The sequence below is a fragment of the Lemur catta genome, chromosome 2, assembly GCF_020740605.2.
Source record: "Lemur catta isolate mLemCat1 chromosome 2, mLemCat1.pri, whole genome shotgun sequence".
In the NCBI taxonomy this organism is placed as follows: Eukaryota; Metazoa; Chordata; class Mammalia; order Primates; family Lemuridae; genus Lemur; species Lemur catta.
Window position 1 is genome coordinate 27,441,549 of NC_059129.1, and position 51,594 is coordinate 27,493,142.

Here is a 51,594-nt window from a genome sequence, read left to right on the forward strand (position 1 = left end):
TTCTCTGCATCCTGCCATAGATGGGGTTATGTATAAACCCCACTGTGTGGAGGGAGTCGGGCCTGCCTTCACTGGTTCTGAAAGAGGGCAACAAAGAAGAAATTCCCTCCACTGAGGTGGTGCTTCTGGAAGGTGGGATGAGGAAAGGAGACGCTTGAACCTGGTTTATGACCTGGCCCCTCCACTTACTAGCTGTGTGACCTGGACGGGTGACTTTGCCTTGTGATGCCTTGGATTCCTCATATGTAGCGTGGTCCCCTACTGTCCACTGGGACATGGGGGAAAACACACTTGCTGTCCTGTTTCCTCTCACTTACTGGCCTTTCCTCACCATCTAAGCATTACAGACTGAGGTGAGGACTTGGGAGAAAGATGACAGAGCACTGATGATAGACCCCAAAGTGACCTTTTATGTAGCCCACCATCTAAGTGGTGGCCCTGGGGCTGGAGGCCAAACCTTCATTTGTCATAAAGTGCTTTTAGGCCTTGCATAATGCTGTCGGCACACACATCTCAAAGAGGGGTGGTGTCAAGAGCTGAGAACCCCATGTCCTGGCCATGCATGTCTTTGGCCATCTTCCCATTCCCATGATGCACCGGGCATTATGGAGGAGAAAAGCACCTGGTGCAAACTTATTCCTGGGGACTGTCCGATGTGCAGACAAGAGGGCTTTACACAGTCTGACCTCATATGCAAAAGGCTGCTGGGGAGAAGAAGGGTTATGCTTTTTCTTTTAACACCAGAAGGTAGAAAAAGGACATGGGAAAGTGAGGGCTGTCCCACCGTGGCGGGGGGATCTCTGGAAATGGTAAATCACCTGTGGCTGTGGGTGTGCTAGCACGGGCTGACAACAAGGAGCTGGGATGCTGCATTGGGGATTCCCATTACTGGACAAAGAAGAGTCTCTCTGCCGTCCCTTCCAGGTCACCAACCCCATACTCCAGGTAGACAGGGAGGGCACCTGGCTGGCTCTGAAGCCAGAAGGCAATGCAGGCTCCATGCCCCTGAATTACCTTGAGTCACTGAAGGCTGGGGTGGAGAGGGTGCCTTTTGCCCTTGCCTGTCCCCAGGAGCAGAGCAAGGAGTTGGTGCTGAGTGTCTGTGCCTACCTCCTGCCCCCGGTGCAGCCTGCGCGCTTGTCTGCCGGCTGTGTCAGCACCAGCGTTCCTATTACATGACCAAGTGGGATTTGCACTCTCGAAGCATTAGTGCTGGGCTGACTTGGCAGAATGGCCAACACCAGAAAATGCCAGCTCCTCCACCCACTCCAACCTGCTCCCGGATGGCCTCATGGCCGCTTCACTTCCTTTTCAGGCAACCCAGGCCAGCCTCCTTCAGAGTTGCCAGAACCTTCTGTGGTCACCCCAGCAGACCACCGGGGGTGGAGAAATCCCCCAGAGAGCTTTGAAGACATACGGATTCTCAGATCCCGCCATTGGAGATTCTGAACTACATGTCTGGGTTGGGTCTGGGACTCTATTACATCAGCTCTCCCCAAGTGTTGAGGCGGATTGTGATGCACAGACAGGCTGAGAACCACTGCTCAGCATCACCCAGGAGTGGCTGGTCTTCTAGCCCTGCTTATCCCTGGGTCCCTGGCCCCTGAATCCCATGCCATCACCGGACAGCTCCAGCTGATGGAGAAAAAATGCTTCCTTGAACTGAGCTGAAATTGGTGGGCTCTCTGCAGCTTGAAGTCCTCTAAAAACACAAAACACCTGGCTTACCACCATGTGATGAGCAGGCTGCCACCAGCCCCATCACTGTGGGTCTCTCGTGAGTCATTTGCCCTCTATTGGAATTCCAAGTATCAAAACAGTCACTCCAGACCCTTCTACCAAGTCAAAGAATACTGCCATTCATTCCACAGTCCGATTCAAAGGGCAGGATGTAGATTTCTCTTTAGGATTCAGTGGGGGACCTAAGGTCCAGACTGGTGAAGCATTTGGCCCAAGTTCACACAGCTGGGTTTTGGAAGAAGTTTCTAGCCCAGACTCCTCTGCCTCTTGAGAATTTATGGCTTGTCTCTGTGTTTGAGACAGTGGCCCAGTTTTTTTTGTGACACGCATTCTCTTGGTGGGGTAAATTTTGAAGTTGGCTCTTTTCAGTAGAATGCAAAACTTAAAATGCAAAGATGTATTAGACTTTTAAATCTCTCCCTCTCTCTAGCCCAGTCAGTTTTAGAGGAACTGAGAGTGAGGCTCTAGAGTTAGAGAAACTGGTTCGGTGAGGAATGGTCGGCCCTAGTGCCTTGGAGCGGAGAATTTCTGTGGGTTGTCAGCCCCATGTCAACAGGCCTTTCTTCAAAATCTTTTGTCTGGATCTTCTTCGAGATCATTTTTTTTTTCTGGCTGTGACCCAATTTGCTCCTCGGATTGTCTATATTTCTGCCTTTCTGGGTTTTTCCTGCATCTTGGCCAGGGCTGTTTGTTTTGGGACAAAACCTTTCCAGTCCTCCTCAAGAGGTAAGACCATCACCAAGATGATGCCCTTCTTTTTTTATTTTTTTTTCTTTTGAGAAGGAGTCTTGCTCCATCTCCTGGGCTAGAATGTGTGTGGTGACATCATCATAGCTCACTGCAACCTCAAATCTTGGGCTCAATCCCAGATCCTCCTGCCTCAGCCTCCCCAGTAGCTGGGATTACAGGTGTGTGTCACCATATCCGGCCATTTTTTTTTAAATTTTTTGTAGAGATGGGGTCTTGCTTTTGCTCAGGCTGGTCTTGAACTCCTGACTTCAAGTGACCCTCCCGCCTCAGCCTCTCAAAATGCTAGGATTACAGGTGTGAGCCACTACACCCAGCCTGGTGATTCCTTTCTTAAAGCAGAGAGTCTCTTTCATTGAACAAAACTTCCCTGAGCACCTGCTCCATGCTAGGCTCAGAGATCAGATCTGGCTCAGATGGAGTCTGTCTTTGAGGAATCCATTTGTATGACCCTGGGAAAGACAGGCTCATACACGTATAAGTGCAATATGGTGGTCTAGGCCCTGCTCTGATGCACATAGCATGAGAGCCTGCGAGGACAAAGGAGGGAGCAGTTCAACTTACAGTGCCTGAGAGATGAGCAGGTAGGGGCCAAAGCGGGTGAGAGTAGGAGGAGTTCCCACCAGAAGGAGCAGCTTCTGAAAAGGTCCAGGGTTAGAAGAGGGTACTGCGTGGTTGGGAAATGTGTGTTGAGTTACCATGTGTTACATGCAGGTGGAGAGGTAGGCTGGGGCCCTCAGCAGAGGCCTTGAATTCCAGGCTAAAGAGTAGGGACTTTGGCCCCATGTGCAACAGAAGTGGCACACATGGTGCAGCCCAAGCAAGGGAAGGAGGAGATCAGATGTGCATTTAGAAAGATCTTTCAGGTCTTTCACTGGGGCGGATGGGAAGATGCTAAGACAGGGCAGTTAACTGAAAGGCTGTTGCTAGGGCCTGGAACATCTTAAGAAGCATCTATCCAATTCCTTTATTTTATAGATGTACAATCTGAGGTGCAGAGAGGTAAAGTGACTTGCCCAAGGTCACCCAGCAGAATTAATGTCGAAGTCAGGGCTTCAACCTGTGGATCCTGCCTCCCAGCACAGGCCTCCTCCACTGGCCCAGGATCCTCCGATGGAGAGGCAGACAACCGAGATTGCCCATCATCCTTTGCTTCTCAATCTGTAGTGTTCTCTGGTCCTACTGCAGGCCAGCCTGCTAGGGCAGTGACGGGGACGTGTTCCCAGAGGACAGGGCAGGGAGCATTGCTGGTTGGCTTTGGAAGATGCTTCTGCTGCTGCTTCTACACTAATCAGGGAGCTTTCCAGCCGCAGGAGGAAGCCAGAAGCTAGGGGATGGGGCTGTGGTGATTTATGACTGCACAGAAACAGCAGGACAACAATGTCCCTGGCTGGCCTGCTTGTCTGCCAACTCAGCCAGAGAGGATGCATTTAAAAGGTCATGTCCTCCAGCACTGGAGAAGGGGGTGGAGGGTTCCCCTGTGTCATTTTCAGTCATTAGAGGACAAGGGCCCTCCCTGCCTGAGCAGATGCCAAGGAGGGTAGATCCTTGGGGCCTGGGCAAGAAAGGGCACCTTTGCTACTGGGAGTCAGAAGATCTGCCTGGGTTTGAATTCAGGCTCTGTCAGTCACTGGCTGTGTGACCTTTGGCTGGTCACACAGCTTCTCTGTGTCTCAGCTTCCTTGTCTAAAAAACAGGGATGATTCTGAGCCTCTTGACCTTTGGGCCTCGACTATCTCCCAAGTCTGCAGGCACAGACTCCCTGTTTCCACAGCTAAAGAATGCCAGTACCTTCCATTTCAGAAGAAGAACATGCCGAATGTAGAACTATGACTCATCACAGCTGGGTGGGGCAGCTAGTGCTCATTTGGTTTAATTTCTCATTTTCAAGGTGGGGAAATTGAGCCCCAGGGAGGGGACAGGCCTTGCACACAGAGCTGGGAGCCAAGCAGAAGCCAGAATACTAGTTCTCCACCTCTCTGCTCCGGGTTTCTTTCAGCACTATCAGGCAGTGGAGGAGGAAGCCAGAATCTGAAGCCATTTGCTCTGTGTAATGTCGTCACGCCTCTGAAGCAGCCCTCTATACAGCCAGGGCCGCTGGGCAGCTACAGCTTTAAGCCTAGAGCCTTAAACAGTCCAAAGGGAAAGGAAGGCAGGGCCAGCTCTCCCTGCACCACTGGAGGGAAGTCTCGAAGTGGAGACCGCAGATGTCAGTCTTGTTTGGCTGTGGAACATCCTTTTCTTTGCATCTGCTTTACTTTTTCCAAACAGATTTGGCCTGAGCTGTTTTGTTTTCTTTCTTTCCCTTCTTTTTTTTTTTTTTTATTGCATTAGACTGGTGGGGGGGAAGTGGGGGGGGAAGGAATTGAGGTGGAGAGGTCAGAGAGAGTTCCTGAGATTTAGCATCTGGCCCTGGATCATTGACACGTTTAATCTGCATGTCGACAACCAGGGGTTGGCTGTAAGGGCTCATTCCCACGGACTTGTGATGCCCAGGCCAGAGTGGTTCAGGCCTGCCCTGCAGGGAGGAAGAGAAAGGAAGAGGAATGACTTGGCGAACACTCATGTAAGAGACAGAAGGAAGTGGGAGGGTTTATTCACCAGCAGGATTGCATTTTGCTGGGTGGTGTGGTAAGAGAAGAGGGGCCAGGCCAGATCCTATGTTGGAGGAGGGGGAGAAAACTATTTCTAGACTCTCTCCCCACTCAGTCCATCTCCTACACTCCTGCCAGAGCAGTCTCCCCAAAGTACATTCCTTCCTTCCTTCCTTCCCTCATTCATTCTTTTATTTCATTCGTTCTACGTACTTACCATGTGCCAGGTATGGTGGTGATAATAATGGTGAAGACGACGAAGCACAAATCTGATCATTTTCTGCCATTGGTAAAATCTCTCACAAGCTTGCTATTTATTTCAAAATAATAACTTCACTCCTTAGCCTGCCATTCAGTGCCCCTCATGTTCTGACTCTTGAGTCTGTCTCCACCCCCATTACCCATCACCTGAGACATGAGACAAATCAGATTCTCTGCTTATCAACAAACATGTCAGGGAAGCCTACCTAGCATAGTGACGCACACCTGTAGTTCCAGCTCCTTGGGAGGCTGAGGCAGGAGGATCACTTGAGCCCAGGGGTTTGAGGCTAGCCCGGGCAATACAGCAAGACCCCACTTCTAAAAAAATAAGTAAATGAATAGGTAAGTCAGGGAGGAACTTGCCTTTGAGTCCTGCCTGTGCCTTCTGTCTGCTTTCAGATCCTACAATCCTTTAAGAATTAGGTTGGAAATGGTACCAACTTCCCTGGAGAAGCTTTTCAGAACCTCTTCCTATTCATCCTGAAAGAATTTCTTTGGACAAAATATGTACAGCACTTAACACATTCTGAATTCCTTGAGCACAGGGTTGCTCTAGCATCTAGGATACAGCCTGGAATATTCCCTTATAGAGACTCTTTCATTCTAAGTTCTCACACACACTTCATAATCCCCTCTTTTATTTTTCACTTATCATTTTCTAACATACTCTACATGTTTATCTTGCCTGTTTTCTTGGGCAGGGCTTTTTGTCTGTTTTGCTCATTGCTGTACTTCATTGCTTAGAGGAGTGCTTGGAACATAGCAGGTGCTCAATAGATAACTGTTGAATAAATGAGATAAATAAAATATGCAGTCAAAACTATGAGATGTGTGAGCTATGTCTAACAAGGAAGCCTATGATCAAGAATATGCAAGACTATGACCTCAGTACGTGTGTCTCAGGTGGGGAGACAAGGGTTGGATAACCAACAATCCCTAGGCACAACCCAGTGTTAGGCATGGAGTAGACTTTTGGTATCTGAACTGAATCTTTAGCACCCCACCCTGGAGAGGAAGAAGGGGCTCTTCAGGGTCAGCCTGCAGACAGCTGTATCCTTTCCGGAAATTAACCAGCATGGCCAGCCGATATTTGTCCGTCCATGTTTTCACCTAGTCAGGTCCAAGAACTTCAAGGTGGGGTGGGGAAATGGACCCTTGTGGGTGGAGGAGCTGTCAGTCCCCAGGGTTTGGCCCCATAATTCGGCCATTCCGCGGGCGGGCCCCACCCTGACAGTTTGGTTCCACAGTGGACATGCCTCCTCTCCTTCCCCTAGCCCGTCCCCCACCATGACCTGTTACTTTGCTCGGAAACACGGTCTAGGACCGAGGCCCCTGCCCCTCCTCTCGTAATTTCCCGGAGAATATGGGGCGGGGCCGTGAATCAGCACTCGTTCAGATTGATGCAGCCCTCATCCCCGCCAGGGGTCCCCAGCAGCCTCCGGATTAGAAACCCCCCATCCTTCCTGCGCCTGCGCGTTACGTCCGCTGGGAGTTGTAGTCCTGACCGCTCCTTTGTCCTTGGTCTCCTCAACGTGTCAGCCCACCGCAGGAAGAACTACAACTCCCAGGGGCCCACGCGCCAGAGGCCTAGCAGGGCGGGGCCGTTAGGGGGAAGGGCAGAAGGGTGCCCGGAGAAGCTGGGGCGAAGGGCCGGGGGTAAAGTGAAGAAAGGGGAGGGTAGGGGGGCGCCGGGGAAAGCAGGGGGAACTCTCAGAAGCCGGCGGGGGCGAGCCACGTTGAGGAGCAGAAGTCCGAGCCGCGGCTGGTCCCGGGCGGGGCCTGGGCGGGGCGCGCGGGCGAGTGGGCGGAGCCGGCTCGCGTCACGCGGCGTGGGCGGGGCCGCAGGGGGTTGTCCGCCCGCGGCACGCACAGCAGCCGCAGCCGCCTTGCGCCCGGTCCCGCGGTCGCAGCTCCATCCGCCTCCTGTGCGCCGCTGCTGTCGCTTCAGTCGCTCGCTTCGTGGGTCGGTCCCTCCATCACACGGGCTCCAGCCGCACCGCAGCCTCCCTGCAAGCCCTTCAGGCCGCCCCAGTCTCCTCCTCCGGCCCGACGCAGCCCGCGAAAATGGTGGACCGCGAGCAACTGGTGCAGAAAGCCCGGCTGGCCGAGCAGGCGGAGCGCTACGACGACATGGCCGCGGCCATGAAGAACGTGAGTATCTCCTCCCCTCCCCCCGCCTGGCCCCAGCCCCTCCAGAGACGCGGACATTGGCGTGGAAGGCCCAGGGGCTAGTCGCCTGTCGCTACTGCAGGGTGGCCGCCCCATCACTCTCGGTGAGGGGCTGGGGAGGGTCCTGATAGCGATATGGACCCAGGTTGTGACGCGAGCTCTTTCCAGCGTCCGCGAGGCCCTCCGCGGGCTCGGGTTGGGGCGGGATCTTGCTAGGCTGGTCTCTGGAGCGGGGTCTCTGACCCCTGCTCCTGCGGGTCCGCAGGGGACTTGAGCGGGGGCCGTGCGCATCCTTTGTGCCCCACTTCCCCTCCTCCCAGCCTAGGCGTGGGGGCGGGGGACCGCATGGATGCGGTTCCTCTTTCTCTCCCTGGTGTCTGGGCGGCGCCTTTCCCATTCACTCAGCAGGTCTCCCGGTTTTCCACACCTCCCCCCACCCCCAAATCCTCTCCACTGTCTCTCCTGACAGATCCTTTAGAACCTCTCCAGGAAAAATGTAGGCTCTCCTGAAAACCTGGGCTTAATGGTGCAAAATCGAAACCTCTTTGCTCACGTTTTTCTTAACAAAAGGCTCCTCTTTCTCCATTCCCCAAAGCAAGTCCTCAGGCTTTTAGGAAGTGGGAACGTTTGTCTCTCTAGCGGCTTCATTGATTGTTCTTAACGTGTCATCTCCATTTTTTCTAATGCTTTTGTATTGAAAAGGGTAGGTATTGCCTTTAAAATAAAGGTGGTGAATTTAGGTGACTGGTTCAATTTGACATATGCTGTTTCTTTTTTGAAAACAGGCACGCGTCTGTTGAAATTCCTATAAGTTGAAAAAAATATTCTGTCTGATCTGATATTGCAAACAAAGCGGTGGTGGGAGGCAGTCTCAAGTCATTCCAGAAGATTCTGCATTTGTCATATTGCAGAGAGCCTAGACTGGGTGGAGGCTGGGAGGAGTTATTTTAAAGGGGAAAAAGTCTTTTTTAAAAATTTGTTTTGTTAGATATATATCAGGCTTTTAAAAAAAGGTAGTGCAACCCCATGCTGATGAAAAGAGATTACTGATCTCCAGTTGTCGCATTTTGTCTGGGATGCAGATTCCTCCTTGTGTTGCACCATTTTGTCATTAACACTACATTTATCTAATGGGTTGTCAACCAGTTTTAATATTAGAGGGGGGAAATATTGAACATTTGTTAAAGGTGGAAAATTAATGATTTATGTCTCCCACGATCTTAATATTTGAGTTCCTGCCTTATGTAACAAAGGTTTTAAAATGCATCTCCAGTGTGAAGTGGATGCAGGAGTGTACCTTGCATGTTGAAATCTTTTAAATGAAGTAGTATAGGTATTACAGATCAATCCTTGAATAACTTTGCCAGGTCTCAAAAGACAATAGATAGTGCCTTTATATTTAAACCACCTACATTAACAAAAAAAGGTTTTTATTTTACTAAGAGAAATGGTTCTGAAATTGGGAATACTGCTGTATTAATAGGTGGCCACAGTTGCTGTCTTACATTTTAATGCTCAGATGATGTAAGTTGCACTTTTAATAGGTATCAATATTGGAAATATCTTTAGTTTGTGTTACTTAGATTCTTCTAATTTTTCCATATTTCTAGTTCCACAGGAAAGCGAGTGACCTCGCACCTATATCCATAGCAACCCAGTGATGTCACTCACAATGACACAGAGGCTGCAATGCACCTAAGGGCTGGTAGGGAGTATGCAAATGGCATTTGTCCAAGGTAATGCAGAAATTAGCTGATAAGCCAGGTGGAGTTGAGCACTTCATCTTCCTTCAGATAAGAATTGGTCAAAAATTTCATCTACCCTTAGACGTGCGTATCAGTGACCTCTAGATAGGCCTTATTCACCTTCCTATTTCTACTTTTGTAACAAAAGTTTATAGGCTGCTTTAATATATTTAAACCTTCATCTCACTTATTTAAAATATTGGACAATGATGGAATAAAAACAAATTTTAAGCAAACATTTTAGGTCAGGATTTGGGAAGGTTGTTTTTTACTATGTTTGTGCTTTTGCTTCTTGACAGAGTAGAGAAAAGAACAGTTTGTAAAATAAAAAACCCTTTTCAAACTTGTTTATTGTGACTTTGAAGAAATAGGCTTCCCTCTGATCCTCATTTTCCTCATCTATAAAATGGGACAGTAACTACTTGAAAAAGTTGTAGGGATTAAATAAAGAATGTAGTCGGTTCTCCAAAACGGTAACTACTTAAACTCTTTCTTCCCTTGTTTATGAAAGTCATAAGGGAGGATTTGGAAAGTCCAGAGAAAAAACTCAGTCTTACCGTTCAAGTGAGCATTTTCTTAAAGCTGAAATCATCCTGATGATAAGAGATTAAAATTTATTTGCATTTAAGGAAATTATCCTAGTAATGGCACTGTTGGGATCTGTGCAAAGGGATAGTTGTATGTAGCTGACCAGGATAGAAATACTGTAATTAATGCAGTATTTTGGAAAGGGGGAAAGAGAAAAGTTAGGTCTTTTAAGACAAATGTTTAGTCTTGCGTTTAACGAGAGAGTGAACACCTAGATGATTCTTACTTGTTAGACAATATGGCTTGGCCTTTGGCTTTTTAATAGCCTCTTGAGAAGTTAATATTCTAAGTAGGCTACTGGTACTTGCCTGGGGAGGGGAGAGAAAAAGGTTCTGGGCTACTAAATTTGTTGAAATTACTGGGTTAAGCAATTTAACTCAGTGGGGGCCGGCATGGGTGGCAAAAGGCTATCGTAATTTTATATATGTGTGTATATATATATATATAAGTCTTCTTACTGAAATCAATAGACTTTAAAATTCTTACTATCTTAAATATTCCATTTTTCCTGCTAGCTCTCCCAGGAGGCTAGATCAATAGCCATTATCGCTAATGGAGTAATGACACCTCTGCAGGCCCTTCAGAGGTGGAGTTCTGCCAACCATTATTCTAAGTCATGTGGTTTGAATTGTTCTCTTCTTTGGGGTAGAAAGAATACAGCTAACAGTTTGCTTTGTATGTGTTATCCTTCGAAATAAATGAATATTAAGTGCTTATTCTAATTTAGAAAATCTCATGTGTGTTTTGAATTCTATTGAGATAAAAGATGTTGCTAAACATGCATCCTTATTAGAGTCCTCTGGATTAATGGTACACCCTGGGTGGGATTTCATCTCTAGTACTTGGGGAAGCCTTATTTATGAGGCCAATTTCTAAATTATTATAATTATTATATTATTATTTTATTGAGGTAGAAGTCACATAACATAACCTTAACATAGTCACATAACATAAAATTTCAGGTGTACACTTGAGTGGTGTTTAGTGCATTCACAGTGTTGTGCAGTCATCACCTCTATCTAGTTCAAAAAATGAGAAAATGGTATTTTAAAAAAGTGACGCTGGTCTGGACTGTGGCTGGCTGGATTTAAAAACACGATTACAGATTCAGGAATGGGTCAATAATGAAGTGCCCACAACAGCTCACAGCCAATGATAATTATTTATCCCTTTTCTTTGTTTTCTAACATTTCAACCTTTTCAGCATAAACTGAAAAAAGGGACTTAGCTTTAGTTAACTTTGTTTTGTATTTCCATTTAAAAAGTTATAGAACTTAAAAGCCATATAATGTTCACCCAAATAAATAAGAGTAATTTATGTGATGTCTGAGCAAACCATTAACAATTTGAGGTGATGGAAATTCTGCTGGTGTTCTCATGACTCATTTTCAGCCCCAAGGCTGACTTTATTCTAAATGATTTGCCTCCTGTGTGGTGGCCGTGCTCTGATGAACACTGCGGTACTAAGAGTGTTGAGCTATTCTAGCATGGTGGTCTAAACTGATGGGACACCAGTGTGTAAGATCCTAAATCCATTGTTGTCAGGCGCTGAATAAAAAGTGAATGAGAGTTACCATCCTCCCTTATTCTCACCCCCAATATCACCAGCCCTAACCTTTTATCTGGCAAGGATTATTTCTGTTTTCCTACCAGATTCCATGGAACATGGAAGAGAAGAAGCAAGGACCACTTTATATGTGTAATAGTAAAAGGGAAAAATCACTTTTAGTTTAATAAACCCCTGTCTTCTCTTTTGCCTTTTTAAAGCTCTGTTCCATAGCGCTTTACCAGGCACTCCAGCCTATGTAATTAACCACCAACCCATATTATCTTACTTTAAATTGGCATTTGTAGAAATCTTGGAAATTTTGTTATTTTACTAAACTAATTTGTACCTTTGAGTGGTAGAAAACTAGTTACATGAAAGGTGATAAAAAAAAGTTCCCCAAAGAAAGCTGTAATTCGAAGATAAATCATTACATAATTGGTTTGATAGCCATGATTTTGTAGAAACAATAAATATTATAAATCTTAGAGACCATTTGCATGAGTCTTTTTTTCTTTCTTTTCAAAGAACTGGTGAAGTCTAAGCCAAATTACCATCAGCATTTCATTTGTAAGGGTGTGTCCCACAGAAAGAGATACATTAAGTTTGGTTGTGAATAGGTAAGTAGAAAAGAAAGTGTTCTTACAAATGTAGGTTTTTAACATCACATTAAAAATAAAATTCCAAATAAAATAATTGGTCATCTTCATTTTTGGCTCGATCTAAAGCCAGTGTTGGTGAGTGAGACCCAGGTATCCAGCTTCCCCTTCTGAACAGGTGTGTCCAGGCTGGGAAAATGACAGTGACAGCAGTGACCAGCTGAACATGTAATGACAGTAGCTGAAGAGGAGTCACTTAACACTCCCCATAGGCGGAGCGTGAAGAGCAGCTGCAGTGGGCAGAGAATTGCAGAATGGCAGAGGGAGCTAGGGGAAGGCTTCAAAAAGGCGGGTTTCTTTTGAAGCCATAGGGGTTATTTAAATTGCTTTAGCTTACTAAAAGTAATTATTAATATGATATTAAGCTACCATTTTAAAAAATCTAGACCTAGGAAACAAAGTTGCCTATGATGTATAGTACTTTACAGATGTAGAACTAAGCTTGAAGTTTTTTAGACTGAATTTGTTCTATGCAGTAGTCCTTTGGTAGCAGTCTAGCATGAAATAGTGAGCATGTCTTTGCACAGAGGTCCAGCGTGGATAGCAGCCATGCAAGTCATAACCCTGTACTTCCTGCAGGTGTGCGTTTATGTGAGGGCCTGCCTGGCATGGTTAGGCTATAGTGGGTGGATGCTGTTCTTGAATCATACCCCACTCTTCACGTAGGACCTACATCTGGTCTAACTACATCATATGATAGAAGTAGACACTAGTTTCTTTCCTACTGGGTTAAAAAAAATGACCCTATCTAGAAGGGCAAAGAGAACAGGAGAGGAAGATACAAACAATGGAAAAGGGCGTTCTGAGGCAAGGAAAGCTAGTGGGGGGACAAGTGAGTAGGAAAGGAATGTTCCAGAATATCTTGGATTTTGGAGTGCTTATGCTTCTCTAAGGGAGTCTAGTTTTTGAAGGGTATCATCAACGGGATTACTGAAGACAAAAAAATGTCAGTGCCTTTAGGATGCTAGAAATTTGGGGGGAGGAGGATGACAAGAATCACCATAAATGATTAACATTCAGGAATATTTCCATAATGTCTCTTTCTACAGTTTTTAGCTTGCTTTTGTACCTTGCCATTTTTCACTTGACATTATTTCAATGATATTTTCTTCTGTCATTAGTATTTTCGGTGACTGAATAATCCTGTGGATGTGTCATAATTTAATTTTTTTATTTAGCATTTAGGATGTTTTCCAAATTTACATTTATTTATTTATTTATTTTTTTGAGACAGAGTCTCGCTCTGTTGCCCGGGCTGGAGTGTCGTGGCATCAGCCTAGCTCACAGCAACCTCAGACTCCTGGGCTTAAGCGATCCTACTGCCTTAGCCTCCCGAGTAGCTAGGACTACAGGCATGCGCCACCATGCCCTGCTAATTTTTTCTATATATTTTTAGTTGTCCGGTTAATTTCTTTCTATTTTTTAGTAGAGACGGGGTCTCGCTCTTGTTCAGGCCGGTCTTGAACTCCTGACCTTGAGCGATCCTCCCACCTCGGCCTCCCAGAGTGCTAGGATTACAGGCGTGAGCCACTGCACCCAGCCTACGTTTATAAATATTGATATCAATGCAGAGAGTTATTTGCGATGATTTTTCAAATTTTCAATGGTTAGAAAGTGATAGACATTCAGTAAGCTCCTCTGGTACGATGTGGTTATGTCCCTATGAACCAATTGTTGAGGAGCATCTGGAATCTTTGTGGCTAAAGCTTTAAACACAATTTATGCATTTAAGACACATTAAAAAGTGGAATTGTTAAAAAAATAGATAATGTTTAAGGCTCTCACTTGTACTGAGTATTATCTCTTAAAAGTTTTGAAAAAGGTAGGGCGAGGTGGCTCATGCCTGTGATCCCAGGACTTTGGGAGGCCGAGGGAGGAGCTCTTGACCCCAGGAATTCGAGTCTGCAGTGAGCTATGATCTGCCACTTCACTCCAATCTGGCCGACAGAGTGAGACTCTGTCTCTACCAAGAAAAAAATTTTGGGAGTGTCTCACTGTCACCTGTGCTGGAGTGCCATGGTGTCAGCCTAGCTCAGGCAACCTCAAACTTCTGGGCTAAAGCAGTCGTTTTGTCTCAGCCTCCCGAGTAGCTACCATCCCCAGCTAATTTTTTCTATTTTTAGTTGCCTGGTAATTTTTGCTGTTTTTAGTAGAGACAGGGTCTTGCTCTTGCTCAGGCTGGTCTCCAACTCCTGACCTCAAGCAATCCTCCAGTCTCGGCCTCCCAGAAAGAAATTTTTTTGAAAAATTTAATTGCTTGTATAGGTATTACATACAAATGGTTTAAAATTTGAAAGGCACCTATTGCCCTTTCTACTCTAGAAAGAAAACATTGAAGCAGAGGGGAGGTTGACTGCTAGCTTACTTGGGGCAAGGCCCCAACTCCCTTGTTTCTTTCTTGTGGTTGGAATGGTTGCTTTTTCTTTTACTATTGGAAACTTTCAAACATACAAAAATAAGGATGAATAATACAATAAATCCCCATATACACAGTTTCACTGTTGTCCAGCATATTGGCCAGTTTTGTATTTATATGCTTTTCTACTCTTCTTGCCTTCTTTGGGATAATTTACCATTTTGGAAGATGACTTTTTATCTACCTAAAGTTATCCCTTTTGGCCACAAATGCTCGAATTACTAGCAAAGTCTCTTTACATTCATATTTGGCAACCTCAAAGTGTAGTTTCTTGCATAAGCATTTATTTAATCCAGATGGCTGGTAACAATTTTTTCCCTGATTTTAAAAGGAGCGCTTCCTTTAAATTGATAGCTGAGCACTGCCTCCCTCAGCCTTGATTCCCGTGGGGGGACGAAAGCTGGCTGGGTCGTGAGTGGGTAGAGAAAAGATGGTGTTGCATTTGTGGGTTAAAGGAAGAGTTCTGCTACCATCACAGGACTGTTCTGGGCCTCTTTTTGGTGCCCCCCCCACCCCCCATTTTTAACAGGCAATTCTGTTGCTTTTGATGATAATCACTAATTTGATAGAAGAGCTAACACCCAGTTTTGTTGGGGGCTATGTGAATAAACAAGTTTGGTTTTGTTGCCTGCCAAACACTTTATTTTTAAATTCATTTTATTTTATTTTATTTTATTTGAGATAGAGTCTTACTCTATCACCACGCTAGAGTGCAGTGGCATCATCATAGCTCATTGCAACCTCAAACTCTTGGGTTCAAGTGATCCTCCTGCCTTGGCCTCCCAGAGTCCCAGGGTTACAGGTGTGAGCCACTGTGCCCAGCCCCAAACATTTTTTAAGAAATAATTTTTGCCTTAGTGGTATACTCTATGATTGTGTCATAGAGTTTAAACGTGTGTGTACATATATAAATAAAATAATGCTTTGTGTGTATATGTAAATAAATATACACAGTCTAGGCCCAGACAGCCTGGGTTTGAATCCATGTTAAGAAGTGTAGAGCTGACCAATTTAATGATTTTTTCATGATTTGATGATCTTGCAGAAAGTGACTAGATTTTTGGAACTAGATCCATTTATTGAGGAAGGAAAAACAATGTGGTAAACTTCAAACAGCTATAGTAACAGATTAAATTTTAAAAATATATTTTAAATATAGTTTAAAATATTATTTTTACTGACTACCTATTTAGAACTGTGGCACATAGATCCTCAAATACATTTGCTGAATGAGTTATAACTAGCTCTTATTTTGGTTTTACGGTGCCTTCTGTTTTGATCTGGGTTTTCTCTGTTCATCTGGCCGTGTATGTGTGAGAATTAATAAATGATGACTAAAGACTCTTTAGCAAGTGTTGGTATCTGTTGTAAAAATTTAAGTCAGTACCATTATTTACTGAGCTGTTGCAGCATAGCATTATTCTGAAATGTTGATGAGGTCGCTTAAGTATTTGGGCCATAATGGAAAACTTAGCGTGCTTTTTAGTGAATTTTTTTTTTTTTAACGTTCTGGAAATTTCTGCACTGACCAAAATCTTTAGAAAATTTTAAGTTACACACTATTAGATAAAATACTGCAATATAGTTTGACATAATGCTGTCACCTTGGGAAACACTTTTATATACTTTTCCCATTTAATTTCATGACAGTTTTATAATGTGATATTATTCCCATTTTATAGGTGGAAAGGTTTGATTTGCCTAAGGCTTGAGCTAAAAGTGTTTTTTCCCCTAAATCTAAGGCCCTTGTTTAAAAAGTTTAAGTGTAATCTGGTTTCTTTTAGAAAACGTCATTTGATCCCATGATTGCAGTATGTTTTAAGTATCATTTAACAAAGGAGAACTTGAAATTTTTAACAGGAGGTAAGTGCTGTGGTTTTGCTATTGGAGTGTTCCAGGTATTGCCAGGAGGTGAAAGGATGGCACTCAGAACTGAATGGAAGCTTACACCTCACTCAAGAAATAGATCTGGGAGGAAGATAATAACTTTTTTGTATATCAAAAGCAGTATGGTTTTGTGTGGAATTCACAAGCTGGAGTATGGAACATGTTTTGAGAGGATTTAGGTGAAGGTGAATGGAAGAAAGATGCTAATTTTTATATTTTATATAAAATATTTTTGTAGACATTTGAATATAGGCATTTGAATATCTTGTAGACATTCCAGGCAGGTGGGAGAAATGAATGATAGTGATTCAGAATCACATAGGGAAGATAGAGTTGTGATGCGGGTGTTGTTGAACATTTGTGGGCATATTCCACTGAAAAAATGGAGGTAATCTCAGAGTGCTGTGACTCACAGGACATTCACACTGGGCATCAGGGAAGATTTCCTAGAGGAAGTGATGCCTGGGCAGAGTGTTTTTTTGGGGCTTGAGGGAGGGGGAAAGGTTGGAGGAAGGAATATCTAGGCAAAGGGAATAGCATGGTTTTCTTGTGGGTTTTTTTTTTTTTTTTTTTTTTTTTTTTTTTTTGAGACAGTGCCTTGCTCTGTTGCCTGGGCTAGAGTCCCGTGGTGTAATCTTAGCTCACTGCAACCTCACACTCCTGGGCTCAAGTGATCCTCCTGCCTCAGCCTCCCAAGTAGCTGGGCACACCACAATGCTTAGGTGGGCCTAAGGTTTTGGTTTTTGTTTTTGTAGATGGGGGTCTCCCTCTTGCACAAGCTGGAATAGCATATTTAATTTCAGGATGTAGAAGGAGCAGGAATCTTTTGCATGATTGATTTATCCACTGTCAGTTGCATTCAGGGGATGCTGCAGTGGTGTGCATTTGAGGGGGTAGCAGGAAATAAATCTAAAGAGGTCAATAGGAACCAGTTTGTGCAGGGCCTTATAGAGTTTGTTTGTTTTTCCTTAACCTATGGAGAGTCATTTCAGGCTAAAGAGGACCATAATCTAATTTTTGGTCTGGACAGATCGCAGACAGCAATGTGGAAATTGAATAGGAGGGGACAGTGAGGCAGTCCAGGAGGGAGGCTGATGAGTTCAAGACTGCAGGGGTCTTAAGGGCTGAGTATGTGGACAAGGACCTGGAGGGTAGGTTTGAGTGGGAGAAATGGATGGCTGGAGATGGAATCAGAAAGGAGGGAAAATGATGGAAAAGATTAATTCACTTGTGGTCATGCTGAAGTTGGGGAAACATTTAAGTGGAGACAAATTCACTTGGCTACAGGTTAGCGTGAAAGGCACTTAGGACAGTCCGGCACAGTGTAAGTACTCAGCGTTACCTATTAATTCATTAAGTAAACAGATATTTAGGACCCACTAATATCCAGGCTGGTCTGAGAGCTGGAGAATATAATAACCCTGCCCTCATGGAACTGATATTCTAGTGGGAATCTTCTGTCGGTGGCAGTTAACCTTTCGCATAGTAAGATCACCTAGGGAAAATGTAGAGTTCAGTTCAGAACGTGAAACCCTGGGGAATGGTTGGCATGAGGAAGTAAGTAGTGGCTGGAATGAGGAAGAAAAGACAGGAAAGAATGCTCACAGAGGAGGAGCGTGGTCATCAGTTAGATTCTTTTGTGAATTAGGATTTAAGGTGAAGACAAAGAATGCTGGATTCGTGCAGTAGGAAGACAATTTGATGACTTTAGAGTGATTACAGTGGTAGTGAGGAGTCAATGAAAGATTGCAGAAATGGTAACAAGTTTAGAATTATTTCCAGAACCTTGATTTTGAAGGAATCGGGAAGTGATGGGATCAAAAGGCATTGTTTATTTTAAACCTGAAGGTGGACTGTATGTCAAGAGGAAAGAGTAGGAGAGGGGAGAATACAGGAAAGAGAATGATCAATGGGAATACACAGGGAAGAAACACCTTTTTTGGCCCTCAGAGAAGAGGCAGTGTTAGGTATAGTTATTTGGGGACAAAACCTCTTAAAATTGGCTTAACTAGTGATCACATTCCTCTGTGAAGAGGCAGGAGTGACCTAGGATTGTCAGGCAGCTTGTAGTGACTCCAACTGTAGTTCTCTTCCTCCCTCGCTCCCCTAGATCTTGGGCGTTTGCATGTTTTAGGGATGGTGTAAGCAGACTGACAAGCACAAGAAAGTTGATATTAATAATTGAATTGATGGATCTTGATGAACCTTGGAAGGAAGGAATAAAGCCTGGGGGGAACAGGCTGGGGGAAGCATGGTGTAGGGTTCAAGAGTGAGTCCAGTAGGCAGAAGTGGGGACATCCCACTATAACTATTGGAGGTTATAAAAGTTTGATTTTAAAAGCGATGATTCTGAGTAAGGTCAAGGGTGTGGTTTGGGGTGAGTTGTCAGAATTGATGAATTCATTAAACTAATGTTTATAATTAATTTTTGAGAATAGCCTTGGGATAATGGAAGTAGAACCAGGGGTCTGGAACCAGGTAAACAATTCCATAGAAAGTGAAAATGACGTTGATTCTACGAGAAATTGTAGAAGCAAAGAAAAGACCCGAAAAAGGAGATTGTTATGAAGAAGTCAATATGGGTACGTTTAAGAACATTTTTGACTAATTTTGGAATAGGGTTATTTGACTAGCCAAGGGAGAATTAAAACATAGTCTATCTGGAGTTTTTCAAGACATTTGATTCTTTCTGCAGAGCTTTGCCATATTCCTAATTGTTTTCTTGTTTTGTTTAGTTTCAGTGGATTAGGGGGTACAAGCGGTTTTTTGTTACATGGATGAACTGTTTAGTGATGAAGTCAGGGCTTTTAGTGTACCTGTCACCCAAGTAATGTACATTGCACCCTATTCCTAATGTTAAAAGTGAGATCATACTGGAGCAATGGGTGAATCTGGGCAAATAAAATGTCCTTATTTTTGCTTAAAGTCCTGTAGCTTGGTCCTACAGTTCATTTCATGTGGTGTAGATGGCAGTTAACAATAGCACTTGTGGGGGAAAATAGATACAGGGCTTTGACTGACATCTCACTAGGAATTGTGTATGATTTGATTTTCAGAAGTCATTTGATTTTGGATCCGTGAAATACACTTTTAAAACAAGTATGTTAGTTAACGTTAATTTTTGCTTATATCAAACTACCCAGAATGAATGTTATTTTTCACAATTCAGTGGTTTGGCTGAGTAGCTGCTCTAGGCTAGCTCCGCTGGGACTGGATGAACTGTAGTGGCCTCACCCACATAGTCTCTCACCTCCAGGTTAACCCAGGCTGCCTTGTGTGGTGGTGGAAGGTTCCCAGCAGCAAGTCCCAGTGCACAAGGCTCGCTTGCATGGTACTTGCCAAGGTTCCATTAGCCAAGGCATGTCACATGACTAAGCTCAGATTGCAGGGGTGGAGAAATACATTCCACCTCTTGATGGAAGAAGCAGCAAAATCATATTGAAAAGGAAGGCAAGTGGGGAGGAATTATCAGGGCCATTTTTACAAACAATCTGGGCTGGGTACATCATGTATAGATTTATGTCACTTGACAGACATTCAGAAGAGGCTATTCATTGGTGATTCACATGTCTGAACTCTGTTATAGGGGTAGAGTAGGAGCATTATGTAAATGTGAAAAAGCAGGAAGGGAGATAAGTAATAGGAGGAAGAGTTTGAGTATCATGATCTGGATATTGATAACCTGCAGCAGGATTTTTCTACCTCTAATATTGACATTTGGACCAGATTATGCTTTGCTATTGCTGGGGGACTGCCCTGTGCATTGTAGGATGTTCACCAGCATCCCTGGTCTCTACCCAATAAAGTATATCTCAGTAAAGTTGTTTTTAAAAACAACTGCAGCACTACAACATAGTTTGTTTTGTTTGTTTTGAGATAGAGTCTTGCTCTGTCACCCTGGCTAGAATGCAGTGACGTCATCATAGCTCACTGCAACCTCCAACTCCTGGGCTCAGGTGATTCTCCCACCTCAGCCTCCCAAATAGCTGGGACTACAGGTGTGAGCCACCATGCCTGGCTAATTTTTTCTATTTTTAGTAGAGACAGGGTCTCCCTCTTGCACAGGCTGGTTTCAAACTCCAGACCTCAAGCGATCTTCCTGCTTTGGCCTCCCAGAGTGCACATTGTAAGTTATACGGCAACTTTTACATACACCAGATTGTTTAATTTTTCTGGTAGGAAAATCCTCCCTCCACCACCCCAAAAAACAGATCTATGATAAAACTAGTAATTATAAATACTAGGTCATTTGTTTGATGAGTTCAGAAAATAGCTGGCTGAGGTTTGAAGTCATATTCTGAATAGCAGGCTGAAGGGTTCTGACAAACTGCAGCACATTGTGGAGAAGAGTCGGGATGGTGCGGGGACTTGTAACCAGGTCATAGAAATGGTAGAATTAGAGAAGACCCAGGGAAATGTTGAACTAACTTCACAAGTTTTCAAGAAATGATTCTGGCCCTCAAGGGATAAAATTCTTAAGGCTGGCAAATGGCAGTTATAGGGATAAACTTTGCCTTAATGTGAAATCAAATACTTATTAATCTCTGAAGGTGGAATGAGTTCTGAAGGTGGCTGAGTTCTCACGCAGGTGTGCAGGTGGAGGGTCAAAGACCTTCACTAAGAGTTGGTAAGAGGGCAGGAAGTGCTGATTTGGGGATGTGTATGTGTGTAGATTGCATTTTGGAGAGTGAGTTATCTTAGTATGTTTTTCTTCCTTTTTACGATAGTGGTAGGATTGAAGGCTTCCATTGGGTATTGAAAAATACCCATGGTGGGGGATGTAAATTTCTTATCCTTTTTTTTTTTTCACCTTTGCTTTTTGATACCCATGCAATAAATGGAAACAGACCCTCTTGTTCTCCTTTTTGGAGAGGATATTGAGAAATATAACCTACATTAGACTACATAGATGTTTATATGAAGTCACAAGGGGAGAATTAAATACAAGAGCCAGAGGTCTGTGTTCTGTTATAGTGGGTTTTCTTTGTGTAAGTGCGTGAAATATTTGGAATTCTGAACTCATCAAACAAATGAGCTAATAGTTAATCGTTGGTATGTGTGAAAGTGCGATATAAACAATAATATAGGCCGGGCGAGGTGGCTCACGCCTATAATCCCAGCACTATGGAAGGCCGAGGCGGGTGGATCGTTTGAGCTCAGGAGTTCAAGACCAGCCTGAGCAAGAGCGAGACCCCGTCTCTACTAAAAATAGAAAGAAATGATTTGGACAGCTAAAAATATATATAGAAAAAATTAGCCGGGCATGGTGGCTCATGCCTGTAGTCCCAGCCACTCGGGAGGCTGAGGCAGGAGGATCGCTTGAGCCCAGGAGTTTGAGTTTGCTGTGAGCAAGGCTGACGCCACGGCACTCACTCTAGCCCGGGCAACAGAATGAGACTCTGTCTCAAAAATAAAATAAAATAATAAATAAATAAACAATAATATAGGGCAGCAATTTTACGGTTTTATTGAGATATAATTCACATACCATACAATTCACCAAATTAAACGGTGCAATTTAATGGTTTTTAGTATGTTCAGTTGTGTAACCGTCACCACAGTAAGTTTTAGAACATTTGCATCAACCCAAAAAGAAACCCTGCCTCCCCGCCCCCCACAAAAAAGAAACCAGACCTAAGTTAGCACTAATCTGCTTTCTTTTTCTACAGATTTGCCTATTCTGGACATTTCATATAACTGGAATCTTGAAATATTTGGTCTTTTTTGACTGGCTTCATTTATTTAGCAAAATGTTTCCAAGATCATCCATGTAGCATGTATCAGTGAGTGCGTCATTTTTTTATGCCTGAGTAATATTCCACTGTATGGCTAGCAGTACATTTTGTTTATCCCTTCATCATTTGATGGACATTTGGATTGTTTCTGCTTCCTGGCTGTTATGATTAATGATTCTATGAACATTCATCTACAAGATTGTGTATGGATGTTACGTTTTCATTTCTCTTGTACGTACCTTGGAGTGGAATTACTGAGTCATATGCTAACTCAGCATTTTGAAGAACAGTGCTACAGTTCTTAACCTGGAGAAATAGATACATGTGGTTCCCATGCAGTACTGGTCTGAATCTTCAAGGGGGAGGGCTGCCTGGGACAGTGTTTTATACAAAGCTTCCCCTCCTTTGTTAAGAACTAGTTGTAGGCCGGGCACGGTGGCTCACGCCTGTAATCCTAGCCCTCTGGGAGGCTGAGGCGGATGGATCGCTCGAGGTCGGGAGTTCGAGACCAGCCTGAGTGAGACCCCGTCTCTACTAAAAAATAGAAATAAATTATCTGGACAACTAAAAATATATATACAAAAAATTAGCCGGGCATGGTGGCACATGCCTGTAGTCCCAGCTACTCGGGAGGCTGAGGCAGTAGGATCACTTAAGCCCAGGAGTTGGAGGTTGCTGTGAGCTAGGCTGATGCCACGGCACTCACTCTAGCCCGGGCAACAAAGTGACACTCTGTCTCAAAAAAAAAAAAAAAAAAGAACTAGTTGTATAGTGGAAAGCATGTGGGGTGTTGAGCCAATAGATTTGGGTTCTGTTCTTGGGCTCTGAGCCTTAATTTTCTTATCTTTAGAATGGGAATAATAATACTTAATCATAAATGATTTTCTGGAGGGTTAGAAGAGGAATTATAATTTTGTTAAAGAATCCATTTCTGATTACAAAAGTTTATTAGAAAACTATGGAATAGAGGAATACTTAACATGATAGAGAAAAATACAGTTTAAACCAAGAATTAATATTTAAGAAGGAAACACTGGAAATAGTCCCATTAAATTCAAAACAAAACAAAAATGCCCATAAGCAAAAGTGTTACTGACATTGTCATTGTCCATGTAGTAAGATGTGATACAGGCATAAGAGGTATAATTACAGGAAGGGACAAGTGATATTTGGAAACCATAGAGAATAAGCCGGGAAAATATTAGAATTGTTAGTTCACCAAAACAGGGCTGAACTGTACCGTTGACCCTTGAACAATGTAGGGGTTAGGAGTGCAGTCGTAAATCAGTATATAACTTTTGATTCCCCCTAAATTTAACTACTAATAGCCTACTGTTGATCAGAAGCCTTACTGATAACATGAACAGTTGATTAACACATATTTTGTGTGTTACATGCATAAGCTGGAGAAAAGAATGTTATTAAGAAAATCATAAGGAAGAGAAACTATCAACATATTTACTTTCTATTAAGTGGAATTGGATCATCATAAAAGTCTTCATCCTTATTGTCTTCATGTTGAGTGGGCGGAGGAGGAGGGATTGGTCTTGCTGTCCTGGATAGTAGAAGCAGAAGGAAATCTGTACATAAGTGGACCTGTGCAGTTCAAACCCATGCAGTTTAAGGATCAACTGTGCAATATATTCTATATACCAGCCCTAATTTGTTGTTGTTTTTGGTTTTGGTTTTTTGAGACAGAGTCTTGGCTGTGTCGCCCGGGCAGGGATAGAATGCCATGGTGTCAGCCTAGCTCACAGCAACCTCAAACTCCTGGGTTCAGGCGATTCTCCTGCCTCAGCCTCCCGAGTAGCTGGGACTACAGGGGCATGCCACCACACGCCTAATTTTTACTATTTTTAGTAGAGACGGGGTCTTGCTCTTTCTCAGGCTGGTCTGGAACTCCTGAGCTCAAGTGATCCTCCCACCTCAGCCTCCCAGAATTATAGATTACAGGCGTGAGCCACCATGCCCAGCCAAACTAGCTCTAATTTGTATAAGTATATAATGAAGGATTTTTATATAACTGAGTTTAAAGGAATTGGTGTTTTTTATAGAAATTGAGTAGTGAGCACAAAGCAGAAAAGTGTGGGTTTGAGTTAGTTGTATACATCCATAAACATGGGTAGGGGTGGGTGTTTTGTTTTGTCTTGTCTTCCTCAGACAGGGTCGTCTTCCTCAGACAGGGTCGTCTCCCTCAGTTGCCCAGGCTCACTGTGGCCTTGAACTCCCGGGCTCTAGTGATCCTCCTGCCTCAGCCGCCTCCTGAGTAGCTGGGACTACAGGTGTGAAGAACCACACCCAGCTAATTTTTTTTGTTTTTTTGTAGAAACTGCTGAGGCTGGTCTGAAACTCTTGTTCTTAAGCCATCCTCCTGCCTTGGCTTCCCATAGTGCTGGATGTGCCCAACTCATAAACTTGTTTACATAAAACTGCTGGCTTTGGGCTTTTTTTGAAAACTTGATTTTCACAATTGGATTTTAACTTTAATTGTGGGTATGAATAACAGGGTGAATTGTGGAAACGGTTTATTTGAATAGGTGCTACTGGTACCTGCTACAAAATTCAACCCAATCAACCTTGACTACTTCCCAGCCTGTTTTCAGACCCTCCTAGAAGTATACTGTGAATATACAAGTAATTTTTAATGGCTGTCTAGAATTCTGTGGTGTGCATATGTCCTCTAACTAGTCCCCATAAATCAAAGATTGTTTAGGTTGTTCCAGACTAGCTGTTAAAAATAATGCAGTGCAATCCTTAGAAATGGAATTGCAAGGTCCACAGGTCTTTGAACATTTGTAATTTTGATAGTCCTTTCCAAATTGTCCTCTAAAAAGGAATCAATTTACACTTTCCAGCAATGGATAAAAGTGCCTGTTTAGGCACACTGTCATCTTCACAGTGAGTGAGTCATTAAACTTTAAGCTTTGGCCATCTAATAGAAAAATTAACATTTGTAATGAATAAGGTTGGACATTTTTTCTATTTTTATTTTCTCTGAACTGCCCATTCTTTTTGCCGCTTTTTCTATTACGGTTGATCTTATAAATTCTTTGGAGGTTTTTATATATTAGAGAAATTAGCCCTTTCTTTGCGATGTTGCAGTATTTACATCATCAGAGACTCAGCATTGGAGAAAGAATACATGATTCGAAGCCAAAGTGTTCGAGTTTGTTTCCCAGCTGTGCTGTGTGTTTATGGTGTGACTTTGAGGGAAAGTCATTTCATTCCTCTGAGTCATGCCTGTGAGTGTAATACCCACCTTAAATGTGGTAGTTGTGAAGAGAAGGTAGGACTGGTGGCTGTCAGCAAAACCCAGCTTCTCACCCAGTTCTCTCACCTTGGACCTTGAGCTTGGCTCTGAGTATGCTTCCTGACTCTTGCAGGATGTTCCTCTTCCTGGAGTTTCCCTTTTGTGCAGTTTTTATCCAGGGCGATTGCTGCTGGGAAAACTGAGCTAAAGTTGTTACTTTCTAATTAAAATTTCCTCTAAGCTTTCCAGACAGCTTTGCTACCTTAAAGATACCTCTGTGATGGATACTGTCCTCCTTGTAGACTGAGTATCTTGAGCATATATATCTCACTAATTTGCCTTCAGCACAGTGTGGTACTGTGTGACATATTCACTAGATGCTCCATGAATGCTTGGTGAATTATTTGATAAGTAGTGGCCTTGTCATCAGACCTTATAGGACATGTTAATCAAGTTTTCTAGAATGAATTTGTGTTGGGGGTCCCTAAGAGTACTCGGGTCCCTTAGGTTCAGTGATTTTCTGGGACTTAGCGTATAGTTGTACTCACAGCTACGATTTGTTGCAGTGAAATTATGCAAAGCTAAATCGGCAAAGAGAAAAGGTGCATGGAATGAAAATCAGAGGAAACTGGGTACAACTTTCAGGAGTCCTCTCCCAGGGACGTCAAACAGGATGCACTTAATTCCCCCTGGCAAGTTGTGACAACGTGTGAGAAATGTTGTCTACCAGGGAAGCCTGTTAGAGACTCAGTGGCCAAAGTTTTTATCGGGGTGGTTGTGTAGGCACCCTCTGCTTACTGGCCCATACCAAAATTCCTGCTTCTGCCCAGTTGGAAAATAGGTGTTTAGCATAAACCACATTGTTTGCCCAGTTTAAGGACAGGGAGCCATTGCTATCTGGGAATGGCAGGAACCTGCCCTGTGTCCAGATTCTCCGGTGCTAGCCAGGGGCCGGCCTTGCACGTGGCCTTTCTAAAGCTGGCAGTCTCAAGCCTGCTGTGTTAACTCTTCCCTACACAGGATAGAATTCAAGTTTAAAGCATCTTACTCAGATATGCCAGATATGACTAAAGATTATTTTCAAAATTTTTAGCTTATTATTTAGAAGAATAGGTTGGCTTTAGAATACACAATTAATTATAATCAAGCTGAACCGTGTCCCATCCATTTGCAGTGGTTTATTCCACTGCCCACATGATGAATAGATACTGAGTCCGTTTACCTTGTCATCTCTTATCTTCTGTTTTTAGGGTGGAATGTTTGTATATAGCAGTCACTGCATTTACCTTTTTCATGGCCTCTTGGCCCTTTCAGGTGATAGAATTTGAGAATCCTAAGAGGACAGAAAATGTATGATGGTGCCAGATAGTACACCTGGTGGCTGTTAGCTTTTTTAAAAAATAGACTATTTTTTAGATCAGTTTTATGTTCACAGCAGAGTTGAGTGGAGTCCTGTCCCCCCTCCCTCTGCATAGAGCGTGGCCTCCCTCACTGTCAGCACCCCCCACCAGAGTGTTGCATTTGTTACAATTAATGAACTTACACTGTCATTATCACCCAATAACCACGTGTCATTTTCACCCAAAGTCCACAGTTTATGGTTGGCGTTGTGCATTCTGTGGATTTTGACAAATGTATGACATGTATCCACCATTATGGTATTAATATTATACAGAATACTTTCACTGTCCTAAAAATCCTCTATGTTCTACCTGTTATTCATCTATCCTAGCTTAGTTTTTGGATGTGAACTTATTTATGTTCTTTCTTTGTAGAGATTTTCAGTTTTATTAAATCAATGCATCTTATGTATGTTCACCATCATTTTGTAACTTTTACACAAGATTGTGCAAGATAGAAAAATACATTTTATTTATTTGGGGTTTTTTTTGGAGACAGGGTCTCGCTCTGTTGCCTGGGCACGAGGGCAGTGGCATCAGCAGAGCTCACAGCAACCTCAAACTCCTAGGCTCAAGCAATCCTCCTGCCTCAGCATCTAAGTAGCTGGGACTACAGGTGTACACCACCATGCCTGGCTGATTTTTCTATTTTTTGTAGAAATGGGTCTCGCTATGTTGCCCAGCCTGGTCTTGAACTCCTGACCTCAAGGCAATCCTCCTGCTTCGACCTCCCAAAGTGCTAGGATTACAGGTGTGAGCCATCTTGCCCAGCCTAGAAATACATTTTAAATAAAGTAAGATTAATTGAAGGTTTATCTTGAATTAATTATCAGATTGTTTTGAATATTTATCTTATTTAAGAAGTTTGAAATTTTAAAGTTGCATTCATTACAATTTAAGGTTCTTGGTAGATACGTGAAAGAAATTGTGAATGACCCGGTACTCTAAGACTTAAGGTCAGAAAGTCATCTAAGTAGCTTTCCAAGAATCTCAAGAGTTGCTAATCTGAGGTAGAAAAGGTTTCTCTCATCAACTCTTAGGGGAGAACAGTTGACTGGGTTCTGTGTTTTAAATTGTTGGTGAGAATAACACAGATTTTCTGACCTTTTACTGGTAGCTCTCTATCTATAATAAGTTATCAAAAGAAATTTGAACTTCAGCTTGGAGGAGTTGAGAAACTTCAGTTTTGTTTTTAAGCAGAACATACAACTCTGGAGAACACATACTTACACTTTCTGTATTTTCCAACAACCATGACAATAAATTTTGGGGACCCTATTTACACGTGTTGCATTCTTAGAAGCAGTTTTATGACTGTTGTGAAAAATGTTACCTTTCTTCCCAAATGATACATATCTCCTATCTTCCCATGCTGAAAAGTCATTCTGTCTTGGTTAAACGTTTTTGGACACTATTGGAATAATTTTTTGTCCTTTTAAGAAAAATATCTTTTGACTTAAAATTAGTATGGTTGGGATCTCTTATTTTAATATAAAAAGAAAGATTAATTCTCATACAAGTCATTTTAATCTAAAGACTTTTTTAAATTCTGATGTAAGGTTTTTAGAGAAACTTTTCCTTTCTTTTGAGCAGACTTTTTAGAGCTGAAGCCTTTCCTTCTAACTTAGTTTTTCACTGTTAGAGGCCATCTGGGTATGCTCCAAATGTGGTTGAGTTACTGCATCTAAAGGTGATTTGGGCTTTCATAATCTCCATGTTCCAGTTTGTCTGAGGCAACTAGACAAACTTTACATAAGAACAAATTGCTGCCCCCGGGCTCTGCAGCCAGACTTCACTTGCAGCAGGAGACTCAACCGTATAGTGTGCTGGTGAAGTAATTGGAGCTTTAAATAGTTCCTGGCTCTTGAAATAAGGACAGCATGATTTAGGGGAAAGGCCAGAACTTGATCTCAGTGGCCTTCGGCACGCTAGCCTCTCCTTGCAGCGGAGACAGTTGCTGGGTCGCGCCGGAGGGTGGCTGGTCTGCACTGTCTGCACATTCAGTGACGATCTGACAGGCTTGTGGCAGGAGCACCTGAGGCTTCAGCGTGTTTCACAGCCAGTCAGGGAGTTTTTTTCAAGCTGTACGATGCTAAGGCTTATGGCTGTAAGGTAGCTAGGGAAGTTCCAGTTTAGAATAGGGAAGAGGGTGAAATGGAGAAGAGACACTCGATACAGGAAGATAAGCTAGGAGATTATTTCGCAAGAAACGTACATACCGCCTGTGGTGGGAACTAAAATGAAGGAAAATTGTTCAAGCTATTCTCAAAAGTAATTGCTCACATTTCTATAGTGCTTTACTGTACCAAGAACACTTTATGATTCCTCTGATACAGCTGTGTAATAAACTTGCCAAAGAGGCAGAAATCCCTGTTTTACAGATAAGAAAACCAAGACCCAGAGAAATGAGGTGGCTTGTCCCCCCGCCGCTGCGTCAATTAGCAAACAGTGGGCCTGAGAAAGCCCCAGTCTTCTGGGCTACTTGTATGTACATCAGAACTCAACAGGAGGGAGGGAGGAGAAATAGTCACTGTATAAATAATTGGACGTGAGATGAGATCAGGAGACGTGATGTTTGCACAAGGGGGGGGTTGGCAAAGGAACTTGTGGAGCAAAAAACATCTTTCTTGGTTTCCTTGGGCTCTGAATTCCAGTAGTACCAAAGCACCGTTCTTTCCCGCTCTTCAGTCTGTTTCACTTAAGGCATGTGTGGTAGAAGTACCATTCTCTAGCATTATAATGGAGAATCAGTAATGGATAGTAAAAGGTTAACTTTTAAAAAACTAAGCCAAGTATGGTGGCTTGCGCCTATTGGTAATCCCAGCTACTCTGGAGGAGTTCAAGACCAGCCTGGGGAATATAGTGAGACGCCTGTCTCTTAAAAAGGCTGCGGGGGGTGGGGAGAGAAAAACTGCTACTAATCTGTTTAGGAAGTATTTGAGTATATACCATTTGCTGATCAATTCATTAAAAAAATGAATTGCTTACAATAAACTAATAAGTATGATTTGGTTTGTGTTCTCATTTAATTATGTTGGAGTACATGCTATTTGAAGTAGTGACTTTAACCAGTTTCATTAAAAATATTTCCCTCCATTTATAAAAATGGAATATATACTGAATGTCAATTATTCAAACATAGGAATATGTTTGAATAACCCCTAATAGTTTAGTATATCTTGTTAAATTTTCATCTCCCTACCCTTCATGATGTTACATAGATGCCGTGGTCAATATACATAGGGAACATTGAGTACCCAAAGGACAGAGTGTAGCTGATTGATGTGGGGCGGGGAGAGGAGAGTTGGGGAAGATTCCATAGAGGAAGAGTGAGTAGTAACTTGATTCTTGATAGTTGTGGTTTGCTTGGCAGGAACACTGTGGAGAATGTTCTAGGCAGGAGCAGAACAGACAGATGAACAGAAGTGTGAAGTTTTTTGCAATTAGCTTGTCATGAACAGTGCACAGGTACATGAGAAGATGAGGATTGGGAAATATCTGATCTTCTGTAAGATATATAAAATCAGGAATGACTTGGGATTCCTGATGTATTAGCTGTTGGCTTAATATACAAACGTTTAGATGCAATAGAAGCTGTAGTTAACTGGACAAATAATGGTATGTGACTTCAGAATAGGAGAAAAGCAAGAGCTCTACCTTTCTTGTAAAATAATCTATTTCATGGGGTTGTCAGACACTTAATGGAGTAGTATATAGCTCTGATACTACAGAAATCGGGTAAATTAAATAGATGTGTAATGTTAAATGTGAGTGACTGAATTTCTTAATTATCAGCAGTTGTTCGGTAGTCATAAAAATAGAGAACATTGGTTCGATGTTGCTTTAGCTTCCTCATTGATAAGTCTTTGGGACGATGAGGACAGGAACATTAGAAATGCCCACATTGAAAGAGCATTAATTCCTGTTGCCCTCTTCAGCTCAGAAGTGCCATGCTTGGCTCTCCTTTCTGTTGCTACCTGTATTCAGCCAGACAGTACCACCAATAACATGTTCCCCAGGTCACTAAAATGTCACAGTGCTCAGGCTCAATCCCATGCCCCTAATTTTGACTTCGTTTCTGAGGTTTGCAATTCACATTGCCTTAGCATATTGCCTTAGCATATGAGCAGAAAAGCCTCCTTGTTTCTCAGGAGTAAACTTGAAGTTGACTAAGTGTACTCTCCCCCGGAAGGGATGGGACTGAGTTTGGAAAACAGGGCAGGATGAGGAGGAATCTGTCATTCATTTTGTTTTACTAAAAAGTTGCTGAGATGTGTAAGCCATTTGCACTTCAAGTCCCTAGCATTGATATGTATGCAGTGTTATGTGAGAGAACTGTTGGCCTTCTGCAGTTGAGACCAAAGCTTAGCATCTGAGACCTAGATGTGACAGTTCTTTCACGGAACAATGTGTGATAGCATGCATCCTTTTCTAGTGAGGAAGCTGGGGTTCAGATACTGTTGATCAGCTACATCGTCCTCCCTTCTTTGTGCTTGGTCCACCCATCCCCTTTCCCTGCACCCACACAGCACAACTCCCTGCTAATCACTTTAGTCAGCTGATAGATCCATTGGGTTTTAGTGGCCTGACAATTTTTTATTCTTTCCTCCTGACAGGTGACAGAGCTGAATGAGCCGCTGTCCAATGAAGAACGAAACCTCCTCTCAGTGGCCTACAAGAATGTTGTTGGGGCACGCCGTTCTTCCTGGAGGGTCATTAGTAGCATTGAGCAGAAGACATCTGCAGATGGCAACGAGAAGAAGATAGAGATGGTTCGTGCTTACCGCGAGAAAATAGAGAAGGAGCTGGAAGCCGTGTGTCAGGATGTGCTGAGCCTGTTGGATAACTACCTGATCAAGAATTGCAGCGAGACCCAGTACGAGAGCAAAGTGTTTTACCTGAAGATGAAAGGGGACTATTACCGCTACCTGGCCGAAGTAGCCACTGGAGAGAAACGGGCGACTGTCGTGGAGTCCTCTGAGAAGGCCTACAGCGAAGCCCATGAGATCAGCAAGGAGCACATGCAGCCCACCCACCCCATCAGGTTAGGCCTGGCTCTTAACTACTCCGTTTTCTACTATGAGATCCAGAATGCCCCGGAGCAAGCGTGCCACTTGGCCAAGACCGCTTTCGATGACGCCATTGCTGAGCTCGACACTCTCAACGAGGACTCCTACAAGGACTCTACTCTCATCATGCAGCTCCTCCGCGACAACCTAACGCTCTGGACAAGCGATCAGCAAGACGACGATGGTGGAGAAGGCAACAATTAAGGCCCCCAGGTGGACTGGCAGCGCACGCTGATGCTACTACTGCAGTCTTTATTTTTTTCCCATGAGTTGGGGGTCGGGTGGGGGAGGGAAAGGGAGGGATGACCTTCCCAGGGAGAAACCCACGACCTGTCCTGTCTTTGATCGCCTCTTTGACATTTTTGCCAAAATACCACTAGTGGAAAGTCAGGCTAGCTGTGCTGGAATTGGAATAGCAGCCTCACACTGGCGTATGGACTGTTCTGTAGATTAATGCAAGTGGAGCTGTCTGTCTCTAATTTAACTTATTGCTAGATAATAGGGTTTTAAGACGAAAAGAAAACTTAAATGGAATGGCCCTCATTCAGTAAGTTCTGTGGTTCCAGTAAGGATTTTTATGTACATATGCTCGTGTCTTAAGTTCTGAGTCCTTTCTGTCTCATCTGTTTTAGCTGTGCATTTTTTTCAGGGTGTACTCCACCAGACATGGAACAGTTCAGATCCCACACTGACAGACTTAGAACGTAAGGTATATTCACCCTTATGGTTTAGGCCTTGCCGGTTGCTGAAGTCTCTGATTCGTTGACAGTATTAACACTAAATTGCAGTTTACAGTATTTCTACATTACAGCCATATGTGACATCAAGCCATTGACGTGTATTTTTCTTTGCTAGTTATTTTGGCTTTACATCCTTCTTCAGCCTTATCCAGGTTGGTTTTGCTGTCTCTGTCTCCTAGGCTAAAAGACTTGCCTGAGGAGAATCAAAGCTACTTTAGGTTTTGGTTAATAGGTGCTTGGCAGGTGGCTGTGGGGTTTTTGTCCTTCTTTTTTCTTAACTTAAATCCACCACAAAAGTAATTAACCATTTTACTAGAAATGCTAAACTCCACAAAAATAGAGAAAATTCAGGTCTGTATGTCATTTATCGTGTTGGTATTTTTCCGAGAATATCCTGCTTTCGAAGCTGCCACAGCTCCTTCCTCAGGGATCACACTGCCGTTCCCGCTTCACTTGGGTCTTCCCCACTGTGCCTCGTGCTGGTGGCGAGCAGTTGGGTCGGGAAGCCGCGGATGGCAGCAGCTGGGTGGTCATTTTGAGAAGGCTGTGGTGCAGCATGTGAAAATTCAGGTGCTAGAAGCTTACTGGTAGAAAAATCCAAAAGGAAGAGCTATATTCATAAGCATTCTGTCAAATTTCAGGAACCCTGTAAGTATGTCGGTTTTTCCTCCCTGAAAATACTACTTCCCCAAGTAATTGTTGTAGGAAGATAAACTAAAACCATTACCAGATAATAGATACTTAGTTCCTACTTGACCAAAACTACTTCTCTTTTCTTCTTTTTAATGAAAGCACAGAAACTGGAGATTCACTTCTCTCTTGTGCAGTCAGTGCAGATTTTGGAATTGACGGAAATTACATTGCTGTTTCCACACATTTGTTTATTTGTTTTTAGTTAGTCTTACGGGTAGGTACCTCATTCTCATTTTGGATAAATCTGTCTATCTGTAAACATGACCTACTACATGTGTGTTCAGGGTTTTTGTTTGTTTGGTTTTTTTTAAAATAAAATCAGTAACAGTGAGAAATCCCAAGATGGTAATGACCCCAGACTAGTTTTTGTTTGTTCTTTTATTTAGGCAAGGAGAGGTGTGAGTAATAATGGAGGAAAAACTGACAGATGCTTTTGCTAATACCAAAATTGAGTTTACCAATTATGAACCGAGTATGTGTAACAGGATACAGGTGACAGTGAAGATAGAAGACTGGTGATGACCGTAGAATCAATATGCTCTGTAACATTGCACAGTTTACCCAGCATGACTTTCCTTAGAAGGCCCCCTCCTCACACTAGAATGGAAGTCCTAACTAACAGAAGCCTACTGGAAGAGCTAACTGAAGAAAGCTTTGCCAATTTGGGGAAGGGGGCGAGTAGGTGGGGCTTTCCCTAACTTATCTTCATGTCCAGTGAGCAGTGTTGTGTCCTTCCTTGTAGCATTTGGAAATGATTTACTGGAATTACAAAACCTATTTTTCCTTTAAATTTCAGCTTTGGCTCTGGCTGCTTTTTAGAATAATGCAAGATCAAATCATACCTGAGGGCTAAAAATGACGAGGGAATGGGAGACTTGATATTTAAGCAGCTTGAATGGTTTCTTTTCTTTTCTTTATTTTAAAAGAAATGCACTTGCCTATGATACTGTCTCTCCAGTGAAATGATTACGCCTCCATTACTCCACTGATACAATATTGTGCATGCTAGTGTTGTATTTCTATACAGTAGCTTGAAATTTATTAACTTATACTGTAGGTGTTATGTATTCCTATGACAAAAAAAAAATTAAGTCTTCAAATTTTTTAAAGTTTTTTTTTTAATTTAATTTTTCCTTTTGGGGGTAAAGTTTGCTCTACCAAATAGTGATTGTAACAAATTGATTTGTTTTGGATGTTGCTATAGTGACATGCAGTTATATATTTTGTTTTTAAAAGGGGGGGGGAGCAAAAGAAACACCAGTGTTAGCTTAATCTTAATGTCTGGTGTTTGTCATGGTGAAATTATAACTATTACAGTGTAGGAGAACAACGAGTATGTTCTCTGAATGAGCCTTTGTGCTTTTTGTCATGTTATGCAGTGAACTATTTTTAAGGTCTAATCAGTGATTATTTTTCCAACTCCGTGTTTCTCTAAGGAATTATTTCACACACGGACCATTCTTAGCAGTTTTCCTCAGTGATGGAATATCATGAATGTGAGTCATTATGTAGCTGTCGTACATTGAGCAAATAAACTTACAGATCTGATGTCAGTGCTCCTTAGTTTTATTTAATGAGTTTAACTTTCCCTGTGCATTTGAAGGTTTGATCGGATGTTGGTGTTCTCCCTCAATCCCCTCCCCAAGGAGTGAGATTGGGTTGGGGGAAGGGGCGAGACAGTGTATACTGGAAAGCTCCTATATCCAGGAATGAGAACCTGGGTTTGGTGACTTAAAAAATCACTGCACCTTTTGGGCCTCCACTTTTCTCTTACAAAATGAGCCTATTCAACTAGATCTCTGAGCGCCTTCCTGGGGTGCAGCTGGTGAGAAACACAGACCTGAGTTTGAATCCTGGCCCCTCTGGGTCCTTGGGCAAATGACTGAACTTCTGAGCCTGGGTTGGGGGTGAGTGTAGGTTTAAATGAAAACTGGATCGTGTGCCTGGGTCAGTACCTATCAGTTAGGTTCCCAGGATTCTTGGAGATTTCATTGAGTCTTAGATGGAGTGGTTCATTGCACTTTAAAAATATCCAAAAATAAGTTGTCCTGGACTTTTTTAGGCCTTCTAAAGTGGTCGGCAGCTTTAGGTGGGGTGGCCGGAGCTCTCAGCAGCCTGCTGTTGCTGAAGGCAGCTGTGGCAGAATGTGCCCCTGATGGGAGTCACATCACTGGGTGTGGGAATGTTCTGTCGTGACTAACCAAAGAGGTTTATCCACAGGCAGGACTCCGGGTGAATGCTCTCCTCACATCAGCTGTGCACGCTTCAGCCAAAGGGCAGGGGCATCGGTTCACACGGTGCAGGAAGAAAGTGTTTTCATTTTCTGAGAAATCTGAATTACATTTCAGGAATGACAGCACTGTGTGAATAGCCTGTCACCATATACTAAATGGGTTCACCTGTGTTAGCTCATTTATTCCCCAGAACTACCCTGAGAGTGCCACTGCAAGTGTGGCTGTGGAGCTAGAAGTGACTGATAGGCCTGAGGTCCCACAACTCACTGATAACCCAAATCTTCGGCCCTTTGGAGTCTGGTCTGCTAACACCAGACTGCTTCTGCGCAGCCACTGCCAGCCAGTCAGCACAGTTGAGCTCTTAGTGTGGCAGTCACTGAGGATCGGAAAATGATCAGAACAGTCAGGCTTGTTCAGACAGGTCACTGAGGGAGAAAGAAGGGAGAGCTCCTAAAACTTGCTGCTGTTATACCCTTGTCTCTTCAGTGTAACGTCCCATTATAGGGATAGGAGTAGCATTATTTTACTGTTTTGCAGATCTCTTAGTAGAGAGTCACCCTGGACTGTCACAGCTGCTTACGCATCCAGTCTGCTGTGATGTGCTGTCTGAGTTGAAGTACTGGAAAGAATCTGTTATCACACAGATAAGTAATTGGAACAGAATGGCCCTAAAGAATTGAGGCTGAATGGCCAAAGTAGAAGAAGGTTAAGAAAATTCACATACTACTTGAATTAAATTAGTGCTCTGGCTTAGGCACTAGTGGGAAAGAGGGCCTCTTCCTTCAGTGCACTCCAGAATTTTAAAAATAACTGATAGTGTGAAACAAAATAAAGGCCATAGGGGTAGGGCAGTGAATATTCCACTCTGCTTGGCATCTGTGGAGCAGAGTTATTTATTCCAAGAACTTTGGGGGTGGAGTGAGAGGCCATAAATTAGGTCATTCAGTGGCAGGGGACCTTCTAGTACAGCAAATACGTTGCTGTTAGTATGAGTGCAGTTTCCCACCCTCTATTTATGTGCGATTACCACATGCACTGGCCTTTGCACTGGTCAGCTGAAACTGCGTATTGACTCACACGGGGTGATCTGAGTGGCTAAGAATGGCAGCTACCTCCTGGTGCCCAGTTCTCAAAGCAAGCTTGGAGAAACAGCCCTCCGAACACTAGGTAACACTGTTCCCTATTTCTAGGAGTTGACATTAAGTGGTCATTAGCCTAATCAGAACGTTAAAATGTGTTCCAGCTTGCTAATTAGCCTGCTGGCTTGAATTTTCTAATTTTGGTGTGGATGAATGTGGTTAAATCAGAATGGCGACAGTCCTGCCTCTCATTAACCATAGATACTGTGATCAGTTAGGGTGAGAGTGGCCGGATCACACTGGCAAGACAAGTGAATCAGGACTTCCCAGATTAAGTAAGGGTACTGACTTGATACTCCATGACCATAGCATTGGAGAGGAAAGTCCATGTTACCATATTGAAGGTTGAGATTTTGGTTTTTATTTTTTGAATTGGCAGTGCATGTGTATGTTGCAAAATACAAAAGAGTGTAGTCTAAACTTTCTTTTTTTTTTTTTTTTTTGAGACAGTCTTGCTTTGTTGCCCTGGCTAGAGTGCAGTGGCATTACCATAGCTCACAGCAACCTCACACTGCTGGGCTCAAGTGATCCTCCTGCTTCAGCCTCCCGAGCAGCTGGGACTACAGGCACATGCTGCCACACCCACTAACTTTTCTATTTTTTGTAGAGACTGGGCGTCTCACTCTTGGTCAGGCTGGTCTCAAACTCCTGACCTCAAGCGATCCTCCTGCCTGGGCCTCCAAAGTGCTAGGAGGCATGCACCCGGCCAGTCTAAAGCTTTTGTATTGCTTCCGAGCTAAGAATGGTTTTTACATTCTTGTAAAGAAAAAGTGTGAGGACGTAGCATGTGGCCCACAAAGCTTGAAATATTTAATGTGGCTACTAGTTTGCTGACCCTGGTTTATCAGTAACTCTCCCCCCATGCCTGTGACCTGCCACCCCATTCTTTGCCCTTCTGAGGGGTAACCACACTGTCCTCCGTTCTTCATGATCTGGTTCTGTTTGAGATAGGATTTTTGCTGCTTTTGAGTACTGACATGACTTGGGTCATAAAAGGTTTGCCTTGCGATTTTAAATATGGAAAATTAAAATTTGGTGGTCTCACATATACGAGTACATCTTGAATTAGAATATTTAACCCCACTTAAAGGGTAGCTAGGAGGTATTGGGGCACTTTATTCCCAACCTTTGATTTTGACAAATGGCAAACACAGTAAGTTGAAAAGAGCAGTACAGTGATAACTACACACCCACTACTCGGTAACAGGTAAATTTATGTGTTGTGGAACCTTGGAAATAAGTTGCCATGGGTCATTTTCTTCCCTATGTTCATCATATTTCTCCTAAAAATAAGGACATTAATATAACTGCCATGTTATATACTGATCAACAATAATTCTCTAATTATCAGCCCATATTCAAATTTCTCCAAATCATCCCTAGAATGCATTTGATAGCTCTTACGCCCTCCTCCCACACCAACAGGGATGTAATTAAGATTCATTAGTTTCATTTCATTTTAGGTTTCTTTAGCCTCTCTGTTCCTTCCACTTCAACATTGACTTTTTCCAGAGCCCAGGCTACTTGACAGTCTTACAGAATGTCCCCCATTATGGGTTTGTCCAGTTGTTTTCTCCCGCATCACGTCGTTTAGCTTGTTTCCCATCCCTGTTGGGGCACCTTTTTGTCTTGCATATGATTTTGTTCTATCCTCCATCTGGCCTTGTCACTGGTTCACGTGGTGCTGTTTTAGCAGCAGCCAGCACCAGGGCCTGTTACCTAAGCAGACAAGGCCAAAGCTGCCACTCAGAATGACAGACCAGAGGGATGGGCCACCACCCAGGGGAACCATGTTGTTTTCGGACTGGAATCTAGGCTCGGGTGCTTTGCCTCCTCACCATCGTCTCCTGTCTCTCCTGGATGGGAAGAGTACAGTATTAGGTAGGTTCTCAGTAAGCACTTGCTTTGATTAGCAAACTGCCCCACACATGTGCACATTGGCCTGGTGAGTCCTGGTGGTCTGCAGCTGTTCTGCCCCCATCCTGGGGGAGGTGGGGAAACAGTGCAGCCCACCTTATTCACAGAAGTTATCTCAGGAACAGGCAAGCGTGTGTGCGAAGTTGCCTTCATTTCGGATCTACACTAGGGGAATCACAGCTTTGGTGCTAAGCTGGTTCTTCCCATCATGATGGACAAATTACCCCACTACTTACTGGCTCTTACATGGGAGTGAAGAGACGTCAAAGCCCTCTACCTCCTTTTATTCTTAACCTGATGCCAGATTTTAGGGATGGGGTTTCAATGGTTGTCAGTCCTTTAAGCCAGAGGGAGCAGCTCATCTGGTATTCCCTTAGGTTTATCAAAGCAAAGTGCCTTCCTAACTAAAGTCCTTGCCTTCCAAAAGATGGATTTTTTTTCTATTGTGGTTTACAGGGCTTCTTTTCCTGCTAAGTTTGAAAACTAAAACATTCCTTGTAAGGAATGTTGTGGCCCCTCAGTGATGAATTCTAGGTTGGAGAGGGTTCAGTAGTGGGCAGACTAAGTGAAAAATATTCTCTTGCCCTATAACAGATTACATCCGAAATAGAGACAAGATAAACTTAGGAAATAAAGACTGGGTAAACGGTATAAAGGAGGGGGCAGTTTATTACCGGCTGCAAGCATTTTGGGTGTCCTTTTCCACGTAATCTCCCTAAATAACGTCCAGATCCCTAAGGTCAAACACGCTACATGCCAGTGCTGGACAGAAGCAAAGAGTAATAATCATTTCTCCGCGTGGTATAGTAGGACTTAGATTTCTTTTAGCCTAGTGGTGACAGGACCAAAATGAAACTGGGTAGGTACAAAACACAACAAAACAGCCCTGGCCCAATCCCTCAGGGCCTCGGCACCCAAGGATGCACCAGCGACAACTAGTCTGGCTGCCCCTGCCCCTCTACGTGGTCTACAAAATGCTGCAGTGATGCTGGTTTGCAGGGCCCGGGAGTTGGAAGGGGCATTCCGCACCCACCCCGCCCACGTGTGCACCCCCACCCCACCTAGGAGCTCCTGCGGGCCCGTCCTCTGCTGCCCCCCGGTGGGCGCCTCCTGGCCCTGCAGCTGGCCCTCCCAAGAGCCGCCCCCTCCTCCCGCCAGGCCCCCGGATTCAGCCCGACTCCGCCTCCTTCAAGCCTTCACGCCACCTGGCTGGGCCCACATCCCGGACGGCGGCAGTCGAGCCCAGACACCCCCAGCTCCACGAATCTGGAGCTCCATCTTCGGGCCTCCCCCCGGGCACCTCCCTTCCCCAAATGCCTGGGCTCTGGGCGAGGGATTTTGCAGCCTGCATCCCCTCGCGGGCCGGTTTCGCCTGCGCCAGCCGTGCGGCCCCCAACCCCCGGGTTCCTCAACGGAAACACGAGCGCTTCAAGCAGCCCAGAGGCCCGGATGTGGGCCGGGCGGGGCCGCGGCTCCGTCTCCAGCCCCGCCCAGCGAGGCACCGCCTTCCGGCGCACACACGGCGAGGGCCAATCACAGGCCAGTCTGTCCCCGCTCCGCCAATGGCCGGCCTGTTGCTAGGACTTAGGTTCCTCCTCCCCAGGAACGTTTTGGATCCCGCCCTCTTTCCACCCCGGGGCTTTATCTCCCCTTTTCGCTTCCTTCTCCGCTCACCACCATTTCTCTCCCGCGTCTCCGCCCTCCGTCTTCCGCTCGCACCTTTGTTACCGGAGAACCCCGGTCTGGCTGTGGAGGGCATTATATTATAATGCCTTACAGGGCGGTAGTGACCTCTGCGGGCGCTGCCCGTGGAAGGCGCGTGCTTGGGAGGCCCTTGACCCCGCGCCTGCCCTGTTGCCCCGTCTGCACAGTGACGCGATGGCTCATGTCCTGTAGTGGTTTGCTGTTCTGTGGGCAGAGAGTCTTACCTACGTAACTCTCATTCTGGAAGCAGCCGCAGGAGCTCTACGTTATTCCCGTATCGTAGAGCAGGAACCCGGGCTCTGCGCGCCTTGCCCCAACAGTTGGGAGGTTTCGAAGCGGGGAGGGGCAGCTTGGATCTGACGGGTTCCAGCCCCTTACATGCCGGGCCCCTGGGGGAGCAGCGGAGCGGGCGGCAGACCTGGTGTCCTGGGGACACTGAGGCAGCCCCTGCCTCTCTTTGGCATTCCCGGGCCTCCACAGCCGGCTCCCAACCTACCTGCCCAGCCCGCTGCCCGCAAGCCGGTGACACAGCTCCATCACTCTCCTGCGCCTCGCGCTGGGCCCTCCGCCCGAGTGCCCTCCCCACACTCCTGACACACAGTCGTAACTTTGAATAGAATGGCGGCCAGTCCAGGCCAGGGCTCTCCCGAAGCGTCTGGAAAGATGTCAGAAATAGAACGGATCACAGACACCCCCTCTTTCCCCTTCCCACCTCCCGGCATAGAGTTGTATGATCTCAAGTCCCCGGAGGGGAGGCGCCTCGCTCAAGTCACCATCAAAGCTGGATTCAGAAATTAAAGATCAGCTCAGTGTGGCTACTGACTGGTTAGAAAGGTGAGGTTTCTGTCACTCAGCAGTCTCATTTTCTGAATAAAGGGCTGTTGGGGGAAGAAAGCTTAAGAGCTCAGGATTTGAATTCCCATCCCATCACGTCCTCATTAGGTGACATAACCTTGCAGGGTCCTTAGCCTTTCATAGGGTCAGTTTCCATATTTGTAAAGTGGCAATAATACAGTCTGCCTCATAAAATGCCTGGCAGTGACTGGGTGCTTACTGCTTGTTCTAGGCAGTGTTCTGAAGACTTCACACATATTAATTGATGTAATCGCATCATTTTGCCAATGACTGAGACTTAGTAACTTGCCCAAAGGCCCCACAGCTTAAAAAGTGGCCGAGTGGGGCTCGAACCCTGGGGATGTGACGCTAGTACCGGGAAGAATAACTGCGATCCTCTGCTGCCTCTCAGTGGCCTATGGTTGCTATGAGGTTTTCATCGCGAATGAGTGATTGGCGGCAGATGCCCAGTCCGTGCCAGTTCTGATTAGTAACAGAAACAGGGATCAACACCCCCTGCAACAAAGGTGCAACAGGGCGAGGCAGAGGCCCAGGCCCCAGGCCTTGGCTGCCAGCGCCCTATTCTACCTTTGCAGGGTCTGGCAGCCAAGAGAGTGAGCTGGGCCCTCCAGGAGGGAAATTCTGGGAGGAGCGAGGACCCTTGGAGACTCCAGAGCTGAGAACTGGACCAAAGGCATGGAGGGAGGGTGTCAGCGTTTTCCAAGCTGGGGTCTCTCGCCCCCATTTCTGTTCCTGGCCTGGCAGGGCCCAGAACCTGGCACAGATTCCCTAAGGTTCTGGGGCGGGCAGTGTCAGATATCTGAGGGGCCTCTCTCTGGGAGAGCACCAGGGGGCAGTCACTTACCGTCCTGTCTGGGCCCATGGGGCGGGCGATGGGGATGCCCAGCCCAAGGGCGTCCCGTAGGGGGCAGTGTCAGGGCCTGCCTTGGCACCTCTCCATCCCGGGAGCAGACGGGCCAAGGCTTCCTGCCTGGAGTTTGGCCAGTGTAGCCAGGCCTGAGCCTGGTGAGTGAAGATTGATTACTCCTCCTCCGGAACCCCTCCTCCTCCCACCCCACTGCCCTAGGGCTCCAGGACCCCCACTGAGGGATCACCCTGTGGGACCACCCTGGGTGTTCAAGGCTTTCAAGCTGGGCCGGCCTAGAGAAGAGGGTCTTCAGAGTCTTCACTAGGGCCATGGAAGGGACTGTAAAAGGCTGGTTTGGGCAGCAGGACTGAGAGAGAGGTGGGAATGGGATTCAGAGAGGGGCGGGGGGCTTGAAGAATGGAGAGGGGGCTGGGTGAAGTGAGGAAGTGCTTTGGGGGGGTGGGGTCCAGAAAAGATGGGAGACCTCCAAGAAAGGAGGCTTCAGTGTACAAGAGGGGGCTTGGTGTTGGGGGGATACCGTGGTTGGGGGTAAGGAAGGGAGATAAAGTGCCAGAGAGGGTCAGGGAGGCAGGGGGTTGGGGGGCAGGACAGGAGCTCGGAAGGTGCCCAGCGAAGGCACGAAGGCCGAGAGAGATGGGTGAACTCAGGAGGGAGGAGGCTTGGTGGGGAGAGGGCTCAGGGACCCTTTGTCATCCATCCACCTGATGAAGTTATTAACCCCCCTGTCGTATTGTGCCCCAGTCGGAACGCACAGACTCTCCCAGCCATCCTGCAGGAGCCCATCTTACGGAGGGTTACCCAGAGCCCGCCCTGGGGTCAGGGGCAAGACCGAGGCCTTTCTCATGCCAGGCCCTTGTTGGTGCTGCATAGAGCCATCTGCGTGTCCTTGGGCACCGTGGGACTTCGGTCTTCCTGTAGGAGAGCTGGGAGCCTCCAAGCTTCCCGGTTACCCTTTGATTCTCACCCTGCAGGGGACTGACAACACAGACTGACAATCGGAGGCCACCCAGACCCCTCAGAGTGGAAACTGAGCCCAGAGCAGGGCTGGAACCCAGGCCACGCCTCTGACAGGGGCAGAGCTGGCCTAAACCCAGATCAGCACCCCCCCCACACACCGCAGTGATTTTTTTTCCTGAACCCAGAGCTGCCCCTTCCTCCTCCATCTATTCTTTTTTGTTTGTTTGTTTTTGAGACAGAGTCTCACTTTGTTACCCGGGCTAGAGTGAGTGCCGTGGCGTCAGCCTAGCTCACAGCAACCTCAAACTCCTGGGCTTAAGTGATCCTACTGCCTCAGCCTCCCGAGTAGCTGGGACTACAGGCATGCGCCTCCATGCCTGGCTAATTTTTTCTATATATATATTTTTAGTTGGCCAGATAATTTCTTTCTATTTTTAGTAGAGACAGGGTCTCGCTCAGGCTGGTCTCGAACTCCTGACCTTGAGCGATCCACCCGCCTCTGCCTCCCAGAGGGCTAGGATTACAGGCGTGAGCCACCGCACCCGGCCTCCATCTATTCTTTATCCCAAGCCTCCCTGGCAGGCTCTGCCCCAGTCAACCCTGAGGTTAGGGCAGATTTCTTCCCACCAGTGCTGCATGTTGGTGCAATCTCGGCCACCTTAGGCTGGGCAGGTGGTGTGCCAGGCTAGAAGGAAGGGCAGGATGGGCTGTTATGCTGTAGGGACCCCCCAGGGCTGGTCTGTTTTCCCCAGGGTCCCCAGATGTGCTCTTTTCCCTCTGGGCTGAGCATTGGGAGCCCTGGCCGGACACTTGCCTGTCCCTTGCTGGCTCCTGCCTGAGGCCGTTCCGAGAGTCTCTTATTGATCCAGAGCTGCCCCTACTTAGCCACACCTGGGAGTCCCAGCAGTTGTCATGCCGCCAACTCTCCCAGCACCAAGTGGCGGTTGACAGCACTTTCTCTTGTAAGAAGCCTAGAGAATATGGACCTTCCTTAGGAGGCACAGTTGGATGGGCACAGTGAGATCCAGAGTCACCCGGTGAGGTAGAAGGGGATGAGAACCAGAGCCCTTGACTAGGAGGATCGTGCCAGGAAGGGAGTGGCTTCTGCTCAGGGACGAGTCTTTCCCGTGACACCCTGCATTCCTCGGGCTGGCGCACCGGGCATGGGTTGATGGGTAGAACAGCAAACACTTAGGGGTGGGAGAGACACGCTGGGCCTCCTCCACCCCAGGAAGCAGCTTTAGGTACCACATCATGTCCTGCTCTGCCCAGACCTGCTGGGTGACCCTGGGCAAGTGCAGTCCTTATCGGGTCTCAGGGTCCCCTCTGTATGCTGAGGGGCTGGGCCAGCCAGTTTCTGGGAAAGCACCCCCCGCAAAGGGGTGAGTTGGGGCTCACCAAGCCCCGGGCCCTGGCATGGAGAGGGTACCTTTTTCTAATTCGCACTAGATATTTACAGATCAGGGGCTCTCATAACTGCTTGCCACCCCCCATGTCCTGATAGGCCCTCCGGGCTCCAGGGTGATCCGTAGGAGGGCCCCCCCATGCTCCCCAGGGGCTACTTCCCTGGGAGGGCAGCATGAGGGCTGGGCTTAGCCCCCATTTCAGGGGTTCTGAGCTTCGGGGGCCAGTGCCAGACTGGCTAAGACCAGCCCAGCCTCACCCACCTCCCTCAGCCATTCTACCTCCTCCCTCCCCTCCCCTGCTGTGTGCCCAAACCCCCAGGTTCCAGTGTATGCCTGTGGGGGTGGGAGGGAGGGGAGGCATACGGGGGTCCAAGATAAGGCCAGCAGATGGGACCCTGGCCAGCCTGACTCCTGCCCTACCCTGGGCCCTGCCAGGGTGGCATGGGGCTTGGATGGCTGCCAACAGACCATGGGTTTGGGACCAGTCCCTGAGCAGGAGCTCCAGTTCTGCCAGACCCTCCTCTCCTTTCTCCCTAGTTGGCACCCTTTGTGACGAAGGTGCTCTGGCCAGGCCCTTCGGAGCCAGCACTGGGGTCCTCTGCTCCTCTCCCTGCCCCTGGGTGGAGAGTGGAAGTCTGTGCCTGCCCAACCCTGGGTCGAGTCTAGAGCAGGGGAGATGACAGTATCTACTCCTACTTCACTCCCCGGCAGCCAAGGCCTGGGGGCTGCCCGACCTTATAGACCGTGAGGTCAGTGGGCCCCAAGCAGGGAACTGCGGCCATCAAGGCTCTGAGCCTCTGCTGAGTCCTTCCTTCCCCCACCCCCCGCACCCCCACATCCAGCCTGTCCCTCTCCACGCCCTCAGCTCCTGCCTTGCCTATCCCACTGCCACTAATGCGGTCCTGGCCCTCTCGAATGGCGTGGTGCTGCTTGTCACTGAGCTGTTTCCTCCACCTGCCCCCTTGAGAGCAGGCACTTGGGTGGACTGGCTGGGTACTGGACCCGGAGGTGGTGCCAGTAGGGAGGGCAGATGTCACCACTGGGAGGGGGAGAAAGAAAAGGAGAGGCCCAGCGATCACCCCAGAGCTGGGAGTGGCTTGGGCAGCCCACAGAGCCTAGGGGAGCCAGTCAATCATGAGCAGCAGCCACAGGAGATTGGGGTCTGTGAGGCAGGGGTTGGCCACTGCCACCAGCCCGCATTGCCCCTCAGATGCCCTCAGGTTGAGCACAGGGGCCCAGAGGCTACCATGCATTGAATCAAGGCCAGTGTCGGAGTTCACAGACCTGAGGGACATCAGAGGCCTTTACAGATGGACCCACTGGAAAGACAGGACAGGCCGGGAGGGGACTGGAACTGTCCTCCACCATGGAAGCAGCACAGGCGCCCACCAAGTCTCCTGATGCCCAGCGGAGACCCCAGACCTAGGCCAGCCAACCCTGCCCTGCCAGCCCGAGCCCCCTTGGCCCAAGGTGCTACCCCAGACCCACATCTGGGCTGAGCTCTGGGTCAAGGGCTTGTACTTGCTGTGGCATCTGGCCTGCTCCCAATGTGGGGGTCACAGCAGGGAGCCCGCAGGGTGGTGTGTGTGGGGGTAGGCGGTGTGGGGAGTATTGTGTGGGGGTGCCTGCTGGCTCCAGGCCCTTCCCTGCAGGGTGCCACTCCTCCCAGGCACCCTGGGAAAGTAGGGCTGTGGGCCTAGAAAGATAGGGCTTAGAAAGAATGTGGCATATCTTGCCACAGCTATCAGTCCTTGCAGGGGGAGATGGTGTTAGGTCCCCCAGATTCCTGGAGACCTTGAGACTGAGCTCCAAAGCCCCCATCTGCTTTCTACCTCCCTCCTTGGGCCTGGTTAGAAGGAGGTGGGTAGGGTGAGGGCAGACAAGGGACAGGGACAGGGCTCTCAGAGGCCTGGCTGGACCTGGAGAGAGGCCGACAGGGAAATAAACACATGTAACAAGAGTTGCGCTGGCCCAGCCAGAAGGTCAAGTCTGAGCCCATCAGTGGGTCCGGGTGCTCCAGTCTCCCCACCCTTCCAGCTGCCAGGCCTGAGACTCTGTCCTCACACCCGCTCTGCTTGCCAGTTCCCTTGTGGCTGCCAACAGGGATGCCCTGGCCTCCGGGTATGTGGCTGTGACAGACAGTGATCCTGAGCCTACCAGGTCCAGTGTGGTGCCTTTGGAGGGTGCTACGGCTGGCGGCAAGCCTTTGATAACGTAGTCCTCACACCAGCACCACAGAGGTGCGATCACCTCTGTCCCACTTCGCCTGGTCCCAGCCTAGGCGTCCCTGCCAGCTTCCAATCGTGATCTCTCCCTTAATGGATGTGAGGCTGGAGGACAGGGCTCTCCCCGGCGACCTATGACACGGCACCCCTGGGGCCCAGCTTGGGAGCCAGCAAACACGGGCACCCGAGGCTGTGGCAAGACCCTCCACAAACACCAGGCTCTGAGGCAGTGGCAAGCGGTTGCTTTGAACTTTATTTGAGAAAAACAGAAGGGAAACGTATCAAAAGAACACAAATGTAAGAGAGGGGGATGGCCAGTGATGGCCGCTGGGGTGGGCAGCAGGGCTGAGGCCTTTACTTGGCTCCAGACTGCTCAGATGTCCCGGCTTCCGGGCCCCCAAGCTGGGCACGCGCCTCGAAGGTGACAGGGATGGTGATCTCCGATGACTGTGTGGCTGGCTTGGGCAGGGGGGCCTCCACGGTGAGTGTGCCCTCAGGTGACAGGGAGGAGGAGACCAGGGTGGGGTCCACACCGGGGGGCAGCCTGGACATGCAGGGAGGGAGAGCAACAGTTACCCGTCGGGTGGGTCACTGTGCCCCTTCCCTGAGCTCACCCACCCCCCAGGGCCTGGCTCAGGGGGACTCACGTGTATTTCCGGGTGAAGCACCGGGAGATGTAGCCGTGCTCGTCCTGTCTCTCTTCGTGCTTGCCTGGGTGGGGGAGGCAAGAGCAGGGTCAGAGGCTGCGGGGAGGGACCCCAAGTCCAAACAGGCCCAGCTGCCCAGGGGCCAGCCACTCCCTGGGGGGTGGGGCGGTAGCCAGGACTCAAGGCAGATACCTAAGAGGGAGGGAGCTGGGGGGGGGGGCGGTGCCCGACTGTCCTGGCCCTCGGAAACTTTTGGAAAGTTCGATTCAGAGTTCTGAGAGGGGTGGGGGCGCGGCGCACCCCCTTCCGCGGCAGGGGCAGGGACAGCGCCAGGGAACCTGCTGACTTGGGGACAGGGCCGAAAGGCGCATTTCTTCCCTTCACAGGGCACCGTTAGAGCGGAAGGGGCCCTTAGGGGGTGACCAGGGGAAGGCGGCCAGGGAGCAGGGCTCTTGCGACTCGGCTAATTTTTAACTCCCCAGGGCCCCGGGCCCGCCCCCGCCCCAATCGCGCGCCGGCTTCGTCCCCTGCGGGGACGGGGCTCACCGGTGATCTCCACCACGCCGTCCTTGGTCTTGACCGTCAGCTCCTCGGGGGCGAAGTGGTTGACGTCCAGGGACACGCGCCAGCGGTCGGCCGTCTGCCGGATCTCCGAGACGCCGCTGCTGAGCTGCCGGCTGAGCGCGCGGCTGTAGGCGGGCACGGCGGGGCCCTCGAGCGCGGGGCCGGCGGGGGGCAGCGCCCGCACGTAGCCCGGCCAGCCGCCGGTGCCGAACCACTGCGACCACTCCTCGGCCAGCCGGGGCACCCCGAAGGCCTGCTCGAAGAGGCGGCTGTGCGCCGGGTACCAGTCGCGGAAAGGGTCCCAGCTGGGGCCCCGCAGGAGCGAGAAGGGCACGCGGCGCTCGGTCATGCTGGCTCCGCTCTGCTCGGGGGTCTGGCGGTGGCGAGAAGTGGCGGGCGCCGGCGGGCTGCGCTTTTATGGGCCTCCAGCCGGGTATTTTTAGCAGGCGGTGTTTCAGGGCTCTATTAATGGCAATGACCGGCTGGGGGCTGCCCCTCCCCTGGCATTCCTCCCCTTGCGTACAGGGGCCGTGGGCGGGGCGAGGAAGGTTCTGCCCACATCTGGAACCTTCTCTTGTTCAGGAAAACAAATGACGGGAGCACCGGTGTTGGAGTGGTGCCACTGTCAGGGCAGTCGCAGGCCTGGGAGCTAAAGCGCTGTGGGCCGTGGCCTGCGGCCAGTGCCGCCTTTGAGAGAGGTTGGGTTTCTTGTCCAGGGCCACAGAACTGGGACGTGTCCAAGCCAGGATTTGAACCACAGGACTCTGAGACGGAATGTGATATGAAGCAGTCTGGTGTGGTCTTTAGGAGTGTGGGCTCCGTAGCCCACACATCCTGGTTGTGTCACTAAGCAGATGAACTTGTGCAAGTTAGAGTCTTCGTGCCTCAGTTTCCCCATTTGGAAAATGGAGATGATGATGATAATAGTCCTGAGCCACGTAAAGATGTTTTCAAGAGGGACTGCATTAGGATGGTGGTCTCTTACGATTATAATACTGTATTTTTATGGTACCTTTTCTATGTTTAGAAACACAAATACTTACCATTGTGGTGCAGTTGCCTCCAGGACTCGGCACAGTGACACGCTGTGCAGGTTTGTAGCCTGGGAGCAACAGGCCGGACCAGATGGCCTAGGTGTGCAGTGGGCTATACCATCCATCTGGGTTTCTGCAAGTGCACTCTGGGCTGTTCCCACGAGGAAGAAATCGCCTAACAATGCATTTCTCAGAACCTATCCCCATTGTTAAATGACTCATGATCTAATCGTTGGCTTGAGGATCGGTGACTTCATGCAAGTGAAGACTTTAGCCCAAGGCCTGGCACGTCGTAATTATTGATATTATTATCTACCTGGAGTTGCAGAGAGGGAAGGGGAAGGAGAGTTGGTGGAGCTTGGCCATGTTTCCCCGGCCCCCAGCAGTGGGGCTGGCTCAGATCAGAAGCCCTGAGACCCAGTGCTGAGACAGGTCAGGAGGAAGGTTTCTGTTACGGCTTCCATTGTATGTAATTTTCCTTAAGAAGACTTGACCAGAAACCTCCAGCATGGCAAACTCAAATTCAATGAGGGTTTTTGTTGACTTATTGTGTGATTTGTGGCAAAGCCCCTCCTTTCTCCAGGCCTAAGTTTCCCTTTGTGCAGACTATGATCTCTAAGCTGGTTTCGTTTATCATTCCAAAGGGACACAGGGAAAGGGGAGCTCCAGGTGGCACAGTTCACACAAACTTACTTGGAGCCTGACGCTCATCCCCAATCCCACTCCTCCATCTGACCACCCCTGGGATCCAGGCCCCCATCTCCCAACTCGGAGGGAGGGTGCTGCCCTCGGCTGCTGCCGTGATCCTGACATCCCGTCTCTCCTGCCTTCACAGGCAGGACCCTTCCAGCTTCCTTCTCCCCTGACTTAGGTCCTGTTAGCCCTAGTTTTTAGACAAGGAAACCAAAGTTCACAGAGATTAGGTGACTTGCCGCTGTCTCCAGGAAAACACGCAGAGCCAGTCTCTTGCCGCTCTAGTCCCCAGGGGTCACCACTTCCTTGCTTTCCCGGTCCCACTCTGCTTGCTGCCCTGTCCTGGGGCTGAGGCTCTACTCCTGCCAGTTCTACCAGTGGCCAAGGCCACAAGGCCTCGCCCTGCCCAGGCCCAGACTCTGGGGACACCTACAGGGCTGGAAGCCATACTCCAGGCCACTCGTCTTGATGAACTGGTGGTAGCAGCAAGTCCAATTCCCTCTCTGAGCCTCAGTTTCCTTTTTGAGAGAGAGCTCATAGATGCCTCCCTTTCTGACCCACCTGCTACTCATCACGGAAGAGCTGGGCCTGGGCCATGAATCTGAGGTCACCCCTGGCAAAGGCTTTGAGCTCCTGGGGCTCTCGGCCCCACCTCCCTTGCCGGGGCAGGGTCATGTCATGAGCCCAGTGGGTCTCAATTGGGAGCTCCTGGCTGACCCCCTCCTCCCCACGGGTCTCAGCGCTCCCACACCCTTGCCCCATCCCCAGCTCTATAAAGTTAAGCTGAGGTCAGGAGCCAGGGAGGGCCTTCACCCACCCCTGCCTGCCCATCTGGGCCTAGACTGGAGCCCAGGGTGCCCCACCCCAGTGGGAGCTGTCAGGTGTGGTTATGAATGCTTTCAAGTGTGGCCCTGCCCGGCCCGGCCATGCTCTGGGTGGGGGCTTTCTGCCTGGCTGCCTGCATTTGTAGACACAGATCCCTTCATCTTGCCTGGAACCCAGGCGGGGCGGGTGCACCCCTGCTGCCCACGCCCGGAGAGGTTTTGCAAGTCAGGGCACAACAAACCCCAGCGCCCTGCTCGCTCACTCAGAATTCACATTCATCTTCAAGGGGTCAGTTCTTGAGGGACGACTCGTAGAGCACCCTGCCAATCACGAGGGAGGGGACCTGGGTGGCTCTGGGCAGCGTGATGAGATGGTGGTGGTGGTGAGGGAGAAACTGGGTTTTGAGGTCAGACAGGGCTGGGCTTGAATCTAGGTGTTGCTGTTCAGTGGCCTGGTGACATCTCTGAGCCTGCATGTCCCCATCTGCCAAACAGGGCTAACAATGCCCCCGCCCATGTGCAGGGCTGTGGTCAGTCTCAGACGCATTAATGTGCAGAAAGTGCCCAGTGCTCAGTGAGTGCGCACTGTTACGAAGGCCTTTAATTTCAGATTCTGAGATTCAGACTAATGAGAATTACCCTTTCTAGAACATCGAAGTGTCTTATCAGAGTCCCATGTTTTTTTCAGATGAGAAAACGGAGGGTCAGAGTTTCGCCAAGGTCACAAAGCCAGTAAGGGTCTCAGGCCTTCCGACTCTCCCTCCAGCCAGGGACCCGCTTCCCAGGCAGTTCAGGGAGGCCTGTGGGCTCCTGGGCCACAGGGGCAGGAGTGCAGCTGAGTGTTCCCTGGCAGGCCAGGGAGGGTCTGGCCAGGCTCTCTGGGGTCCCTTCCAGCCCTGCTGGGTGCCCTTCCTCTAGGAGGCGGCACTCCCTACCCAGCAACCGAGCTTAGCAGGCAGAGCAAGGGCTGGGTGGCAGCTCCCACTTGCCCACCAGCCCAGCCGTTCTTTGACAATCTGTGGTTGGCCTTGGCATCCCAGGCACTGAGCTGCCGGGGGCGTGGGGGAGTGGGTTCTGGGATAAAGGGGACAACTCTATCCCCAGGGATTTCCCAGAAGCCAGGGGTGGGGGATGGGAAACAGGCCATAGCCCCACCCCCTTCACTGCCCACTGCAGGGTCTGGGGATTCCATCATCGGAGGGCCCCTACCCTCATCCCTGGCCCCAAAGTCTGGTGTGCTCCACAGTAGCCCCCAAGATCACCCTCCTCTCCTCACACTGTTCAGGAG

General features: G+C 47.3%; 2 protein-coding genes across 2 annotated transcripts; one reads left to right on the top strand and one right to left on the bottom strand.

The window, feature by feature from the left end:
• The first annotated feature begins 7,166 nt into the window (after positions 1-7,166).
• On the top strand, positions 7,167-34,787 carry YWHAG (tyrosine 3-monooxygenase/tryptophan 5-monooxygenase activation protein gamma). The gene is made up of 2 exons (XM_045543080.1): positions 7,167-7,493; positions 31,354-34,787. The coding sequence occupies exons 1-2, from the start codon at positions 7,407-7,409 to the stop codon at positions 32,008-32,010; spliced, it is 744 nt and encodes a 247-aa protein (XP_045399036.1). The 5' UTR covers positions 7,167-7,406; the 3' UTR covers positions 32,011-34,787.
• Positions 34,788-46,777: 11,990 nt separating this feature from the next.
• Positions 46,778-48,296, bottom strand: HSPB1 (heat shock protein family B (small) member 1). The gene is made up of 3 exons (XM_045543081.1): positions 47,738-48,296; positions 47,192-47,255; positions 46,778-47,088 (listed from the first exon to the last, which is right to left on the bottom strand). The coding sequence occupies exons 1-3, from the start codon at positions 48,102-48,104 to the stop codon at positions 46,899-46,901; spliced, it is 621 nt and encodes a 206-aa protein (XP_045399037.1). The 5' UTR covers positions 48,105-48,296; the 3' UTR covers positions 46,778-46,898.
• Between the last annotated feature and the right edge of the window lie 3,298 nt (positions 48,297-51,594).

Bases quoted from the DNA above. Each gene is read 5' to 3' on its own strand.
- YWHAG (XM_045543080.1), top strand. From the start codon at position 7,407: ATGGTGGACCGCGAGCAACTGGTGCAGAAAGCCCGGCTGGCCGAGCAG. The intron at 7,494-31,353 runs GTGAGTATCTCC...TCCTCCTGACAG, and splicing joins TGGCCGCGGCCATGAAGAAC to GTGACAGAGCTGAATGAGCC.
- HSPB1 (XM_045543081.1), bottom strand. From the start codon at position 48,104: ATGACCGAGCGCCGCGTGCCCTTCTCGCTCCTGCGGGGCCCCAGCTGG. The intron at 47,256-47,737 runs GTGAGCCCCGTC...TCCCCCACCCAG, and splicing joins CGGCGTGGTGGAGATCACCG to GCAAGCACGAAGAGAGACAG. The intron at 47,089-47,191 runs GTGAGTCCCCCT...CTGCATGTCCAG, and splicing joins TGCTTCACCCGGAAATACAC to GCTGCCCCCCGGTGTGGACC.